The sequence below is a fragment of the Dipteris shenzhenensis genome, chromosome 12 (assembly GCF_047967505.1).
Source record: "Dipteris shenzhenensis isolate YYH24624 ecotype China chromosome 12, Dip_SZ_1.0, whole genome shotgun sequence".
NCBI lineage: Eukaryota > Viridiplantae > Streptophyta > Polypodiopsida > Gleicheniales > Dipteridaceae > Dipteris > Dipteris shenzhenensis.
This window is the reverse complement of record NC_141607.1, coordinates 13837558-13892554: the sequence shown is the minus strand read 5'-3', so window position 1 is coordinate 13892554 and position 54997 is coordinate 13837558. Positions and strand designations below refer to the sequence as shown.

The window sequence follows — 54997 nt, the reverse complement described above, 5'->3', positions numbered from 1 at the left end:
CTCAAGGTAAAAACTGAAGTCAAAGAAAAAAACATACTATTCTCAAATAGTCATAGAGAAGACTAGATTAAACATACAACACTTGAGCATTGTGGTGCTTGAAAGAGTGAATGAAGTGTCATCACAAGTAGCACCTAGGATGACTCATGGATGGGACAAGGGATTTGGGTAGAGTAGAGCAGGTTAACTACAATTAAAAGAGACCCATGCAACAAACAACATAGAGTCGAGCTGTGAGCTGTCAGGACTTAACCAATTTTTCAATGATGAAGGAAATACGGTCTTAACCTCTCCTCCAAAGGTTTCATAAGAGAAGAAACTCATGAGGGTATACACATCAAGGACATGGCATCCCTTTTCAATACCCAGCACTTTGCAATTCTAAGGTAAAAGCGTCTACATATTCAATTGTGACCAAGGTCTCAAATGCTCACTTTGCAGTTCTAAGGTAAAGGCGTCTACATATTCAATCATGACCAAGGTCTCAAATGCTCTCTATCTGGTGCATACAATGTAGGTTAACATAGAGATATGGTGCCGAAGAGGAAGTCGAGTCATGTGTAATTCTCTTTATCTCTACTCAACCAAGAAAGATCTTCAGTAAACACATCATCTCCAGCAGTGTCTGGCCGAAAATAACAAAACTCAACTAGTTATCCTTGCAAGTATGCAAAATGACATCACACACTCATATAGGCAGTGGGATTATATTGAAACATCATAGGCAATGGGTACATGGGAAGGCAGCCATTCGAGAGATCCTCTTGGTTTTTAAGCACATTCACAGATATAGGTATTGCAAAAAATACTTGTAGTAATGGATGACAAATCTCACAACTCATGCTGCTCAACTCCCAGAGCTATAGTCTCCATATCTCGCTTGATATCAAAGGTCGTCAATCAAGTTTGGTGCATGTGGTATTCCAGCATGGTTTTCTGAGATGTATCATGGGCTCAACCTGAATGCGTCTTGCCCAAAAACTCACAAAATAAGAGTGCCTTGTGTCATATAGACAAAGCCTAGAACTTCACATCTGAGACATTGTAGGGAACAACATTCGAGCATCCAATGCATGTGAGATACCTGCTAGAATGTCTCGTTATACATATTCCCATGTGGAATGACCCTAATGACTTATAAATAAAGCATATTCTGGTCTCAACGAGTCGGTTGAGTACTCCCTTGGGGATGAGATGGACGTCTACATGTAAATCAAGTATTCCATGATACAAACACATATTCCCTCCATATTCCATGCCTAGAGTAAAAGGTCATTGCCATCTAAGGTTTGCGTAGCTACCCCTGACATATCATAGTTCCTAGCATGCTATAGAGTTCTGGGGGGGAAAATTCGCAAGATAGTCCAAACCATCCAAAAAGTCTTCTTCTAATGTAACACTTGAAGATATCCTATTTCATCTAGCTCTGAGTGAAAATGGACAGGAAAAGTTGCATTGTTCTAAGCATAGTAGGCTTCACACGACATCCGGGTATGTATTTGCAAAGTGTACATTAGTTGCACATAGCTCAAGAAGGCCTTTAGGCTTTGTGTTTGACTTGGTACTTCAAGTCCTTCTTTGGGGCCAGCACTTTGGTGCAAAAAACCCAGTTGATTTCACATATCTCATCGTGGTTCTTACCTTACTTCATGGTGTGTGGTAGTAGCTACCTGTTATCCTCAAGGTAGTCTGCCTCTCCAATCCAATATAACATTGCCTTTTTCAAAGGACCGTGATTTCCCATGGGTATCCCAAGGAGATTATGTCTCGTTTCTCTTATATTATGAGACCTCTCCTTTACTCATGGAACACAAAGGATTTTCCTATCCCTTCAAGTATAGTGACCTTGCCAGTGCATATAATTCTTAAAAATGGTAATTGTGCCAATCCCACAATGGCTAGTCATGTGCATTTAACTCCTTTAAGGGGATCTAATGCCGAAATTCCCCATCTCAAACACATGGTGTTTCCTACGATCACATGAACCTTGTACCTTCTATATTTGTTACAAAGCCAATATCTTTCCCAATGCTTATTTCATGTAATATAATTGGTACCCTATATTTGTAAGGCTTCCATATCAATATCCAATGCTGGTTATAGGTAGGCTCATGTACATTCTATGTCTCATGACTAGTTTTGCTAAAAAACTTTAATCCTCAAGCCTTAATTAATTAAAACGCTCCAAAAACCATGAGCTACATTACTAACCATTTCTCGAATTCAAATTTTCCACACTTCATGGTGTAAAGGCCCTGCATGAATAAGATAGTTGTACCTCTCAAATAATCATGCTTGCTCTCAACCAATTATTACGATCATCCCTTTTTCAATGGTTTTTCAAATTTCAAATGTTCATATCTTTATCCTTTTCACATCCCCACTCCAAGTCCTGCAATGGTTATCCAAAATGGTAATGTCCCTATCTGAGGTGATGCCCGCTCCTCCTCATCTATCCATCTAGGCTCAGCAAGGGGATGGAATGTGTGTGTGTGTGTGTGTGTGTGTGGAAGACAAGACAACCACCCCTTTTGCATAGTGAAAAGACAAAAGAGTCAGGGTAAAGGATAGAAAGAGAACAATATAGAATTAAGGAAGAGTTTGAGTATGTAAGTAAAGCACCTACGAAATTTCATAAAAAGTATATAAGAGCTTTGATAAGAAATGACAATAATATTTGTGTAGAAAACATTTTTCGTGAAAAAAATTGGAGCTTGGTGAAGTCCTAATAAGCATCTTTTTTATTGAAGAGGAGAGTCTACATACTTGCCACCATCAAACAAGAAAACATGGTAAGAACCAGCTTAACTTTAATTAGGAAGACAGATGTCTCATAAATAGCCCTCCCTTGTTATCAAGGTCACAATAAAATAGTGGCTTAAACACAGACTTAAAAAGCTTGATGTGGACTTTAAAGGTGTAAAAAAAGGGGCCTAGAGAGAATTTGAAAAAAAGGAAAAAGGATTTAAAAAGTTAGTTTTAAAAAATTAATAAAAAAATAATTGGGGGAAAATCAAGTGAAATTAGGGAAAATTATGGGAAAGGAAGAGGAAAAAATAGGGAAGAAAATTGGAGAAATTTGGTTAAAGACGGGGGGGGGGGGGAATTTAGAGCTTTAAGAAAGAAATTGAAAAACAATTAGGAGGAATCAAGAAAAATTAGGGAGTGTTTGTGAGATAGAAGGAAAAGGAATTAGAAAAAATAGGAAAAGGAAAAATTAAGAAATTAAGTGGATGCAAAAGAAAAAAGAGAATAGTAAGTGTGTGTGTGTGTGTGTGTGTGTGTGTGTGTACCCACCTTTGCTTCTCTTTGGTAAGTTTAGCTTTACTTAAAATTTTAAATTTGCTATCCAAAGAGCACTGAGGGTAACACCTGTGCTATTCCAAATATCTCTTTGGAGATCATTGGAGATTATCATGATTGAATCCATACATGCTTACAAAATCAACATCATTGTCGAAGCCATTTCAAAACAGACACGAGTGTGCATTAGTGATCCATCGGAATGACTCCTTATGGGCCTTGTAGGTACCTATCAAATATGGCAATTCCAAAGATTGTAGTGAAAAGTGCAAGTCAAAGTGTTTTATCTCTCTGAATAGTCGGTTGAGGGGATAAGAGCATGCATCACCACTTGGAATTCCTTCTACTACTCAATGTTTCCTTAGCCAAGGCATGTATGAACTTTCTACACACAAATGCTGGAGTATTGGTTGATTTATTAGTAGAAGTGATCAGTAAGCAAGAAGTAAGTTGTTCAATCTCTTCTATCACCTCATGTTGCTCCATGCACAATCGGGTCTCCCTAAAATTTTTGATCCTTTTTTCTACCATGTCTTGTAATTTTTTCCTGCAGAAGTTTATAAAATGTGGCTCAAGATCCATGAAAGGTAACTAGTGGGGTTCTGTTCATTGTTGACAGCTCACACCACACTATAATTTTTCTTGACAATATGACCCAAGCCTTTTTTAAATTCATTTCTTAGTTATTTTACTTTTACAATGGAAAAGTTAAAAGTTACAACGTGCCCCCACTTCTCATGCCAAAAACTAGAGAAAGTCCTAGAGTTGTAATGGCAACAATTACCAAAACCATCCATAAAAGTTGACTTTAGTTTACATAATATTGACGATAATGACTTAGTAAATTTCCATCCAAAGGAAACATCTTTTAAAAATTCAACCCCATTATCCAATTCCCATTAGTGAAAGAATTCCACTATTAAACTTTTTATAGAGAAGAATTCCAACAATGGGTTCTCAAATAGCACATGAATAAACAAGCTTGAGGGGTTTTTCTTATTACATTCCAAGGTAAATCTCCCGTGAGGTAGAACTATAAGAGATATCCTCATGAAGGCTGCCCTTTGGAATAGCTATTAGAATGGTGAAGTCAAAAACTCCCAATGAATCATGGCCATGCAGAAATGAGATGCTCTTTGTGACATACATAACAATGCCTTCGCCAATGAATTCTTGCACTAGTTGTGAAAGCATGTTCCTTTGCTCCACAATGAATGAGAGCTGCAAGAAATTTAGTATGTTAGCAATGAGCAATTGAGTATGTTAACCAATTTACCATTTCAATGGTGGTTAGTAGTGTAGTTACTCATTATTGCAAGGTCCTCAGGATTGGGTTCGTCCATGACAATGATCTCGTCAGATTGGGCCATCAAGATCAAATTTCACAATAACAAAGGCAATGGTGTCTATGACAGATGTAAAAGACAAACACATACATGTAAGTCATCATTCACTATCATCATATAATAAGTGTCAAACCAAAAAATTCCCACTCTTTGTGTTTATATAGGACACCATCTTACCCCCTCTCATAGATTTTGTAGTTTGTACCTGTGAATTCGAGCTATCCAAGTGGATTGAGCTCTCTAAATAAGGCTTCCAATCTATTAGTCCGTTATTCCCTCAACCTCTTTGTGGTGGGTAAGGAGTGCCATGCATACGTCCACTAGCCACTCTCGTATGACTAGCAAAACTTGCTTTCTTGTGGGGCCAAAATATATCAACGGTTGAACATCTAGTGACCCCAACATATGATCACCATAGGAAATAACTCCAGAGGATGGTATGGTAGCAATGGGGCCTTCAAATTCTTCTCCAAGTCTTTCACTACTGCTGATGTTAATACCAACTCCCTCATGTAGTAAAAACGAATTTATGCCTTACAAAATTGGATCATATCATTTGATTTCATTAAAAGGAGAAAGGAGTTGAATGCTACTTTTGAGGGACGTTTCAAAAAAATGAAGGAAGGTTATGAGCAATAAACCAAATGGCATGGTCATACCATAGTGGTTGTGCCCTACAATCAATGCTTTCTTCTACGCATCTGCATTTTAAGTAGGGCCACCCAAAGTTGATTATGTCACTTAGATATTTAGGTGTTCTCCTCTCAGTTTTGGAAATCCTACTCTGATACCTCCCAAAAACTCCCGCGGGCAAAGCACATCTGCCCATGGCAAAGGCTGACATAGGGAAGAAGTTCAACAATGGATAATTATGGACAATGCTGATCTAAAAATTTTGTGTAGCCTTGTTTGCTTCAGCTTTGACACTTTCTTTTGTTAGGTGCAACACAATAATGGAGCAACAATACGAGTTGCAGAATGTGTAAAATACACAATATAGAAAGTGCATAGAATGGAAGACACAAAGAGACCAATATACGTGGTTCACTTAGTGTGGGCTACGTCCACAGAGAAACAACCAGTCCTGCAGCTTTCTTATCCAGCAAGCAAAAAGATATAAGATATAAGCAGTCTATCCACTTCTTTTCTGCTTTGTGATCCACACCCTTATCTTATGATTTTGACCACACAACTCATAAGCAGCTCATGCCCTAGTTTTCATGTATTTTTGGCTTTAGGGGCACTAGCATCGAACCCCGCCAAGGGGGGCCTAATGCATGTCGTCGGCCTTCCTTGGAACCCCCCAGTGATGTCCTAGGGGGGGTGTTGCCCCCCCTTCATGGAATGGGTATAAGCATGCCTGGGTCCAAAGCATGGCCAAAAAAACAATCTCTGAAATAATGTCAGGCTCCAAGTACAACAATCTCCCACTTGGAGACCAATCATAGTAACTCCATTGTTACTACACTCACTGAAATTCTTCGGATCTGGCTGTCCCTCATATTGTTTCTCATTCTTAAAGACTAATTGAAATTGAGCAAGAGCTCAACTTCTCCCTGGTTACCACCTTAGTCAACGTCTGCGAGATTCTAGTAGCTAGTGTGTATCTTTTCCAACTTCAAGTATCCATCCTTCAAAATAGATTGGATGAAATGATATTTGAGTTGTAAATGCTTGGTTCTTAAATGGAAGGCTAAATTCTTCATGAGATGAATAGCACTCTGTCTATCACTATACAAGCTATAATTTTCTTGTTTCTTCCCAAGCTCCTGCATAAAGCTCTACAACCAAATCATCTCTTTACTAGCCTCTGTAACTGCAACATATATTGCTTCTATTGTAGAAAGTGCAACAACCTTTTGCAACTTTGAAACCCAACTTACTATTGTTCCACCTACATTGAAAACATACTTGGTGGTGCTCCTTCTTCCATCTTTATCACCTGCCATATTTGAATTAACATATCCTTGTAGAGACATGTTTGAAACTGTACCTCTCAAATATCTGAGAATCCAATTTATAGCCATCCAATGTTCTTTACTTGTTTATTCATAAATTTTCTCACAATTGTCACTGTGTAATATCTGGCCTTGTGCATACCATTGCATACATCAAGCTACCAATTACTAGTGCATATGGAACCCTTGACATATAATCAATATCCTCCTATGTCTTGGGACACATATCCTTGCATAATCTAAAATGATTAGCCAAAGTTGTAGAAACAGGTTTTGCATTCGCATTTCAAACCTTTACAATACCTTTTCAATGTACTCACTCTGAGACAATGTCAACTTGTAGTTTTTCCTATCTCTTGTTATTCTCATGCCAAGGATTTTCTTTGCAGCATCCAAATCCTTCATTGCAAAAGTATTTTCCAACTTCCACTTGAGCACATTTGTATCCTGCATGTTGGATCCTGCAATAAGCATGTCATCAACATATAATAACAAGATTGTGTATATATCATTGTCTAGTTTCTAAGAATAAATATAGTGGTCTGAATGGCATCTACTAAAGCCCTATTCTGCCATAAACCTATCAAACTTCAAATACCACTAGCTTGCTTTAAACCATACAGATTTTTCTTCAACCTGCATGCCAATTCCTCCTTTCCTTTGACCTCATATCCATGTGGCTACTACACATAAATCTCTTCCTCTAGATCCCCATGAAGAAAAGCTATCTTCACATCCAATTATTCAAGCTACAAGTCTTCTACAACCACAAGACTTAGAATACTTCTGATTGAAGTCATTTTAACAATAAGAGAATATTTCATCAAAGTTTATACCTTTCTTTTGTGCAAACCCCTTTACAACAATCCTTGCCTTGTACCTCCATTTTCCTCCTTCTCCCTTCACCCTCTAAACCCATTTATTCCGCAATATCATTTTTCCCATAGGCAAGCGAACCAAATCCCAAGTCTGCTGACTTTTGTAGCAAAGAGTCCATTTCCTCTTCCATGCCTTGCTCCCACTCCTTTTTGGATTCTACTTACATTGCTTCTTCATGCGTTTTTTGTTCATCAAAATCAGTCAACAAAACATAATTGAAAGAAGAAGAAAATCGTTCAAGTGGTCTACTCACCCTCGCAGACCTTCTAAGTGCACCTAGAGGGATTTGAGGTTCTTGCTACTATTGTTGCTCCACATTCTCATTTGTTGCAATAGTATAAGATTCCATCATAGCCCACACCCTACTTAGTCTCTTTCTTCTTACCCTTTATAGCATAACATTCCATCATAGCCTACACCCTACTAATTCTCTTTCTTCTTACCCTTTATAGCATAGCATTCCATCATAGCCTACACCCTATTAATTCTCTTTCTCAATGCTCAATGATTGGCTTTGGTATCTTAGGCCTCAGGCCTCAAATTCCCCACTCCTTTAATGTATAAGTACTCTGACCACGGCCATTCAATACTTCAATTTTCATAATGCCTGGCCATTTGGAGTCGTGGGGTTCCTTATTGCATGACCTTAATCTCCTTAGAGATGGCATGTAGTCCATGATCTATTCCATTAACATTAATTCTAGGCTGTACATATTATGTGAAGCAAATGATAAGTCTTGCCTATCTTTCTCTTTCAAAAATCTAAAGAATAGCCATTACATTATACTCATTCTTGAGAAGAATCCCCATTATATTATACTCATTTTCCCTCATGAAAAAATCTAGAGCATGCCCATTATATTATAATCAATTTACTTGTGGAATTAATGCTCCAATTTTGCATATAAGTCATCACCTTGTCTTGTAGTGGGTCCAATGTTTCATCATGAAACATCTCATAAAATTAGCATGAACATGATAATCCTCAGTTTTCTCTTTTGGAATGCAAACAATATGTAAGTAAAGGGATATCATATTTGGATACTCACTAGAAACTAGTAATCCCTTTATTTCTAGAAATCTTATGACTAATTAAGAAAAGATATTAACAAAGCTTTCCCAATTAATCAAGAGTGAGAAGCCTAGTGGCCTCTAATGGGGGGCTCACTTGTATTTAATCCTTATTACTAGGCATACAAATCCAAAGATTCTCAAAGTGACTTCTAAATCCATAATCCATTTATGAGGCATGATAATCCTCACTTTTCCTTTTCTGGAACTAGAATCACATGTAAACAAAGGGAAATCCATTTGGGGATACTCACAAAAACTAATAATCCCCCTATTTATAGAAATATTATTGATAATTAACAAAATGGATTAAAGTTCAATGTTTTTCTCATTAATTCTAAGTGATGGACCTAGTAGCCCCTAATGAGGAGGCTAGTTAGTCCCAATGAGGCTAAGCAATCCCCTCTTAATCCTTAGTACCATACATATAACTCTAAAGATTCTCAAATTGATCCCTAAATCCAAAATCCATTCAAGTGGTAGGATTAATGCATTCTTTTTTCATGTGATCATGCCCAAGGGTTGTCACCATAATGTAAACATGGGTTCTCACAATAATGTCAAAAAATTTTAAAGATGTTCCACTGATTGTTTTCTTTATTACTGGGAAGTTACCACTCTATTACAGTATTTATAAGGGTTCCCCAAGTGTTTCGAAGTGTTACCAAGCATAGATACACATAAGGATTACAAGAGCTAACTGATCAATCATTAAATGAATCCTTATACAAAAACAAGTTCTAGAAAGAACATATATCTAAGTTATTTGTACAAAAACAAGTTTTAGAAATGAAACCGACTTACAAAAGAGGCATGATAAATAAAAGACTAATAAGCCAACCCCATTCGTACATATAAATAAGTGTATAAGCACATAGAGTGTGGCAAAAAGCCACATGGCCGCCATAAGAGAAAAATGTTTGGTGGTCAATGTAGTGGAGAGGGGAATTGTTAAACAAGCAACATGGATGAACAATTCCACAAAGAAGAGCCACAAACATAATGGACTAAAGGTCGTGACCAGCTCGTGAAACACTAGTGCAAGAACATTGAACAAGCGCATTGATGTCAAGACTCGGTATAATCAAGTGATCACCATGGAGCGTAAAAACAACCGTAGGCTAGGGTGTTTAAGCACTACAACGTGAAGGTAGAATCAAAGGTTGGGTGATCATATCCCATGAAGAGACTCGGGCCAGCAACCTATAATGATCAACTTGTAACCGGAGGCCATACACCACGTAGAATCAAAGGTTGGGTGATCAAAGGTAGAATCAAAGGTTGGGTGATCATATCCCATGAAGAGACTCGGGCCAGCAACCTATAATGATCAACTTGTAACTGGAGGCCATACACCACGTAGGATAGTCATTCCCTCAGGCACGCCTTCGATTAGCAAGGTAAGTAGAGGAAAAAATGCAGTTAATGTCTGAGGAGCATGCATCGTTGGGTAGCTTGAGGAGCAAGCATGCACGTCTATTATACACCCACGAAGGCCGTAGCAAATGAAATGGTCGTTTTGACAGAATATGTGATGAGAAATAGCAGATAAGGGAGAGCGGAAGTCACCACACACGATAAGCCCATTGTTCACGTTATCGCCAAGGTTCGAGAAGCCTAAATCCGAGAGAATTACCCAACCAAGCATTACAGGAGGCTAGACAATGGAAAGAGAAGAGAAGCGACAGGAAAATAAAAGTACAGCTAAGTCGTGATGATCAGACACGAGAAAACAAGGCTGCAGTTGAGAGTCCAAGTCCATCAGCCATTAATCCCTCCAGTCATACTACCAAAATCAAAGAAGAGCATGCAGGGGAAGAGCCGAGAACGGACTGTGTTGTGGTTACGAATGCGAGCCAACAAAAACATAGTAGAAAGAGGCAGTCACCAGAGTTGGAGCTAAGGCTACATCGTAACGTTGAGAACATCACCATGAGGCTTGCATTAAGAGCGAAGGATGGAACCGCACTAAACAATAGTCACGTAAAGCTATATAAGGAAGGATTGTGACGACAAAGGAATGCTTGTGACAAGGTGGAAGCTCAAGAGAATGCAAGGGCTTGTAGCTACGAGTATATAAAAGGAATCGATTGCAATGAAATGTTTAATCAAGGACAGTCATCGTGGGTAGTTTAGAAGAGTAGTGGGCAAAGGTTGCACGGGAGTTTGAAAGAGTAGTGGGTAGAAGTGGTAGTGAAAACGGCCGCAAGGAGCACTTGGGAGCACATGGGAAAGTTTAGAGGTAATTAGGTTAAGGGTGATAAAGTCGGGGATTAGGGGTTTTTTAGAGGTATTTAAGTTACGGGTAATTAAGGAGGGGATTAGGGGGTTGTATGGGAAAAATTATCCATAATCAATAAACAGGGAAAGGTTAGTGGTAGTTAGGGGTAGTTGAGTGGGGAATTGGGGGTAGTATGGAAAAATAAGAGAAAGGGGAGGGTGAAACCCCTATATGAATTTTTAAGAAATCATTAGGGTTGAATATTAAGAAAAAATTAAGGATTAAGGCCTATAGCAAAAAGATTAAATAGGTCATTAACAAATAAGGGGGGGAAGAAAACCAAAAGAGAAGAAATAGGGGGCAAGGGATTTAGGAAATTTTTAATGCAGGGTTGGGGGATGTTAGGTAACCTCATATTGAAAGTGTGCAGAATGGAAGTGTGTGTGTGTGTGTGTGTGTAGCACCATGAGAAATTGGAGGGGGGAAATCCTTATTAAAACCTTCTATGGTGGGCTATAAAGCCAAATTTGCCACACCTTTACTCTTTCAAAATCCATGTGTAAGTGTGTGTGTGTGTGTGTGTTGGGGGGAATGAGTGTCATTGGAAAAAAGGGGGAGCTAGTGTGTGTGTGTGTGTGTGTATGTGTGTGTGTGTGTGTTGGGGGGAATGAGTGTCATTGGAAAAAAAAGGGAGAGTTAGTGTATTTCATAAGTGTGTAAGAGTGTATGTGAGTATGTGTGTACATAAATGTGTGTAAGAGTGTAGAAAATGTGTGTGTGTGTGTGTGTGTGTGTGTTCGTGTGTGCATGTGTGTGTGTGTAAAATAAAACCTTTAAACAACACGACACACGAAGCTCAAATGAGCATGGATAAAATAACATTTTTTATATATGGGTGTACATAAAATAAAAGAGTTGGTACAAAAGTGTCAAATCCGTCCACAGTAGTCTTGGCTTCAAGGTCAGGGTCCATTTACCTGTCACCTTCCATAGAAAACCATTTGTGAGAACAAATTTGGCATCATATAGGAAGATAGGTAATGCATGTGTTCCCTAGCTTGTTATCGCTATTACCAAGAACACTTAGAACTATAGATAGATTCTAAATGTATACAAAAAAAAGAATGCAGTTAATTTGGAATGCAATTATCAAGGGGGGTATTCCACACCCAATTGAAATAGTAGGCGGGGGTAGCCCACACCGAAGAGTGAAAACAATTGAATGTATCAAGGGGGCAAATACATAAAAATCGACTTAATTGAAATAATCAACCGAGGGGTAATCCACACCATTCTCAAGATTCCTTTATTTTAAGAAATAACTTGAAAGAGGGGGCTAGTCCACGCCCTCAATAGAGTCATTCCATGGATCAGTACTATAGGTCGATAATCCATGCCTTTATCCACCTAAGATGAGTTAATAATTAATCATTTTCTTGAGTTTAAATAAAGTTTATTGAAAAACACATTAGATTAAGGGTCATTAGGTGAGACATTAAATTTTAAAATAAGGGAAATTTTAAAAATTAAAGAGCAATTTAGAAATAAGGATCAATTTAAAAATTAAGCATCAAACAAATATAATAAAGAGCAATTATATAATAAATTGAGAGAACAAGAATACATTAATTTAGAAATAATCATCAATTTAAAAATTATGGAGCAAACAATAAGGAGCATTAATATAATAAATAGAGAGAACAAGAATACATTAACCTAGAGAGAGTAGACTAAACATATAAATATGTTTATATAAAAAACCACACACATTACATTACATTTTACACACACACACACACACACAATAGAGAGCTAATACTATGGAAAAAAGAAACAAATTTATGAGTAAAACAAATCATTTGCTTGAGTTTAAATAAATTTTGTTGAAAAAAGCATTAGATTAAGGGTCATTAGGTGAGCTATTAAGTTTAAAAATAAGGGGCAATTTAAAAATTAAAGAGCCATTTAGAAATAAGGATCAAATAATAATAATAAAGAGCAAACAATAAGGAGCATTAATATAATAAATTGAGAGAAGAAGAATACATTAATTTACAAATAAGCATCAATTTAAAAATTAAGGAGCAAACAATAAGGAACATTAATATAATAAATAGAGAGAACAAGAATACATTAACCTAGAGAGAGAGGACTAAATATATAAATATGTATATAAAAAAACCAAACAATTATGGGCAACATAAGCCCCAATCATTGTATAGAATTCACAACTCGACTTTTTACTCTTTTGGTTTCATGTTTTGCATGTCATGGTAATGAGCTAAAATTTATATTACACACTTTCAATAAATAACCAAAGGTGAACTAATGTTGTACATTCATCTACTGAAATGATCTTGGTAGCAAAAATAGCCAGTTGGGGCCATAGGCAAGGGGGCACCTCAACAACAAAGAGGTTTCTTGATTATTGGAGCATCCAATTGCACCACATTACTCTCCCTTTGTTAGGAATATTATACATATATATGTATATACTTGTTGGAAAAGCATTTTCAATCAAACAAATTAAACGTCTTCAATGGTGAAGATTCTCAATTCCCGAATGGATTATTTCTTGATCACAAGGTGATGATATCCTTCTGCATTTATCCATCGGTAAGCAATGGAACTAACTTTTGCAATGAGATCGAAGGAAAATTAGACATGCATTCCAAACAAGGAGATATATTATTATACCCATCCAAATGATACCCGATGGGCATCATACTTTGCACAAGCCTTAAAATAAATGATTTTAAGGCCCATTCCAAGTATCATGCCCATAAGGTATCATTTGGATGGGTAGAAGCACCCCGATGCATGTTTTAGTATGCCCATACATGATGCAAAGTTAAATGAAAGGAATTATGATATCATACCCATCCTAATGATACCCAACGGGAATGATAATTTGTACAGGACTTAAAATAGATGAATTTAAGGCCTTTACAAAGTATTGTGGCAATCATGTATCATTTTGATGGGTAGAAGCACTCTGATGCATGTTTCAGTACACCCATGCATGAAGCATGGCTAAAAATACGGAAATATAGTATCTTACCCACCCAAATGATACTTGATGGACATGATACTTTGCACATGCCTTAAACTAGGTCATTTTAAGTGTCTTACAAATTATTGTGTCCATCGGGTATCATTTGGATGGGTAGAGGCACCCTGACACATGTTTTAGTATGCCCATGCATGCTGCATGGGCATACTCAAGGAAATATGGTATCGTACCCATCCAAATGTTACACAATGGGCATGATACTTTGTAGGTGCCTTGAACTAGATGATTTAAAGGCCTATAAATACTACAAAGTACTATCATACCCATCAGGTATCATGCGAATGGGTACAAAAACCTCGATGCATGTTTTAGTACGCCTTTGCATGATGCATGGTCAAAACAAGAAAATATGGTATCATACCCATCCAAATGATACCCGATGGACATGATACTTTACACGGAATTTAAAATATTTTATTTTAATTCTCTTGTAAAGTTTCATGTCCATCGGGTGCCATTTGGATACGGTAGAAGCACCCCGATGCATGTTTTAGTAAACCCATGCATGATATATGGTAAATAACAAAGAAATATGGTATTATACCCATCCACATGGTATCTGATGGGCATGATACTTTGCATAAGACTTAAAATTAGTGATTGTAAGTCCCATGCAAAGTATTATTCCCATCGGGTACCATTTGCATGGGTATGGTCAACTCAATGCATGTATTAATATGCCCCATGCATGGTCAAAATAAGAAATATGGTATCCAAAATGATACCCGATGTACATGATCCTTTGCACTATCCTTAAAATATATATGTTTAATTTTTGTGCAAATTATCCCTCATATACCATTTTTATGGGTAGAAGCACCCCGATGCACATTTTAGTACGTCCATGCATGATGCATGGTCAAAGATAAGGAACTACGATATCATACCCATTCAAATGGTACCGGATGGGCATGATACTTTGCATGTGCTTCAAACTAGGCTATTTCAAGGCTTGTACAAAGTATCATTCCCATCACATACCATTTTCATGGGTAGGAAAGAACATTTCCAAAATTTTCACCATGCATCATGCATTGGCATGGAAAACCATGCCTCATGCTGCTTCCACCCATGGAAATGGTACTTGATGGGATTGATACTTCGAAGAAGCCGTAAAGTAGGTTAATTCAAGGCCTGTGAAAATTATCATGCCCATATTCTAGGATTTGCATGGGTAGGAAAGCTTATTTTGAAACTTTTCACCATGCATCATGCATTAGCATAGAAAAACATGCATCAATGTGCTTCCATCCCTTGGGGGGTTGCAACACTAAGAAACCCTAGGTATCACATGCGTTCAAGGGTTATTTAAAAAACCCCTCAACTAAAATGTTTCCCCCAATAAAATTGCCCCTATTTACTTGTAAACTAATTGATTTTTTTCTAAACTTTAATTAAAAAACTCTTGTTATCGTAATCCTATTAAAATTTCCCCATAAACACTATGAAAATACTCCTCTTTTTGACTTGCACGTGGTACACTAAAATTTTGTGAGGTGAACCCCCTTAGTTCCACCCATGCAAATGGTACCCAAAATGGTCTGGTATCCGATGCACCTGAGACTTTGCAAGGATAAATATTTTAAGACCCATGCAAATTTAGGTGCCAATCCAATGGTGGGACATCGAGATGTCCTTGTCCAATGCATATTTTTCCTTGACATATGTATGATCCACATGTGGATTGAGAATCCTGCCTTCCCGATAGCACATATGACATTTGATGCACTTGAGCATTTATAGGGACATTAAAAACACTTGTTTTAAGACCTGTTAGTGCTGATCTGTGGTGGGACATACGAGATCGATGCCTGTTGCCTATTTTTCCTTTAGATATGTAGCATCCACATGCAAGTATTGGCATTCTGCCTTCTCGATGGCACATAAGCCATCCGATGCACCTAAGAATTTGCAAGGATATCAAAACCAAGTATTTTAAGACTTGTGAAAATTATGCTACTAATTGAATGGTGGGACATACAAATGTCCTTGTCTGATGTGTATTTTTCCTTGACATCTGTATGATCCACATCTGCATTGGGGCTTCAACATTCCTGACAGCACATACGGCATCGGATGTAGGGACATCAAAATCTCTTGTTTTAATACATTTCAAAGTTTGGTGGGTGATTTTATGGTGGGACATCTAGATGGCTATGTTTGACACATATTTTTCCTTGAGATATGTATGGTCCACATGTGGATTGGGGCATTCCGCCTTCTTGATTGCACATCTAGTATCCAATGCACTCAAGGCCTTGCAAGGACATCAAAACCACTAGCTTTAAGACTCATGCAAAGTTTGGAACCGACCCAATGATGAGACATATGGATGTCATCCAATGCGTATATTTCCTTAACATCCATAGGATGCACATGCAAATTGTGGCATTGTGCCTTCCTGGCAGCACATTCGGTGTCCAATTCATGTGTAGCTATGAAAGGACATCAAAACCACGTAAGTTAAGGGCCTTGCAAACTTTTGTGCCAATCTGATGGTGGGACATATGGATGTCAGTGTCCTTTGGACATTTTTCCTTCACATACGTAGCATTAACATGCGAGTATGGCTATTTTGCCCTCCAAGTAGGACATCTGACATCCGATGAACCTAAGACTTTACAAGAACATCAAAAAAAATTATTTAAAGACCCGTGTAAATTCTAGTGCCGATCCAATGGTGGGACATATAGATGTCCTTGTCCAATGTGTATTTTTCCTTGATAATATACGTATGATCCACATGTGGATTGGGGCATTCTGCCTTCCTGGTAGCACATATGATATTTGATGCACTTGAGTCTTTGCAAGAACATTAAAAATGCTTGTTTTAAGAATCGTGTAGAATTTGGTGTTGATGTAACGGTGGGACGTACATGAGTTGGTGTCCTTTGTATATTTTCCCTTCACATACGTAGCATCCACATGCGAATATCAACATTCTACCTTCCTGGTGACACATACAGCATCTGATGCACTTCTAAATTTGCAAGGATATCAAAACCAATCCTTGAAATACCTGTGCACATTCTGGTACCAATTGGCTAGTGGTACATATGGATATCCTTGTGTGTTCTGTATGTTTTCCTTGACATTGATCCTTATCATCCACATTTGGATTGGGGCATTCTACCTTGCCAACAGCACATAGGGCATCTGATGCACTTGAGCCTTTGCAAGGCTATCGACACCACTTGTCTAGGTACACTTGCGTGGTGATCTAACGGTGGGACATGCAAATGGTGGCATTCGACACATAGTTTTCCTTGAGATATGTATTATTCACACGTGTATTGTGGCATTCCACCTTCTCCATAGCACATCTGGCATTCGATGCACCCAAGAACTTGATGCATATATTTCCTTAACATATGTAGGATGCACATGTGAATTGTGGCATTTCGCCTTCTTGGTGACACATCTGGCGTTTGATGCATGCATCGATAGGCAAGGACATCAAAACCACTTAACTTAAGGGCCTTGCAAACGTATGTGCCAATCCGGCAGTGGGACATACGGATGTTAGTATTCGTTGGACATTTTTCCTTCACATACATAGCATTAATGTGCGAGTATGCAGGTTCGACAGATTCTCATGTGAACCAAACTTGATGCTCCATAAATCATGGTGCAATTAGCACCAGGTGACTCCTCTTCATCTCTTCTCAAAACACGGAGCAAGAATTCTTGGAATCATTGCCTACACTTGCGTTGTCATATATTGTTGTGGCAAACAATGTCGGTTCTTGTTGCACCAACCCAATCCGAACTCCTCAATGAATGTAGGTTTAGCTTTCCAATATCGTTTAAGTCTATCATTGGATCCTAGAACCTCTAAATCAGTGTGATGATAAAGCTTGTTCCAAAACCACTCCTATCCACCAAGGCTAGGCTCTTGCATGCATCCACGCGTAGATTTAATCCCTTGAAAATCATCAGTTCTCACCTAGTTCAAAATTTCAAAGACAGCTTTCATTGCATTGCCAGCCTTTGTTATGTCTTGTGCAATCGCAAGTGATTCTACCACCAAGATCCCCAAAAGAATGAAGACCATGAAGGCTCAAATCACTTCTCCAAAGTCACACTCTCCCTTTCTACAAGCGTTGATCCATACTACAGTGAGAGAGCTTAGCTACAATACCTTAAGCATTGCCCTAGACCAAAGAATGAACCAGTTATATTTCCACGGGTAAAGCTTCTTTGCTCAAACTCTTGTAGCTTGTAGCTAGCAACTTATCAGCGTTGAAAGCTGCAATTGTTCGAATATTGCCCATAGCCTCCCCTGTAATTATGCTTGCACATATGCAGTTGAGAGATCACCTAAGATTCCACTACAGAGAGATTCTACAATGACATTTCAGAAGGAACCCATAAAGTGAATAAGAATAGACAAAAACATAGTTTTAGCATCCGAGCATTGACCAAAACAAAATCTAGTGGTTAAATTACACTGCAATTGCAAGTAATCATTATGCTACTACAATTACAAGCTTTTATGTGGTTGCAATTGCAAGCAATGATTATGCAAGGACTTGGGATCATGCTGGCCTACGGTATGGTGTCAAAGGATTGGAGTGGGCAATGTATATCCATATGGCTACCCTTCTTCTTAGAAAAGCTGTCTTTGCTCCTTTGGTCTAGACAGGGTTTTACGTTCTGATCATGCTTGCAATTTCATAGTAGGCTAAAGCCTCTGTGAGTCATTTTTTGGCTACCTTCAACGTAGCTTAGCTCTACTATGTAAGCGTCATGTCTCAAACGTACCTAGTTCAGGTCTCAAATGGCCTTTAATTTCAAGGGAAAAAACTTTTGGTTTTCTTTGTAAGTCTAAATACTTAATGCTTTTCAAATTGGATCTCAGTTAAAAGGCTTTAACGTTGGGAAATTTGTTATTTTAGCGTTGCAAGTTGTTTGTAAATGTGTTTCCAAGTGTAGGTTGATGGCAAGTTTTAAACAATGAAAGATCTATTGTCTATAAATACTAATGTAAATGAGGATTCGAGGATCTCTAGTAACAACAAGATCATCTATGAGTCATTTGATTCTTTGTAAGATCATCGTTTTGCTTCAGCAATGAAGATCCTTCTAAGTTTACAATTCAACATTGGTATAGTATTCAAGTGGTTATCCTTATAGAATGTTAGAATCTGTTTCTATCTGAAATGGGTAGAGAGACGAGAAGACACAATCTTATACATATTCTTCCATGGGCAACAAGCTAAAAGACAACAAATGAAACTTTTATCAAGTCTGTTGCTTTGCTAGAATCATGTATCTAATACACCTTTTCTTATTCCAAATTTGTATAAAGCAAGATGCACACCTATCAATGCTCAATGAAACTAATGATGTATGTTTTGCTTGTTGTCCATGTTTGTGTACTCGTAGAAGAGAGTCTAATTTCCATCTAGTGCCTAGCTATTCTTTCATGGCCATGTTACATTTTAAATATTTGAATCCTCTCTTAAAGCCATATTGATTTGGTTGGGTCTAGTATCACTTCATGTTTCATTGGTCACCAAATACATCAACAATCAAGGATTCAAGTGTCATGAGGCTTAAAAATTTAAAAGACAAGTCTATGAAAGACTTCCAAGTCTCTTCCAAGTTCTAGCCTTTCTTTCAAGCATCAAAGTTGAAAACTCAAAAGCTTAGCCAAAAAAGAAATGAGACTTTTCCTCTCCCTCATTATCATCATCATCATCAAAAGCCATGAACTCAAAGGATATAGCTTGTGCTGTCCAAGTGGGACACAAGCCAAAGTGGTTCTCAATGATAAGAGGACAAGGGGCAACTTGCAAGGTTCTCAAGCAACCAATAAGCTGAGAGGCACCAAGATATGGACCTTGGAGGAGCTCACCCCATTTTAGCTCAAGATAAAAGCAATAAAATTAACCAAAGTGAAGGAGGCTCCAAAGGAAAGGCAAATGGGCTATTTATAGAGATGGAAAAGCACTTATCAAAGACTTCAAACCCAAGCCCAATAACTCTCAGCCTTAAACTAATGTAATGAAGGCCATTTGTCTTTCATAGCAGATCATAGGCGATTATTTTAAATTAATGTAATAAGGCCGATTATCTTTCACAGTAGGGAAACATTTATCCCATACCAAAACAAAAGATGTATGTTTCCAACATACAAATTGTATGTGGCATTGTCACACCGATGCTTCATGAGCTCTTGAATCTCCTTAAGAAGCGGTGTGACTCCATCCACTTATGAACTCCTTCTCCAACTCAACAATGATAAACTTCTTGCTATCTCACACTTGATGACTACAAAAGATTTTGAAAATATTAGTGAAAATAGAATCTATTCCAAAGGATTTGAATTAAGCATTTGAAAAAATATACACTTACTTCTAATCAATGTGGAAGTCAGGTAGGTACACATTGACGAGTTGTCACATCCGTCAACAAAAACATGCTCTAGAGGCACTATTCGTAATAATGCCTCCTAACACTATGTCGATCGGAATGTGAGAATCTCCCTCCACCCTGGTCGTGGTAGGAAGAGTTGTGGAAAGTTGGACTTACAGTGGATGAGTGGACCTAGGATGGTGGAATAGAATCCAATGGTATCAAAGGGCATTGCATGCTCTCTGATACTACCCTATTGGAGTCACCATGTGAAGAAGAACCACTACCAGGAGCCATAGAGAGTATGGAATTTGTGAGTGTCTCACTCTTATTTTTTCACGAGGTCTACTCTCCTCCACTAGCTCCTTGCCCTTGTCCTTTTGGAAGATATGTGGTATCTCCATGGATGGTCAAGACTCTTTAAGTTCCTTGATTGTCATCACAAGGACCTCTTGAGATCTCGGTTTAGCAGCATTGCCTTGAGAGCTAGTGAAATCTCAAATGGTATTCAATAACTTCTCTCTAGACATAGAGGATAAACCACACAAGGTGTCATTGTGCAGATTATTCACATGTACCACCCCAAGCAACTAGTCTTTTTTTTTTAAATTTGTGTTTAGTCAGTGCTATATTTCATTGGTTTTTAAGTGTTTAATATTGTGAAAATGTTTATGTTTCGTCATGTTAATTCAGTTGCATAGTGCTTAGTTGAATGTAATGTCTAAACATTGCAAGGATGTAAATGTGTAATGTCATTTGAATATTTCTTTATGTGATGCATATGTACATAGATGCTTATATTATAGATTATGCCTCACTGAATGATGTAAGGATGCAAATGAGTGAATGTCAATTTTCTTGTGTTTCTTTGAAGGATGCATAGATAAAAATCGATGTGTGCATAGTTATTCCTCATAGAGAAACTAATTGATTCATAAAGTCATGTACGTATAGCATATTATGCTCAAAGCTATTTTGCTTACATTTACATGTCATATACTAGTGGAGACATGAGTCCCAAACCCCAAAACCATATATATTTACATGCCATGGACTTTTTACGTTTGGATACTAATACCAAAGACCCAAGACCATATGCAAGTTGTTAGCATCCCCAGGGATTACTAACAATAATGTGGTCATGATTGGTAGTAATTGACCTACAACCAATAGTAGTAAGACTACTAGCACTAGTAGTCATCCTGTTACTAGTAGTAGTTGACCTATTACTGATGTGTAATAAGTACTAGTGGTAATTAGACTATTTCTAGCTATAGTCCATTGGTTTCTACTATATAATTGTCACCATATGCAACTTGCCAACATCCCTAGGGATTATTGGCAATCACTATTGGTAGTAATTGACCTACAACCAATAGAAGTAAGCCTACTACCACTAGTAGTCATCCTCTTACTAGTAGTAATTGGCTTTTTACTAATGGTAGTGTACTAACTACTCGTGGTAATTAGACCATTTCTAGTTGTAGGCCATTGATTTCTAGTAGTTAATTGTCACCAAGAGGTGCATAGGCATCATTGTGCCTGTCATTGCATGAGAATGACATTCACATACATAAACCATGTCAAAAGGGCATATCAGTACATGAATATTAAAGAGAGGAGGAGAGAGAGAGAGAGAGAGAGAGAGAGAGAGAGGTAGGGAGGGAGGGAGGGAGGGAGGGAGGGAGGGGGGAAGGCAGAGAGAGAGAGAGAGAGAGAGAGAGAGAGGGAGGGAGGGAGGGGGGGAGGCAACGAGAGAGAGAGAGAGAGAGAGAGAGAGAGAGAGAGAGGGAGGGAGGGAGGGAGTCAATGAGACTTTAAAAACTAGATACAATGAGCTAAATGGGTGGAGCCTCTAAGCAAGCACATGCACCCAAGACAAATACAGACCCAAAATTGCTAGCATAAATTATACAAGCCCATTGAGGATGGGAGCTATGTTGTATCATAGTGGTGGTCCTCTATGTGCTGTTTGAGGAAATAAGTCCATCGAGTAGCTAAGATTGCAGAAAAGGGTCTTGGTAGAGAGCAACTAGTGGGTGTTACAACATCACGCAGCCCATGATAGAGTGCTAACATCGATCTATCTATGTGGTCTAATGTGGTCTCCTAGCTGTGGATCTCCATTCAACAATAACGTCGGTCAATCTATGTGGTCCAATGTTGTCTCCTAGTAGTGGATCTCCATCTGTCACAATAATGTTGCTAGCGATGCTCTGCCTTCATTTGAGATCATGTTAAATATGCTAATGCAAGGGCAAATGAGTATAAATACCAACAATGATCTACATAGTCATGAACAAGCTTTTAAAGGTGCAAGAGCCAAAAGTTTCCAAATAAGGAGAGGTAGAAATAAATACAATGGTAGCAAACATAACCAATCAGGCATGTAGAGGCAATTATTCTCATAGCCCTGGTAGGCATTCTTTAGGTCATCGTTAACATTAGCACCAACATTAAGGTTCCACCAATCAAAGGGAGACATGGAATACAAGAGGAAGACTATGGTATTATAGGACAAAGTAAACAAAATTTAATTGATTGATAACAACAACAGCATATATAACATAGTCTTAGGTCGAAGTGGGAGGCAATTACATGCCGACCTTGATGAGGATTCCCCAAAAAACTAAATGTGTACAACATTCCAAACATGCTTGTGTTTCAGTTTCCTTATCAACCTGTGCTTGAGTGCTTCATTTTAAAATTTTCTATATACATATACATATATGTATATGTATATATGCGTGTGCGCCTGCGTGTGTGTGTGTATGTATGTATGTATGTATTAAAAAAAGATGACTACACCATTCCCAACATGGAGGTTTGCGAGTCTCATAATCAACCATGAGTGCTCCCTAACAATCTTATGGTGAATGTCGAGTTTGCTAAAGATAAAATTAGATGGATGTGTGTGAGTCTCCTAATCAACCTATATGTGTAAACCATTCCCAACATGGAGGTGTGTGAGTCTCCTAATCAGCCATGCTAGCTTCGTAACAAACCTAACCTAGGGTGAATGTTGAGTTTGCTAAAGATGGAAACATGTCTCCATAAAAATGATGATTTGTTACGACGATGGTACCCTTGATGGGAGGGGTACTCATAGGGACTATGTCTAGTCTTCCACTAACCTGGCATGCTTTTGGGTCTGGGTCTTGGCGTCTCTAATCGAGACCTTGTGCTCATCAAAAGACATCTTCTCCCAACCATCTTCTTGCCTCTGAAGAAGTCTATAATCTCTTGGATGTGTTTCATGGTGGATCTCATGGGGCACACTGCCAAAGGGTGCCCAAGTACAGACCAACATGTGGGTGCCCAGAAAAAGTCTTGGGCAGTCTAGAATGGGTGCAGCCCATCACACAACAGCTGCTCATGATGGATTTTATAAAACTGAGTGCCAACCCAAGGGCACCCCCTTTACACACCGCCCAATGGCCGCTACGAACAATGGTTTTGTAAACTACCAATGATGTGTAGGAGCGTGGAAACAGAGGTGATTGGCAGAGTGGAAGGGTGCCCATCGAAGCCGAGAGGGAAGGACGTGGAGTCGAGCACATAGGACTCGAAGGTTTGGTCCTGAGGTGAGGTGTGTGAGAGAGGTTGAGCGGTGGTTCTCTTTCTTTCCCCGTGTTCATCAACCAACAACTTGGACCTTTTTCCAAAGGTCCAATGACAGGAAGGTTCACCAAAGATTGTCCAAATGCATTTCTCTTCTCTTCAAGTTTCATCTTCTCCCTTTTCCTCAGCACCCATCGTCTCTTTTCATTCCTTCCCAAAGTTTTGAGTCCCTCTCCATGGCCGAATCACTCCCCCCCACCCTCGCTCATGAGTCCCCTGCTTCCTCCTTCTGCTCCCCTTCTTGCTCCTTCGCATCCCCTCCTTCTTCCTCCGCCAGAAAAACCTCGGCCTCCCCCCCTTTGGCTCTCTCATTCCCTCCCAGTTCGGCTTCTTGCCGATCGGGACATTGCCCGCTTTTTGGAACCGATGGATCCAGAGCTTCTATTCGCAAGAGCTGCTCGGGAGAACGGCGCAGGGGGGCGCAAATTCACCTCCAGGTATCGTATCCCTCCAGCTCGCTTTTGAAACATTATCACAGCGCAATGTTGTTGATTCTATTCCAAATAAGCTCGTATTAGCTCATGCCTACGGAAAGCGAGTGGTTGGTGTGTCGACCCCTCCACCACTTAGTAATATTTTTCGCCCAAGATGCTCTTCTTCTCTTTTTCTTTTAACTCTTCTCCCGGTCGTCATTGCTTTTTCTCCAGGAAGCTCTACATCACATTGATACCAACATTTTCCATCTAAAATCTTGTTTAGCAAAGACTGATTGGAAATTTAGATATGAGAAGGTTGACGTAAGTTCGCTTTAGTCCTAAAGGCCTTAGTTAAATTCGTCAGAAAGACATAATTTTTTTAATAGACATCCGAAATACAACCTAGAGAGGCTTCATTGGGCTCCAGCACCTCGCTCGTTCTCTCTCTCTCTCTCTAAATCCCTGCTTCCTTCTCCCCTTTATCTCCTTATCACGTCATGGAGCGTAGTAAAAATATCAAAACAACTGCCATGGAGGGGAAAAACGTAAGAATTAACCTTTTTTTTCCATGACTTATAGAAAATCTACCTAAGGTCCTGTTGAAGCAGTAAATTGTTTGTTGACGTGAAGTGCTTTTTTAAAGATTTGCAGTGGTATCAACCCCTCAAGTTGAGTGCATTCTTAAGTCTTATGTGGTGTGCAAACCTCAAGGCCACAGAGGACTAAAAAAATAATCTAAGGAGTGCAGGGGCACCCTGTTGGAAATGGAGGAAAGACTCACTCTATCCTCACACCCTCTGCAGAATAGGATCAGCTCCGTCTCTCACACTCAATGATGCAGCTCACTTATGAAGACATCACTCAAACAATAGAGAATAGACACCGTATACGAGAGAGAGAGAGAGAGAGAGAGAGAAAGAGAGAGAGAGAGAGAGAGAGAGAGAGAGAACTCAATTTTATTCTTCCACCAAACAGTCAGCAAAACAAGCTTAGAGATGAGCACAAGACAACCAGCAAAGGGCTGAGTAAAAGCTGAGAACTGTGTAGGCTAACTCCTGCTCCGCGCTTCCTCCTGTAGGCTTTAGTGACTGATACAGAACTGAGGGGGAGGGGGGCTGCCCCCTTGAAGAAGACCTGCTGGTTGGTTTTGCTCTAGTGGGCCGACCAGCGTGGTTGGCTGGGCCGACCAGCCTTGGTTGGCTGGGCCAACCAGCCTAGGGGTAGGCCTATAAATAGGGCCTCCCCTGGCCTAGTTCCTTGCTGCTGCGCATCCTGCAGCCCAATCTACTGCGTATCCTGCAGTACCTACAGCCCCCACATAAGCTTGATGATGTTGTCGATGATGAGCTCTCCAACAAAGTGGTAATGGACCTTGATGTCCGTGCATGGAACATGGAGTTCTTTGCGATGGCAAGGGAACTTTGGTTGTTGCACATGACCACCGTCGTCTCCTCTTGAAGCACGTCCATATCCTCTAGAATCCAATTGGGCCACAATGTCTTGCATGTTGCTGTGCATGCAGCTTTGTACTCCGCCTCTGTATAGATGAAAGAGCAATTGAGGACTGTTTCTTACGGAGCCATGAAATGACCTGAAAGCCTGGTGACTGTGCCACGTATATCTCCTCCTCCAAGGCCCCGTGCAAGAATGCTGATTTGACATCCACCTTGAATATCGGCCATCTATGATAGGCATCCAAGGCTATAACAGTGTCACCATCCGAGGTTGAGACCCTCCACCTAAGCGTACCCTCTTACCACCCGCCAGGTTTTGTATTTGTCCAAGCTACCATCAGATTTGAACTTAAGTTTATACACCCACTTGGTACCACTTACCTTCCGCTTGTAGGGTTTGTCCCCCAAGTCTTAGGTGTCATTCTTCAAAATAGCATCCACCTGTGCCTTTATGGCAGCTTGCCACTTTGGAATATCCTTTACCTCCTCAAAGGATCTGGGCTCATTGATCTGAGCCACCATGGCGAAGTTTGCGGAGGGAGTAGGCATATTGCGCTGGGACCTCTAAACTTCAGAGCTAGACTCAGGGATGTCTGTGACCCGAGAGTCTTGCAAGGTTCTGAGATACCACCTTGGTAATTTCTTTTATGAGGAAGTTGACTTCGGAGGTTGGCTTTGGTGCATCTGGTTTTGCCTCAGACTCCTCGGACTCTTCATCCTTCTCCACTTCTTTAATAGGTAACTTGGGTGAGGTTTGCAATGGGAACTTCTTAGATCTCCTCTTTTGGCTAGGGCTCTGTCTCCTCAAAGACCACATCCTTGCTGATGAGTCTCTGTTTCTTCACTGGGTCGAAGAGGTAGTATGCCTTGGATTCTTCACTATACCCGATAAAGATACACCTCCTGGTCTTGGATTCCAGCTTTGTCCTCTCATTCTGTGTACATGTACGAAGGCATTAGAACTGAAAATCCTGAAATGAGAAATGGTCGGTTTCTTACCATAGTATGCTTCATAGGGAGTCTTGTCTTCAATGGCCTTGGTCTTGGTATTGTTAAGGATTTGAACAGTATTGTTCACAGCTTCACCCCAATAAGCTTTTGAGAGGTTCTTCCCTCTCAACATGGTCAAACCCATCTCTGTGACTGCTCGATGCTTTCGTTCAGCAACTCCATTTTGCTGAGATGTGCAGGCTGTGGTAAGCTGGAGCTTGATTCCATGCTTCTTGCAGAAAGTATTGAACTTAGTGGAGGTGAACTCCCTCGCTCGACCAATGCGAAAAGCTTTGACATCCTCCTTTTCTACATTGGCCTTCCATTCTTTGAATTTCTTGAAAGCTTGAGGTTTCTTGGCTAGGCAGTAAACCCAAGTCATTGACTGAAATCATCAATGAATATTAGAGTGTAGTGCGAACGTGCGAATGAGTTCGTTGACATGGCCCCGCATATGTTGGAATGAACCAACTCTAGCAGGGAATCTCTCCGGTGTTGCTTGCCCTCTAAGCAAGCTCTGCAGATTTTGTCATTGTCTGCAATCGGTGGAGGTCCATTCCCCATGTTTGACTGCTGCATCTCTATCAGAATGCCATAGTTGACATGTCTAAATCTCTCATGCCATAACTTCGAGCGTCCATGGTCCCCATGTACTATTAATGCATTGAGCTGCTATAACCCATTCTCTAGGACTCCATGAGCCACCACCTGTTTAGTCTCCTTGGATTTGACAGTTACTCGCTGATCTTCAAACAGTACGAGCATCTTGTGCTTGTCCATCTGACTCATTGAGAGCAAATTTTGCAAAGATTAGGCTAATGAAGTACATTAAAAATTACTTTTTCATCTCTCGAGGTTGTGATGAATGGTACGCTGCCTATACCTTTCACAAGGCATGTTTGGCTGTCCCCCACTGTCACCTTTGAATCGGGATCTAATGCAAGCACAAAACAATAGCTAGTAGTCGCCTAGAGTCTGCGCCAACCTCCATGGGGGTCACTGCCGCCTTGCAGTCCTCCATCTTGAATCGCTGGAGTAACTCCCTACAATATTTCTCTTGCGAGATGAATATGCTGCCCTTACTCTGCTTGACCTCAATCTGAAGAAAATAGTGGAGAGATCTTAGATCTGTCATTTCAAAGTTCTCCGTCAGAAGCTTTTCGACAATAGAGATCTTTTTCATGTGGTCTCTTGTAAGTATCAAATCATCCACGTATAGGATCATTACCAACCTCTTCCCCGCCTCTGAAAGAGATAAAGAGTGGCATTTGAAGGACTTCAAGCCAACCTCGACTTGCTGGTACCACGCTCTCCGGGTCTGTTCTAGCCCATATGATGCATTCTTTATTATTCATACCTTGGAAGCGGAACATGGAACCTGAAAGCCTGGTGACTGCGCCACGTATATCTCCTCCTCCAAGGCCCCGTGCAAGAATGCTGATTTGACATCCATCTAGAATATCGGCCATCTATGATAGGCATCCAAGGCTATAACAGTCCAAATAGTCACCATCCGAGGTCGAGACCCTCCACCTAAGCGTACCCTCTTACCACCCGCCAGGCTTTGTATTTGTCCAAGCTACCATGAGATTTGAACTTAAGTTTATACACCCACTTGGTACCACTTACCTTCCGCTTGTAGGGTTTGTCCCCCAAGTCCCAGGTGTCATTCTTCAAAATAGCATCCACCTGTGCCTTTATGGAAGCTTGCCACTTTGGAATGTCCTTTACCTCCTCAAAGGATCTGGGCTCATTGATCTGAGCCACCATGACGAAGTTTGCGGAGGGAGTAGGCATATTGCGCTGGGACCTTTGAACTTCAGAGCTAGACTCAGGGATGTCTGTGACCCGAGAGTCTTGCAAGGTTCTGAGATACCACATTGGTAATTTCTTTTATGAGGAAGTTGACTTCGGAGGTTGGCTTTGGTGCATCTGGTTTTGCCTTAGACTCCTCGGACTCTTCATCCTTCTCCACTTCTTTATTAGGTAACTTGGGTGAGGTTTGCAATGGGAACTTCTTAGATCTCCTCTTTTGGCTAGGGCTCTGTCTCCTCAAAGACCACATCCTTGCTGATGAGTCTCTGTTTCTTCACTGGGTCGAAGATGTAGTATGCCTTGGATTCTTCACTATACCCGATAAAGATACACCTCCTGGTCTTGGATTCCAGCTTTGTCCTCTCATTCTGTGTACATGTACGAAGGCATTAGAACTGAAAATCCTGAAATGAGAAATGGTCGGTTTCTTACCATAGTATGCTTCATAGGGAGTCTTGTCTTCAATGGCCTTGGTCTTGGTATTGTTAAGGATTTGAACAGTATTGTTCACAGCTTCACCCCAATAAGCTTTTGAGAGGTTCTTCCCTCTCAACATGGTCAAACCCATCTCTGTGACTGCTCGATGCTTTCGTTCAGCAACTCCATTTTGCTGAGATGTGCAGGCTGTGGTAAGCTGGAGCTTGATTCCATGCTTCTTGCAGAAAGTATTGAACTTAGTGGAGGTGAACTCCCTCGCTCGACCAATGCGAAAAGCTTTGACATCCTCCTTTTCTACATTGGCCTTCCATTCTTTGAATTTCTTGAAAGCTTGAGATTTCTTGGCTAGGCAGTAAACCCAAGTCATTGACTGAAATCATCAATGAATATTAGAGTGTAGTGCGAACGTGCGAATGAGTTCGTTGACATGGCCCCGCATATGTTGGAATGAACCAACTCTAGCAGGGAATCTCTCCGGTGTTGCTTGCCCTCTAAGCAAGCTCTGCAGACTTTGTCATTGTCTGCAATCGGTGGAGGTCCATTCCCCATGTTTGACTGCTGCATCTCTATCAGAATGCCATAGTTGACATGTCTAAATCTCTCATGCCATAACTTCGAGCGTCCATGGTCCCCATGTACTATTAATGCATTGAGCTGCTATAACCCATTCTCTAGGACTCCATGAGCCACCACCTGTTTAGTCTCCTTGGATTTGACAGTTACTCGCTGATCTTCAAACAGTACGAGCATCTTGTGCTTGTCCATCTGACTCATTGAGAGCAAATTTTGCAAAGATTAGGCTAATGAAGTACATTAAAAATTACTTTTTCATCTCTCGAGGTTGTGATGAATGGTACGCTGCCTATACCTTTCACAAGGCATGTTTGGCTGTCCCCCACTGTCACCTTTGAATCGGGATCTAATGCAAGCACAAAACAATAGCTAGTAGTCGCCTAGAGTCTGCGCCAATCTCCATGGGGGTCACTGCGGCCTTGCAGTCCTCCATCTTGAGTCGCTGGAGTAACTCCCTACAATATTTCGCTTGCGAGATGAATATGCTGCCCTTACTCTGCTTGACCTCAATCTGAAGAAAATAGTGGAGAGATCTTAGATCTGTCATTTCAAAGTTCTCCGTCAGAAGCTTTTTGACAATAGAGATCTTTTTCATGTGGTCTCTTATAAGTATCAAATCATCCACGTATAGGATCATTACCAACCTCTTCCCTGCCTCTGAAAGAGATAAAGAGTGGCATTTGAAGGACTTCAAGCCAACCTCGACTTGCTGGTACCACGCTCTCGGGGTCTGTTCTAGCCCATACGATGCATTCTTTATTATGCATACCTTGGAAGCGGAACATGGAACCTGAAAGCCTGGTGACTGCGCCACGTATATCTCCTCCTCCAAGGCCCTGTGCAAGAATGCTGATTTGACATCCATCTAGAATATCGGCCATCTATGATAGGCATCCAAGGCTATAACAGTCCAAATAGTCACCATCCGAGGTCGAGACCCTCCACCTAAGCGTACCCTCTTACCACCCGCCAGGCTTTGTATTTGTCCAAGCTACCATGAGATTTGAACTTAAGTTTATACACCCACTTGGTACCACTTACCTTTCGCTTGTAGGGTTTGTCCCCCAAGTCCCAAGTGTCATTCTTCAAAATAGCATCCACCTGTGCCTTTATGGCAGCTTGCCACTTTGGAATATCCTTTACCTCCTCAAAGGATCTGGGCTCATTGATCTGAGCCACCATGGCGAAGTTTGCGGAGGGAGTAGGCATATTGCGTTGGGACCTCTGAACTTCAGAGCTAGACTCAGGGATGTCTGTGACCCGAGAGTCTTGCAAGGTTCTGAGATACCACATTGGTAATTTCTTTTATGAGGAAGTTGACTTCGGAGGTTGGCTTTGGTGCATCTGGTTTTGCCTCAGACTCCTCGGACTCTTCATCCTTCTCCACTTCCTTAATAGGTAACTTGGGTGAGGTTTGCAATGGGAACTTCTTAGATCTCCTCTTTTGGCTAGGGCTCTGTCTCCTCAAAGACCACATCCTTGCTAATGAGTCTCTGTTTCTTCATTGGGTCGAAGAGGTAGTATGCCTTGGATTCTTCACTATACCCGATAAAGATACACCTCCTGGTCTTGGATTCCAGCTTTGTCCTCTCATTCTGTGTACATGTACGAAGGCATTAGAACTGAAAATCCTGAAATGAGAAATGGTCGGTTTCTTACCATAGTATGCTTCATAGGGAGTCTTGCCTTCAATGGCCTTGGTCTTGGTATTGTTAAGGATTTGAACAGTATTGTTCACAGCTTCACCCCAATAAGCTTTTGAGAGGTTCTTCCCTCTCAACATGGTTAAACCCATCTCTGTGACTGCTCGATGCTTTCGTTCAGCAACTCCATTTTGCTGAGATGTGCAGGCTGTGGTAAGCTGGAGCTTGATTCCATGCTTCTTGCAGAAAGTATTGAACTTAGTGGAGGTGAACTCCCTCGCTCGACCAATGCGAAAAGCTTTGACATCCTCCTTTTCTACCTTGGCCTTCCATTCTTTGAATTTCTTGAAAGCTTGAGATTTATTGGCTAGGCAGTAAACCCAAGTCATTGACTGAAATCATCAATGAATATTAGAGTGTAGTGCGCGAACGTGTGAATGAGTTCGTTGACATGGCCCCGCATATGTTGGAATGAACCAAACTCTAGCAGGGAATCTCTCCGGTGTTGCTTGCCCTCTAAGCAAGCTCTGCAGACTTTGTCATTGTCTGCAATCGGTGGAGGTCCATTCCCCATGTTTGACTGTTGCATCTCTATCAGAATGCCATAGTTGACATGTCTAAATCTCTCATGCCATAACTTCGAGCGTCCATGGTCCCCATGTACTATTAATGCATTGAGCTGCTATAACCCATTCTCTAGGACTCCATGAGCCACCACCTGTTTAGTCTCCTTGGATTTGACAGTTACTCGCTGATCTTCAAACAGTACGAGCATCTTGTGCTTGTCCATCTGACTCATTGAGAGAAAATTTTGCAAAGATTAGGCTCATGAAGTACATTAAAAATTACTTTTTCATCTCTCGAGGTTGTGATGAATGGTACGCTGCCTATACCTTTCACAAGGCATGTTTGGCTGTCCCCCACTGTCACCTTTGAATCGGGATGAGTACCTTCCTTTGTTCTGAACCACTCTCTTTTGTTGGACATGTGTTTCAAAGTCGCGCTATCTACATACTAGCCTTCCTAGATCCCTCAGTCACTGCATAAGCCGTGGAGTGCTCAAAAAGTAAGAAGAGCTCACCTCTTGTGACATTGGCTGAATCTGTCTTTGGCTCCTCCTTGCTCTTGACTCCCTCTTCTGCTTTAAGTCTGCCTTCTTCTTCCGGTAGTCCTTTGCGTAATGGCTGAGTTTCTCACAGTAGAAGCACTTAATGTTTTTCTTCTTCTCTGCGTCTTTACCCTTGTTGCCTGTGGAGCCTTTAGACTTGCCCTTGCCGGGCTTGTCTTTAACCCAGAGTGCTTTGTCATCCTCTTTGTTGTATAGCTTCTCTTGGGCCTCCTCCTGCAGCATGGTCCAACCTCTTCGAAAGCAAGAGGCTTATTCCTCTCCCTTGCGGTGACAATTGTGACAAAACCCTTGAAGCCTCTAGGTAGCATGCCAAGCGTTAGTTGGCTTGAATCCACATTTTGTCCAATTGAGGCAAGTTGATCTCTCACCACTTTGACTTTTGTTAGGTGGTCGTGAACAGAATCTCCTTGATCCATGCCCATGTCGAAGAGCTGATGTTGAAGCGTGAGAATACGAGACGCGTTGTTTGTCTCATATAGATCCTTTAGAGTGGTCCACGCCTCTACTGACATAGTTGCCATTAGGATGTGCTGAATCCACCGTCGTCCCTATAATCAACTCAAGGGCTTGGGCTTCTTTATCCTCCCATGCTTCGAGTTCATCTGCATTTGCAGGCACAATAATCCTCCCTTTGCCATCAACTTGGTCCTCCGGCTTTGCCTCCGTCCCGTTGTGAGCTTCGACAACTTCCGAGCCACTAGATGACTCTGGATCTTCACCTTCCAGATGGGGTCGCCTTCGTGTAGAGGGACTCCTTCCTTCGATGTGAAGACATAGAGCTGCAGCCTTGGCTTTGATCCGAGAGGAACAACTCACTCTATCCTCATACCCTCTGTCGAACATGATCAGCTCCATCTCTCACACTCAATGGTGCAGCTCAATGATGAAGGCCTCACTTATACAATAGGCTATAGACAGCGTATACAAGAGAGAGAAAGAGAGAGAGAACTTAGATGTATTCTTCCATCAACAGTGGGCAAAACAAGCTTAGAGATGAGCACAAGACAACCACCAAAGGGTTGGGCAAAAATAGAGAAATGTATAGGCTAACTCCTGCTTCGAGCTGCCTCCTGTAGGCTTCAGTGTGAACACTCAAAGGGGGAGGAGATATCCACACACAGTTGAATGCTGAGGAAACTTCCTTCTATATTACTGGATGCTTGCACCTACATTACACTTTCCTCACACATATCTACAAGGAGGGTCCTCATACTTTCAAGAGGCCACATCACTATGTCTATTCCACTCTACATCCATATACATAGTCTATACATCAACAATCATGAGCTTGTACATCATATAGACCCAAAGCCTCTCTAAAAAGACAAAACTTATCTTTACCCAATGACTTGGTAAAGATATCTGCAACCTGGGCATCTGTCTAGACATATCTCATGTCAATCTCTCCACTTATCACCTTCTCCCTGATATAGTGATAGTGGATCTCCATATATTTAGTCCTTGCATGGAACTTATGTTGTCACAGTATACCACTACTGGACCATCAATGCATACACCCAACTCATTAAGAAGTAATCTTAGCCAATGTTGCTATGGCAACCCCTCTATACTCAGCTTCCGTGCTAGACAATGCAACTGTGGGTTGTTTTTTGCTGCTCCAACTAATCACACCACTTCCAAGAGAGAATGCATACCCACTAATTGATCTCCTATTATCAATACTGCTAGCCCAATCTTTTGTATACCCATGCAAGCATCCTTCCTTGGCAATAGAACAAGCGAACATTGATTGTAGCTTTCACATATCTAAGTATCCTCCTCACTGCATCAAGGTGACTCTTGCAGGGCTTTTGCATGAACTTCTCACCACTCTTAATGCATAGCTCAAGTCCGGCCTAGTGATGGTGAGATATATTAGACTTCCAACCATCTTACTGAACATAGCCACATCTTGCAAGTAGTGGCTGTCATCAACCATCTTTGCATTTTCCTCTAAAGGAGTTCAGCCAGTTTGCATGCTGTCATACCATATTTTTATAGCATATCGAAGGCATATTGTCTTTGGATCATCCAAATACCATGATGAGTGTCAATGACCTCAATTCCAAGAAAGTACCTAAACTGTCCTAGGTCTTTCATGTCGAATTCCCTTGCCAATTGCTTCTTTATGGCTGTAATTCTTGCATCATATTTGCCCGTGATGATCAAGTCATCAACATATATGATTATGATCACCATTTTTGACCCCTCTTGTTGCACATGCAAGGAGTAATCGGCTTTGGACTGTCTGAAATTTAATTTCTGCAAGGTTTTGCTTATCTTGTCACACCATGTCCTAGGTGCTTGTTTCAGCCCATATAAAGCTTTTCTTAGCTTGCACACATGCAGGGTGTACATACCCTTCCCGCTGTAGCATATATACCTCGTCTTAATGAACCATTTAGAAACGCATTTTTAACTTCCATCTGCCATAAATTCCAACCAAACATGCTAGCCAATGCAATAACCGTCCTTATGGTAGTCATCTTTGCTACCGGCGCTGAAAGTTTCATCATAATCAAACAATATGTTTGGGGTAACCCTTTGCTACTAACCTTGCCTTGTACCTTTCAAGACTCCCGTCCGATTTGCATCTAACTTTATAAACCCATTTATAGCCAATAGCCTTTTTGCCTTTAGGAAGCTTGACAAGAGTCCATGTATGATTTTTATCCAAGGCATGCATCTCTTCATCCATAGCATCTCTCCAATCTGAAATGTTGACAGCTTCTTCAAAACATGATGGCTCAACATGTTGCACTTTACTAACCATATATGCATAGTGCATCCTTATATAACCATCGTATGTCAACCTATCCATGGATGTCTAACCCTTTCCGATCTCCTCAAGAGTTGTGAATTTGGCACTTGCTTTCTAGCCTGTGGTGGCACATACTTTGTGGCATGCTTGGTATCTTGAACTTTGACAAGCTGTAGATTACTCCCTTCATCACAACTTGCATCCTCAATGCTCTTATCCTCAACCATAATTGCTTGCTGTAATTTTGCTTTCTCAACCTTAGGCATGTATTCATCCTCAAACATAATTGCTTTGGGCTGATACCAAGGTTCATGTTTACTAAATTTGACATCACGACTCTCATATAGTTGTCTTGTAGTGGGATAATAGCACTTGTACCCTTTCCCTTCAATGGGGTATCCCAAATACACACATTTTATAGCTCTTGGCTCCATCGTCTTTCTTATTTCATTGGGCACATGCACATAACAAAGACAGCCAAACACCTTCAAATATGCCAAGGTTGGCTTATACCTTTAAAGCTTCTCATAGGGTGTCATTCCATGTATGGCATCCGTGGGAGTCCTATTCATTATGTGCATTGTTGTTTGCAGTGCTTCAGCCCATTAAGTCAATGGCATATTCATGTCATCCATCATGGCTCTAGACATGTCTCCAATCACTCGTATTTTTCCTTTCTACAATAGCATTTTGTTGAGGAGTGTATCTGCATGTAACCCATCTTTTTGTGCCTTGACTATACAAGAACTCATCAAACTCATAAGGCATATACTCTTCGCCATTATTGGTGTGAGCATTTTATTTGACATCCAAGCTCCTTCTCAACCATTCTTTTGTATTTGCAAAACACTTTGAAAGCATCACTCTTTGCTTTCAAAAAATATACCCATATCATGCCGCTGCAATCATCTATAAAGGTAATATAATACCTCGCTCCTCTTGGGGTTACGTTATCCATAGGACCCCAAATATCAGAGTGCACTATTTCCAAAGGATATTTACTTACTCTCCCTCTTTGGAAATGACAATCGTTTTTGCTTGGCAAACTACATGTAGGACTTGTGTAAATCCAAAGTCCTATTACCCTGTTGTAAAGAAGCCCAAACAAGCCTTCATGTATGGCAACGATAGCCCCGATAACAGCCAGTCTATGAATGTCGAGATTGGCCTCCCTCGACGCCCACGGAAGTGCAAGCATTTTGGGCTTTGTAAATTAGTACAGAACATCAGTCATTGGCTGCAGGAAAGCTGCTGCTCCTGGGAACTCTCAAGCATGACAGACGTTCACACTTTGGCAAACTCGGTCGACTCAAAGAATGCGGTGCAAGAAAAAGAAAATGTGGGTCGCCTCCTTGATTGCTCAGTCTCTCCATTTGAGCATACAAGGTGCAAGGTTGAGCATACAATCTAATGCAGGCCGTGCTTCCCTGTTTCCAACACCAAACTGATTGTGTTGGGTCATTCTTGCCTCAACTAAGACTATGTTTTAGAAACCTGTCAGAAATTTATTGCCTCAATGACAGTGCTGATTTGGCCGCTTCAATCGATAACGTGCTCCAGCAGTGTAGAGCTCATTGTCCAGCAGCTACCCCAATCACAGAGGAGCAAAGCTCCCTTCCTCACCAATCTTCAGCTCTTCAAATGATTCACCATTGCCGATGTCGTATTGAGCCAGCAACTTCAAAATGTCACTTCGCACGTTCTCCGCAGAAATGCTTTGACCTTTTTGTCAATGTTGCTCAATCGGCCTTTCTCAAATACCTCCTAGCTTTTTTTCTCCATAGCCAGACTTTGCAGGCTTTTCAACTCATCATTTTCTGTATCATGCATTGTAGGAGGGACCTCTGCTGCAGTTGGACTGCTTATGATCTCCAGGTCATCGTGAGCTAGGTATTCTTACAATGATCTTCACTTCATCACCAATGGGTTCAGTGGCAGACGAGAAAAAGTGGGTTCGGCATAGTATATGCTGGTGTTCTTCAAGATGGAACCAGAGTAGCGACCACACTTTAGAAAGCTCAAGGCAAGGAGTTCAGATCTCAGGGTTATGTGCGCCTTATCTGACAGGGCTATAGTAAATCTGTATTCCCAATGCAATGGAGGAGTTACAGAGCCACTAAACCAGAGAACCTTTGGCAAATATTCAAAAACAACAGCCTGTGGGAGCCTTCCGCATAAGATTGTAGTGTTGGATTCCTCCCAAGATCACTATCCTGGCTCTGATATCAAACTGAACATCCAAAAGGGGGAGGAGATATCCACACACAGCGCAATGCTCATGAAACTTCCTTCTGTATACTGGATGCCCACACCTACATTACACTCTCCTCACACATATTTACAAGGAGGGTCCCTTAAGTCCCTTTACACTCATACTTTCAAGAGGCCACATCACTTAGGCTATTACCTAGTGGGCCGACAGCCTGGTTGGCTGGGTCGACCAGCCTTGGTTGGCTGGGCAACCAGCCTAGGGGTAGGCCTATAAATGGGGCCTCCCCTGGTCTATTTCCTTGCTGCTGCTGCTGCTGCTCATCCTGCAGCCCAATCTGCTGCATATCCTGCAGTACCTACAGCCCCCAAATCAGCTCCCCCTCTTGGTCCAATGCCCCCGTGTCCTCCTCATATGGGGGCTCACAAGTGGGGACATTGACCTCCAACACATCCATATGGGGAGATTTAATTCACAAATGCATTTTGAGTGCCAAAAGTTTCTTTTAAGTTTTGAAAGTAGTTATGTGCCTAGGGAGTGGAGTTTTCTTTCTTGGATATGCATTTACATGTTATGGAGTGGAGTCCTCTTTCTTGGATATTCATTTGCCTGTTTTCTAAAACTTTTGGTCGTAGTTGCAGTTTGTCAACGATTGTGAATACATCAAGGAAATCGAGCATCACCTGACACAAAGGATGATACATATTATATCAATATTTCTCGAGAGTATGATACATATTATATCAATATTTCTGGAGAGAGTGAGTCAAGAGGTCTTGTTTCCATCCATTGTTGTGTGGAACACCCAAATCAGGTTTTAGCATGCGTATTTTGTCTAGTTTTATAATGAAAGGATTTCAAAATTTATGGAGCCAATGCTGGACCTCTTTAGGCATATATATGTTTGGCTAAGTCAATTTCAATCTCAAGCTTATTCAGTGTGACACTCAGAGGTCTCTAATAAAATCCCTTGCATGTGCTTGTTTGACTTGCTTGTCTTGTTCGAGCAATGTGACTACTGGCTTCTCAGTCTTGCTCAACTCTCAGGCTTCCTGATCCCTGACTACTGGCTTCTCAGTCTTGCTCAACTCTCAGGCTCCCTGATCCTTAGAGATGGACTTGCAATTGGTTCATGTTGCTAAGTCCCTTCAATCTCTAGCACAGAATCTAGTAGCTTCTTTGTCTACTATGCCTACAATGCACTTGCCTTATTGCATCCACCTCCTTCATCAAGCTACCTCTTCTGTTCATAATCATGGACACATTGTTGGTGGCAGTTCCTAACTGACTCTTGGAATTGTTGGAAATATTTTAGGTGCCTGAACAGGTGCACTCCAGGAGCTGCCCTGCACATAGGCGTTCTGGTGAAGAATTCGTGGCACATCTGCTTTTTTTGGGACAGAGAACACCTATTTCAGTGCTTAAATCGCTGCACAGGCTACTCTGCAGCCTCTGTTTTGAAGGCAACAGCAGCTTGCCTGATCTGTTGTATTTCCACACCTGTTCCTGCTGTTTTATGATTTTTGTAGCATCTAGGTTTTTTGGGACAGGATGCCTACAACCTCTGAAGTACAAGCGCCAGCCAGGCGCTTCTGTTGGAGACTGTTTCAGGAGGTTCTTCGCTGTGCTTGGGGTCCGTGCTGCATTTCAGAGCTCACCAGGGCAGCTGCCTACTAGGCAACCTGCAGCAGACACGTTTCGGAGCAGCCTGCTCACATTTTGAGGTACTGCGGCTGGGGTTTCTGACCTGACTGCATGGCAGTCACTGTGCATCAGCTGCCTCTGGTTGTTGCAGTCATCTGGATGCCCTGGGAGCTCTCTGTGGTCCAGGAGTGTACAGCAAACGTTGCATTTTTTGATTCTATATAGGAGCTGCTCTAAAGCTGTCAAAATAGACGTAAAAAACCCTGTTTTTTTCAGGCTTTCTAGCTTCATTGACAGGGTTTGTCTACCACATTTCAAGTAGACTTCTTTGTATTTTTGCTGTCCAAATTGGAGAAGCACAACTGTGTTCTAAACAGTCCACTATTTTTAGCTCTAATGCTACAATCAGGTTGCATTTGCATTGCCAAGCATTGGCTTATGGAACAATGATTTTTGCTGGTGCAACATAATTCACAGCACGCGAATTTTGGAGGCAGTTTTTGCATTCATATTTGAAGATGGCTCAGAATTACAATCAAAATCTGGGAGATGTGTTTGGAGTTTTGTCCTAGGAGGACAAATTGGACGGCACGAATTATTCCTTGTGGAGTTTTATGGTGAAGAATCTGTTGGTTGCAAAGAGTGAGTCTATTACAGGTGAAGATGCCCGTCAAGGAGATGCAGTCATTGCTTTTGTTACACCCCAGCAAGGCAGCTTTGTCCCTTATCGCCTTGTCTGTCAAGATGTTCATTGTACCTATATCCATTCCTCCAAGACTACTAAGAGAGCTTGGGATACTTATCAGGCAAGGAATGAGGCCAAGGTCTCTTAGGCAAGGAATGAGGCCAAGGTCTCTTAGTTGAAAAGAGACCTTGACAGTGCCTCGATGTAGAAAAATGATTCAATGTCAGATCATTTGACTAAGATCCAGGATCTTAGAGAATTGTTGCTGAATATTGATGAGGTTATACTTGATAGTTAGCTTGGGTCCACAATTTGAATTCTTTGCCAATGTCTTTATTTTCTTTTCATACTTGTCTAGATCTGTCCATTAGGGCTAGTACAGTTCCACTCATTCTCTAGGAACTAGTGGTGCTATTATTGCAGGAAGCATAGACAACGAAGAATATGCTCGTCGATGCATAGACAACGAAGAATATGCTCGTTGATGTACATGATTGGGATCAAGCCTTGTTGGCAAAAGGAAAAGACAAGACTTATGTTGGTGGCTCTTAGTGTAGGACTGATTCAGCTCAGTCATCAAAGGGAAATCCAAAAAATGCAAGTAAATCCCAAATTATTGCAAGGAGCCTAGACACCATATCAAATAATGCAAGAAGAGGTTGGAAAAAGAAGGAAGCTAAATGACAGTTTCAGAGTCCAATGCATCGAATGCAAACAAGGGTCGTGCATCAGCAAACTATGTGGACAAAGATTGGTCCTGTATGGTCAGCAGTTATGATGCCGGATATGATGCCAATCATGAGGTTGCCTTACTCAATTTGAGTGATGCTTCAGCTGCAGTCTTGTATTTTGATAGTGGGGCTTCCAGGCACATGACTTTGAGGAAGAATTAGTTTGCTGATTTACAGACTGCTTTAGTATTGTGCCAACAATCCTTCATACCATGGAGTCGGAAGGATTTTGTTGTCATTAGTTAATAGGATTGATTTATGCCTTCCAGATGTTTTTAATGTGCCAGGGATTAAGAAGAATTTGCTGTGAAGTTTTCTCTTTTGGGAAAAGAGGCTTTGCTGTCATTTTTGACGATGGTAAGTGCATTGTCAGGGAATGAGAAAAGGATTATCAGATGGTCACAAATAGGCACTTTAAATTAGGGTTTAAACCAGCTGGACAAACATGATAGCAGCATGTCAAATGCCATGTGTGGCAATAGTTATTTCAAAAATGAAAAATACAGAATTATGGCATGCAAGATATGGCCATGTGAACTATGGCAGTTTGCAGTTATTGCAGAGAGATGGGATGGTACAGAATATGCCTTCTTTGGAGATAACTCCTAGACATGTCTGAGAAGGGTGTATTTTGGGAAAGATGCACAAGAATGCCTTTCTGAGAGATGGATCTGTTAGAGCTGAAAGGAAATTGCAGTTCATACACAGAGATGTGTATGCTCCTATGAGGACAGCATCTGTATTTTGTTACCTTAATAGATTATTATTCCCGATCCTCACGGGTATGTCCCTCAAAAGAAAAATGAGATGTCTTGCAAGGCTTCAAGGAGTCTGTGGCTATGGCTGAGCAGACTTTGAGAACAGACAGAGGGAGAGTGTATGTTAGATACCTTCAAAGATTTCTTGAAGGAGAGAGGATTATGCATCAATGTACGATGCCATATATACCTCAACAAAATAGTGTTGCTGAGAGAAAAAGAGGTCTTTGATGGAAATGTCCAGGTGCATAATCTAAGGGAAGGTTGTAAGGTTGAAAACCATAATAGCAGAAACCAGCTAATGTGTAATGACTTGTTTTTGTTTACTTTTTTGAGTTGAATGATGCTAATTATTTTGAATGGTATAGATCTTATCTGCATTTGAGAGCTTAAGCTATTATTCTCATAGATAATGTAAATGTTGCTGAAGAACGCATTGTGTTATGCCTTTTTTTCCAGGTTAGATCTGCAACAGTGTCAGATGATGGAGTGAAATGGTGGGAAAAAGACGAAGGTGTTCACTTGATGGATGTGCATTCAACACAAGAGCTCACTGATGCTGTCACTGCTGCCGAAGGCAAACTAGTGGTTGTAGAGTTTTTTGCTTCTTGGTGTGGCTCCTGCAGAGCTTTGTATCCCAAGGTATGCCTGTTTATTCTATACATATACTTATCAATATGTGTCCCCTCCTGTTAATTATGTCACTGTAACTTTTTGCCAACACTTGAATGTCCCATTCTGATTGATTGATCTGAAAAGGATGCATGGACAAACTGGATGTATTGAGCTTCATGGCAAAGTGTGCTGTTTTTTGCTGTAATGAGGTGATGGAACGGAAGTAGAGAATGGGGCAGAATAGCGGAAAGGAGTGAGAGGAAGGGGAAGATAGCAGAAGGAAGGGGCAGAGAGAGAGAGAGAGAGAGACAAAATGGCGGAAGGGAGTGAGAGGAAGGGGAAGATAGAGCAAAAGGAAGGGATGAGGGGAGGGAGAGAGGGAGAGAGAGAGAGAGGGGCGGGATGAATAGAGGTAGGAGGCAGGACGAAGTCGTAGATTAGATAAGGAGTGTCACATCATCACATACCCCCACAATGAGGGAAATGGGACTTATCTAGTCCCGACCCCCCCTACATTATCTCTTTTTAACCCTCTCAGCTTCTCTTTTTGCCCTTGGGCTACCCCTACCTAGGCCTTCCCCCCCCCCCCCCCACCCCCTTTGTTACAGCCATCCCTTCCCATACGATTTTGTTTATCTTGTGGTAATCCCTTCCACGTGATGAGCTACTCAATGTATACCTTGTTACAAAATACTCTATCTCTGAAGCTCACAATGTGCTCATCATAGGTGGCAACTCTGAGAGAACAGGTATGTCTAGGCACACACGTTCTTTCATCCTAAAGGAGGGTGGTAGCTCCAATTGATAAGCTACTTCTCCAGCGCTGCAAATAGTTCATCGATATTATGGCCCTTACAAGATCAACTTATTGTTAGCATTAGCCCTCACAAATGCATATCTACTTTTGTGGAGATGTAGATGCACGGAATCCCCTTCTTTGAAAACCACAGCTCGAAGAGTCCTCAGCAGGGATGCTGTTTTTGATGAGCAGGTTCCATCTCCCATGATTGAGACAAAGCCACCTCTTCGTACAAAGCCACCCCTTATTGCAGAGCCAGTTGTTGATCCAGTTGTTGTTGATGATGATAGTGTTGATGATCCTGTGCCTGTGCTCCCTCAGGTACTAGCAGCTGTTCCAGATAATCCACCCGAGAGTGACCCAGATAATGCCCCACCTCCTCAGGCTGCAGGGGAGAGTTCAAGGTTAGGTTCTCGGAAAGTACTCCGGTGGTTGATTGAAACTCTCCATGATTTAGGAGTAATAAGTATTCCTTCTTCATGGCTTAGGTAAGAGGGAGGTCCACGTAGATCCCACCGTCACAAGGAGAAGGTTCTGGAGGCGAGCCCACTACACATAAATTACTCCTCAATGTCTCGTATTCTAAAAGACAAAGAACCCTCGCCAGTACAGGTAGTGCTTTCTCAGCAGCATTGGGAGAAAGCAATGGAGCTGGAGTTAGAATCCATAAAAAAGAATGGGACTCGGGAGTTAGTTCCAAGACCACAGCGCCCGCTCGATAATTGGTGTCAAGTGGGTCTATAAGACCAAGTACTCATCAGATGATACTGTGGATAAACATAAAGCCCGTCTCATGGCCAAAGGATACTTACAGCGACTTGGGATCGATTATGAGGACAACTTTGCCCCCACTGCCCAGATGGCCACTCTCAGGATGGTCTTGGCGGTTGCTGCTCATGAGCAATGGTCGATTTATCAAATGGATGTCAAATCAGCCTTTCTTAATGGTGATCTGAAAGAGTAGATTTATGTGGAACAACCTCCAAGCTTTACCCAAAGAGATCACCCTTTGCTGTACTCCCAAACTGTCCGTACCTCCTTGACCTCCTCTTTGAACAGCTCCAAACAGCCGCCTAGAATACTTCACATCTTGCTGGCACCAGGCCTTCTCCACCACAGCACAAGTCTCTAGCGAACGTTTGGCTTTGATACTATGTGAGAAGTGCAGCGGAATTGAACCGCCAACAGAGAGCACAAACACTGCGAAATGGAAGGCAAGAGAGAGAGAGAGAAGACTGCACAAGAACTTGGAAAAGCCTCTACTACTTGCAGAAAACCTTGCAAGAGCTGAAACAATGAGGGTGCGAGCCCCTATATATAGGGCCCCCCACCTGCCCAAGATACTGACTGGAGGGGGCAGTACGGCCGACCACAGCTGAGGGCGATAACTGACCTGTTGGTTGGGTGCCTAGACCAGGGTTGGGGGCTAGGTTGACCCGCCAACCAAGGCACCACCTAGGCACCATCAAGGCGGCCTAGTGGCAGCCCCAAAACAGGCCGTGGGGGTGGGCAGAAACAGCCCTGCACCCCTTAGCACCATCCGCAGCACACGTGCCATCGAGGAAACCAAACATGGCCTTGGGGTGTGAAACAGCCCCGCACCCCTCTGTACATGTGTATGGCTGCGTAGCCTCTAGGGTGACCATGTGACCGACACCCTCTACTTCTCCTAGGCGGGCAGACCCACAACCAAGGTCCTCACTCTACCTCACATGGGCGGGCAGGACCACAACCAAGGCCCATCACTCTATGATACAAGAGATGCTACCTCTAACAATGGGAACCAATGGTATGAGGAGGATAAAAGGATAAGAGTAGCATAAGGAGAAAAAGGGATGCTAAGATAAAATACCGAGACCTCAAAGTACATAGGTATCAAGGTATGAGGCTTGGAGGATCTACATGTCAGCCTATGCTGTCTCAAAGTGGGCTGAAGTAGGGCTAAAAGAAAACAAGCTAGAAGCCCATTCAATACAGAGTAGGGGAGTTCAGGGCAGAGTTCCACTGTTGAAACTAATTTTTGGGAAGATTGAAACTGCACTATGTTGTGTTTTTAGAGGATGAGTTTGGGAATGTTCTTGGATTCATCTAGGTATATTGTTTTGAGGTTACGCAAAATGTCTATGCATGCTAGAGTGTTTGATGTTATGAAATGCAATGACCTTTGACATGCTTACAGGTCTTATAGCAAGGAATTGCATGGAAAAAGAAGAAATGCAAAATTTTTTGGACTACTTTTTGATTAGCCTTCTCCTTTAATGCTAGCTTTCATCACGGCTGAGTCTGCCCTTCACCTCCGGAGTGTTGAGAGAAACTCAATACGAAGACTTTGTATAAATGGATGCTCAAGTATGTGTGGGTGTGTGGATTTGTATTTGTGAGAGCATATTTTGATACTATGGTCTACACCCACTGTTGGGCGCTGATGATGTGAGTGGGGATACCATAGTAGCTAGTCCTTGTTAGAAATGACCTAATAGAGGGTACGCACAGCGGAAGACTGATAGTAATGCCCAGGAGCTCACACAGTGTGCGTGTGGGGTGTGGAATCACAACTTCTTAACTTATGTGCATAAAATAGATGTGCAAACTCATCAATAGACAATGAACCAGCCAGATAGAGAAACCACAAAAGTAATATATTTTCGTCCAAAGCTATGGACACAATACAAAAGAGATAGATCTAGAGTCCCACGAATGATGTGGTCCTTTGATCTTACCACAAGGTACTTCTCCTATCTGCTGGCTATCTCTAGACTCGAGCCCGTGTGCTCCACCTTGAGCGTAAGTAGACTTTCCGTCCAAAGATCTTCTCCACCTTGCTGTCTGGAAACCAGCCTAGGTGGGCTGCCACTCAAGCTCAGTCTGCAGCTCCTTCAGGGTCACCTTCACCTCCTATGGATAGGCCCAAGGCTAGCCTGCTTGCTGCTCCTGTTTGCTGTCAGAGGGCTGCTCCAGATGATCTTGAATGAGGGCTGAGGCCCTCCTTTTATAGGCCCCAAGGGGGCTGGTAAAAACCGACCAGCTGGCAGCAAACTGGCCGACCAGTCTGTGGCTGGTCCGGCCCTATTAGGGCTCACAACCCGGGGCCTTTTGGGCCCACTCTTCTAGGGCCTTGGCCCTCCAATCAAGGCAAGGGCCCAGCCTATATAAAGGCAGGTCCCTGTCTCATAGCAGCCTCTTTTGCTGCTCCAATAGGCCTCATCCAGCCCCGTACTGCTCCGTACAGTTGTGCGCCACCTGTCCCGGGTCTGCACATCCTCCTTACTACTCCGTACTGTTGCATGCCACCTGTCTCGGGTCTGCACACCCTCCGTACTGCTCCGTACAGTTGTGCCACATGTCCCGGGTCTTCTTTAGATGTGCTGCCCACATGACAGCCATGATGCTGTCCATGTGGCAGCCCCTTTCTCTCTTTTTCTGTGGGGTACTGCCCTAGGTATCCCTCCCCCATGCCCTCCTCATATGGGGGCTTACAGATGGGGAGGTGACCATTCCAACACCCCCTCTCACTGACACATCCAAGCCCAATGCCAACACGTCGATGACGATGCTCCAGTAACTCCCTGGTCATAGTCCTCTGGAACTTTTCGATGTCAAAATCTTTTCCTGGCTTTTCATCCAGTGGCTCCTGCTCCACCAAGTCTGGTTCCGCTTCCGCACACCATCCTGGTACACAGGTCCATCTTTGGTAGCACCTCCTGGCACCGCCATCTTGAGTCACGGTCCTGTCTTCGAACTCGAGCAATCCAGCCATCACAATCTTCCAGTTGTCCCCCTCATAATGAGTGAATAACCTGGAGTCTTCCAGGCACCTTGCTATGAGGTTCTGTTTCAACCCGTCCTTCCTTTGGCAAGGTCTGCAACCAATGAATATTTCCAGATAACCTGGACCATGAACTCTCGCTGAGTTCTCAAGCAGGTACTCTTCTGGCTTCAGGACTCTTTGTCCATCACCTTCCTTCTAGCAATCTGCGTTCGAGATTTGAAGAAGCACCAATACTTCCCCTTCTGCCTTCGAAGAAGGCTAATTCCTTCCAATCTCGTATCTCCTGAGAAAAATGATGAGCAGAGTCTCTCCACAGCATGCTATAAAGGCTCAAATGCAAAATATTAAGTACATACCAGATTGTTGTACTGCTTGTGTGTTTGCTCTGAAAGCAAACCTTGTACTTCATCGAGGCACCCACCAAGAGCCTGTGTAATCCTGTATTGTCCCTTTCTGAGGTACAGCATCCATTTGACCATGAGACCCCAGGGCCCCCCATGGAATCTACCCTCGTGTTAGTGTCAATAGCCACGCACCTGTACCAAGCGCTCCATGCTGTCCTTCACCTTCACAAAGGCATCTGACTCCTCATCGACCCACATCTCTATGTCAGACATCCTCACTGTGATTTCTTGGTCAACATATCTGACCTCAGTAACACTCGGTGATGTCACCAAGAACAACTCTTTGATTACTACATTTGCTTTGGTCTCTCCCTTTGAATCTGAGTCGGACTTCTTTTTGTTTTTCCGATCCATCTTTTTCTTTCTGGAGTCCTTTGTAAGATGTCTTGGCGTATCACAGTAGAAGCACTTCTTCTGCTTCCTCTTTGAAGTCTTCTCGTCGTCAGAGTCGTCTTTCTTGGACTCGCCACCGTTGGGCTTGCCCTTTCCTTTGCCAGTGTAATCCTTCGCTAGCATCGCCTTGTCGTCTTTGTCCTCGTTGTAGAGCTTCTCCCAAGCTTCCTCCTGTAGCAGTAATGGACCCAACTCCTCAAACGTCAAAGGTTTGGTCCTCTGTCTTGCTGTCACAGTCGTAACAAAGCTCTTGAAACTCCGAGGTAGTCTTCTCAGTACCATCAAGGCCAAATGGCATGAGCTTGTCTTCTAACCAATTGCTGCCAGCTGATCCCTCACCACCTTGAACTTCGTCAAGTGGGTATGTACCGTATCTCCTTCTTCCATACTCTCCTCATATGGGGGCTCACAGATGGGGAGGTGACCATTCCAGCAGTCCTTGCTATGCGTGATGGAGTTTATGGTTTTCAATCTTATGAGTGACTATCGTGAGATTGAAACTGCACTATGTTGTGTTTTTAGAGGATGAGTTTGGAAATGTTCTTGGATTCATCTAGGTATAAGTGCTAAATTTATTTAGATATCTCTACGCATGCACGAATTGAATATTCTCTAATTCACCCATTCTAGCGTAAATCAAGACAACAATATCATCAAAGTTGAATGTTTTAAGACCACCATGCACTAGTCCCAGAAGTGTGGATTTCATTTCTTCAACCATTTTTTGTTTTCAACAAATCAAAAAAAGTTATGGAGCATGCCCTTGAATAGGTATGCGTAATTTTAGCACAACATTGGAGGCCTCTTAAAACATACCAAATGTTCTCAATTAGGTGTGTCCTTTGCAGGTTGAAGGAAAGCTGAGTAGTGCACTTTTGGATGATTACATGGTTGCATGTATGTCTAGAATAAAAATTTGTTGTTTTTGAATAAATTGATGTATCCTATACCTTTCAAAATACATGTTTCACATACAACATAGCACTTGTAATGATTTAATGACGACATGTTAAATTCCATATTTTGTGGGTGTCACATTCGATTTTGAAATGTGTATTATTGCTTAGAGACGAAGTTCGTCAAATTTTGTTGGGCAATGCATAGTTATGGGTTAGGCAAGTTGCCTACATACATGGACTGGAATAACGCAATTTTGATATGCGAGAGGCTGGGGAGGAGAGCAGAGGGGGACGCAAGGGCCAAGGGGGAAGCAAGATGGAGGGAATGGGTTGGGAGAGGGAGGGTTGGTTGATTGGGTCGGGAGGGAAGGGAACAACTGTTGGAAAGGTGTAGGCAGCCCGCTGAGGGAGGATGAGAGGGGGGGCGGGGGCCCCGGAAGGAAATTGAGGGCTGTATGTGTGTATGTGTTTGGGGAGGAGTGTGGTAGAGTTGAGAAGTTTGTATGTTTGTGTGGCTACTTTAGTTTACTTTAATGATGTTAAAGAATTAATACAGGCTAAAATACTAAATAATAAAAATGGCATTACACTGGTTATGTCAAGTTTTGTTTTCCTTTTCTATGATGACATCGAGCATCTTTCTAGATATACGAATGGACTACATGGACATGTACATGCATGTGTGCGTGCACACACATGCAGGCATGCTAGATGCACCTGTAAACTTAAATCCGTCAAAGAGCTGCAATTCCTGTATTTATTCTCTATAAGGTTGGAAACTGATGTTTGAGTTTGCTGTGGTGTTTTTGCAGTTATGCAAACTAGCTGTTGAGCATCAAGATATTGTGTTCCTAAAAATAAACTTCGATGAAAACAAACCACTATGCAAAAGTTTGAATATAAAAGTCCTTCCTTACTTCCAACTCTACCGAGGTGCAGCTGGGCAGGTGGATTCATTCTCTTGCTCCATAACAAAGGTGACCGTGCATGGCAAATTTTTTGTTGAGTTATTCATTTGTAACATTTGGTTTTTGTAATTTATTTACAATGGCAACTGTCTTTCTTTATTGATTAATTGCACTGTCTGTGGCTTTGTTTGTTTTATTTGTGCTGTTTGTATTGTTTGTTTTGTTTCTGCCGTATATATTTGAACTAAATTTCATTGCAAAAGAAACAGATTAGCTATGTGTACATTCTTGGAAGTGGACTTGAAATGAAGCACATAATTGAATGGAAGTGTATTTGGAAATTTTCTACACAAAAGGAGAGCTCTCATAAAAGAGTGGGCTTACTGAAACTGACCATGCAAACTCAAAAATTTAAGGAAGAGGAGAAAAGTACAGAGAAAGAAAGAAAGTCTATTAACATACACGGAAGACCAAAAGGTGTATGGGACAGTACAGAACCAACTAATACATCTGTTTAGGGAGGGCACATGGCAGCTCCCATAGAGTGCAAAAGCATCTATGTTTATTCAGAATAGCTACATCTAATAAAGCATAAAAAACATATAATGGGCCATACATTAGTTTAAGACTGAGAGTCTTTTGGTTTGGATTTGAATTCTTTGAATTCTTTGATAATTGCCATGCCTTCACGGTAAACTGCCCATTTTCCATCCTTCCTTGCAGCTCTAACCTTGGCTAATTCAGTCGCTTTGTTCTTCAGTTGAGCTCGTGTGAGCTCCTCAGCTGTCCATACCTTCGTCCCTTTCAGCTTACGTGATTGGCGAAGAATCTTGGTTCGTAGTTTACGTGACTTGAAAGTGATGATAGCATGTCCTTTGGAGTGTTTGATATTAGTTGCTACCTCATCGTCATCACCTTCATCATCATCCTTCCATTCAATGTTGGGCATGGCTGCTTTGACTTGTGCTAAAGTTTCACTAAAAGAGTCCTCATCCTTATACCAGCTTTCTGGAAGTCCTCCTATCCGAATCTTCAATGAGTTTTCACATCTGGCTTCATGCTCCTTAATCTGAGAGAGAGAGAGAGATTTACATTTTTGGAAGGCTTCGCGGGCCTATGAGACAAAATACAATCCGCGGGCCTATGAGACAAAATACTATCAAAGAGTAACTCATACAAGCCACTGTGGGGAGGCAAAGGGCTTGCTAGGGCCCTTGCTGAGTGCTATACCAATTCTAAGCTCAAAAACTCAGAACTAGTAATTGAAATATTCAAAATACATAACCATGTGCCTCGGTGGGTGGGATGTGAAGATATCTCTTACATGTATCTGCAGAGTCGTCTCTCACTGTAGCTCATACATTCTGCCCAGTTCAAAAGGAAAAGCGCTATAGTTCTTCATGTTTGGATGCTGTGGCACCTCTGGGATCATATAAGCTTGGATCCATCCTATCACGTTTATCATCAAGACGCTTAACAGTAATGGACATTCGCTGTCCGCATGGTTATTGTTTTGGACTCTTACCAGCACTGCACCATGCCTACATGGCCATACCTATGAGGGCTGAATCCTGATTTGTCTTTCTTGGACTATGTGGCAATTTACAGGCCAGATGTACTATATTTTTGGCAGAGGCATTGTCTTTGGTAGGCATCTAAAACATGTTGTGACGGACCACAGGTTGAAAAGCGAGACTGAAAATGCTAATGGCTTGGAAGAATGGCTCACAAGATTTGGACGATTGCTATGGATCCTATCTGACAGATGGTGAGGATATAAGATCGTGCGTACTGGCATCAGTCAGGCAATTATGCCTACACTTTGCTGAAAAAGACCAACTCATTTGGCAAGCCCTATGCCTGGGTTTTATTATGAATGTCATAAGAAGAGGAAAATTACAGCAGTGCATCCAAGGTTGAGGCACAGAGTATCACGATTGCTCTCATGTCTTGTATCCTGAAATGAAGCTGGAATATAATGGCTCTCCCAAAAGCATTTACATGAGCTTGAAAATGTGATATGGCTGTCCTGAAAACTGGTCCAATGCATGTTCATAGAATGACCCAAAGACATCACTTGCTGACAGTGTGGCGAGGGGTTTTCTCACTAAAAGTACCCCTGGACAAGCTCATACTGGACTGCTCATTAACAACCTTCCAAAAATGGAGAGCTCTGCCTGATTGTGCAATGAATATCCTGAATGCTACCTGCCACGTGTCATTTGCATGTCTGCAACAAGATCCCCTTGCAGCAGTCTACTCTTGTGTGTAGCATTATCGTGCAAATAGGCATTCTTCCTTTGCTGTATAAAAGAAAAGAGATAGTACGTATGTGCTTGTCCATGCAGTCCATGATGTAGTTGCTGCTACATTGTAAGTAATTTGCTAATTGCAGAGTGGATGGGGTGGGGCACCATTCCTGGGTGGTTTTGATGCACCATATCGAAGAAACTTAAGGAAACAAATAAAGAAGAAAATAGAGAGTGCTTTTGTTGACCTCTTTCTAAACCACGTACCCTCATATAGACAGGTAAGGTATATGCTTGTTCAGATTACTTTCTGAATCTCGTTAATTGGTAACAGATGAAGGGTTTGTTAAAGAGTCTCTGTATTTAGTATGGATCAACCAGTCCATCTCTTTAAGTTTTTTGGGGTTTTAGTGTGGGTGAAGTGACTGAGCATGATTTGTCAGGAAAGGTGTTTTTCAGGCACAACCAGGATTGGCCAGTGTCTCTTTTCTGCACCCCTGTGTTATGTGATTTGCTATTTATATTATCTCAGAAAGTTTCACTGATCATGATTTTTGTCCATAATTGGGAACATTGTCTAGTGGAAGCTTTATATTTTCCTTGGTTTTATTCTAGGACAACTCTTAGATTTGTCCTTTTGCCTAGGCTGCTTTACGACAGAGGGGAGAGACAGGGACAAAAGCATTTTGGGGGGGAATGGGTTGAGGGCAGGGTGGCCAAGTGAACGCAGAGTGATAATAATTTGTATCTGAGGCTTAAGCTGTATTTTTGCTATTGCAGTTGCAAAGACTCAAGGATGCCATAGCTAAGCATAATGGTGGAGGTGAGGTTGTTGATAGTGGTGATGCACTCACAGATTCCAGTAATACAGTAACAGGCATAGCTGATGAACAACATGCTGCGGCAGGGTCAACCACATGATTGAATTTCATGGTCATTATTTGTAAGAAAAACATTGGACTACTAGTGGCAGAAACATTGGGCAAAACCCTCAACCATTTTCCCAATGGTAAGGACTTAATTATTTGTGGGAATACTCATATATTCCCCCGTTGTTTTAAAGCAAGATTAGTGGATGTGTCAATCCATGGTCGGTGTACGACATATCACATGTTTTCCATTAATGATAAATGTGACTTAAACAAGATTATGGGTCATGGCACAATCAGATCTGTAGATTGGCCACAGACCTTTGACATCTTGTTTTCGAACATTCAAAATCATAATGATCCGGCAAGGGGAATGATTCCTTGCTCGAAGGTTTGCTGATCTTATAGCTGAGTTCAAGAAGCAAACCCCACTAGAATGTGAATCCTTTCCATAGGATATCATAACATCACATTGTATTATTTTGAGTGAAAGCTATTTACATTTTGTGTGAGTTTTGTTGATGAGATTTCACCCCTCGTCTGGCCACTGTTAGAGAGCCATGCATGTTAGCTTGCACGATCTTTTGCACAAGGCATAGTTGAAAGTGCTTGTTTTATTCATTTTGATTCCTCCAAGAAGCCACATTAAGTGATTCAAAAGTCGTTTTGGGGGTTTTCGCCTACTCCGATGCCGAAATCACCAGAGTACGCACCAAAGTAGTAGAAAGCCATTGGGGTCCTTGGCTGTAGCATTTATGACACTGGAAAATGCTCGAGCGGGGACTTGCAAATGCGAGTTTATCTGTTTCACAATTTGGCGTAGCATTTGTGACACTTAAAAACACTTCAAAATGTCGGTGTGTCGAGTGTCTCTAGAAAGAGAAAGCTTATTTTTGTTAAAAAGGAAAGCTTTTCCAACGTAACGTTGGCTTCTGTCTTATTGGAGGATTTCTATTTTTTGTCTAATCTAAAAGGTCCCAAAATGAGCTCCATTGTTTCCTTATGTGCTTCGACTAACTTTGGCCATTTGAACGTGAGAAAGGATAGAGTCCACAATCGTGTTGATGATGACCGCCAAGGCCTCTACATCTTACACTATCCAATCTTGCATTAAGCTGCAAATGCTGATCACCAACCTTGTGGTGTTCATGATGTCTTTGGGTCTCAACTCTATTTCGGTGATGTTTTGCCAGACTCCTCTCAAAACTAATTGACTCCACACCTTCATTTTTCAAAGAGGATAGTTGAAACCATTGAGCTCTTTGGTCTCTCAAAAGTTGTGGGGATCGACAATTTGCTAGCCATCTTGAGGTGAACCTTTCAAATTTAGTACACTTAGCTTCCTCAATTCACGAGGAATCCCCTTGTTTAACATTGATGTAGACTATGAGAGATTTCAGGAACGAGGATTTGATACCATGTTAGAGAACATAATATGCTTTGATGCTATGCTGAAATTTTTTTGAACACAGGTAACTCTCTCATATCATGAGGAAATCAATTTATCGTGTGTCTCGCTCCTAGACCTTGCCTTAGAAACGAATGTTGGCTCACCCCCCACGATGAAACACAGCAAAAACTATTTTCCTTTGAGGAATAACTCCCATGATAAAGCCTCTCTTCAATTCTACATTCCAAACTGAATTGAATATGATAGAGTGATGCACACAGAGATACAAATTATGAATTCATTAATCACCACCTTGTTCCTTGATTACACATAGCTATCAAGGAGCTCTTGACTATATTTAGTTACATTAAGAGCTTCATTATAGCAATACTTTGGCTACATCGATGAAGGAGTAGTGGCCTCCTTAGAGGGATTCAATCGAGATGTCTTGTGTGCTTGCTCAATTTGAGGCCTCGCCTCATTGCACTCTATTTCTTTTGTATATTTTGTTCGCATGTTTTGGTATTGTCATAAGAATATTTATATTGACCCTTTTTGAACGGTAAATATGTATGGGAGACATTTCATTTTGGCAAAAGTTTGTATAAGAAAGTTGTAAGCTTTCAAGTAGGCTATAGTATTAACACATTGCAATTTACATAGTTCAATTGTTTAGACAATGAAATAATGGTTAAAAGATCACGGGAATGCACTTTGGCTTGGTTTTTTTGCTTGGACTTCCATGTTGAACACGTTTGAGGCCTCGAATGGCATATTTTAGTTGTTTGAGATGAAGGAAAAAATTATGGAGAATTGAGAACGGTTAAAAGTTGTCTTTAATTATCTCAAGATTCCACACTGTTTGAGAGACACAAATGTCTAAAGAAAATTGTAAATCAAGATGCATGGATTTCTGAAGATTGGGAAGACTTGATTCATGATAGGAAAAGTTTTTGAAGAACGGTTTCCTCCACATTTTTTCGAATAGGATTCATGCACATGGATGTCAAGATGGTTTGAAAGAGACAGATTGAAGAATTGGAGTGAGATCAAGATTAAGGTTCCACCAACAGATCTAGAGATTGAGATTGAGATCCTTGACTAAGATTTAGATTAAGATTGTGAGTTTAATTGTGACTTTGACTAAGATTGAGATTGATATATGAGAGGTAAAGCATCAGTTGGCGGGGTGGTACTTCTCTCTTCCTATGGAAAATATTTCCTCTAGTTAGGATTCATTTTGGAATGGAAAAACTTCATTCTTTACCAATTTTGAATTGTTGTTTTCTATGAATTCTCGAATCCTATTTATTTATTGACTCAACTATGCATTGCACTAAGGTTGGCTTAGTACCTTCGGTTGTGAACCTTTGCTTGTGGCTATGTTATGCCTTGAAGCTTAATCCATAGCTTGCAACTACGTTACATTGTTAAGCTTGGTTCTTTGCTAGATGAGGAACTTTGGATGATGAACGTGTGACACAAAAGCTTCATCTCCCACCAGTAGCTCCCCACAATACTAAGGATCATTTTCTTCACCACCAACGGTTTTAACACTAGCCTTAGCATCCAGCTATGCTACTCCCGGCAATAATATCTGTAACAACAACAGCATCAATTGTAT

At 41.5% G+C, this 54997-nt stretch overlaps 1 protein-coding gene across 1 annotated transcript; it reads left to right on the top strand.

Moving 5' to 3' along the window:
* Positions 1 to 23836: 23836 nt before the first annotated feature.
* On the top strand, positions 23837 to 52570 carry LOC147895845 (thioredoxin-like 2, chloroplastic). Its single transcript, XM_087382600.1, has 4 exons — positions 23837 to 24269; positions 41538 to 41720; positions 48770 to 48934; positions 51895 to 52570. Exons 1-4 carry the CDS (start codon positions 24009 to 24011, stop codon positions 52033 to 52035), a joined length of 750 nt encoding a protein of 249 aa, XP_087238726.1. The 5' UTR covers positions 23837 to 24008; the 3' UTR covers positions 52036 to 52570.
* Positions 52571 to 54997: the final 2427 nt, after the last annotated feature.

Excerpts from the sequence above, each read along its gene's own strand:
- LOC147895845 (XM_087382600.1), top strand. The coding sequence starts at position 24,009 with ATGGCCGAATCACTCCCCCCCACCCTCGCTCATGAGTCCCCTGCTTCC. Across the intron at positions 24,270-41,537 it reads GGGCGCAAATTCACCTCCAG|GTTAGATCTGCAACAGTGTC; the intron begins GTATCGTATCCC and ends CTTTTTTTCCAG. Across the intron at positions 41,721-48,769 it reads GCAGAGCTTTGTATCCCAAG|TTATGCAAACTAGCTGTTGA; the intron begins GTATGCCTGTTT and ends GTGTTTTTGCAG.